Raw genomic sequence first — 72,089 nt, 5'->3', positions numbered from 1 at the left:
CAATCTGCAGTCCTGAGCTCCATGCAGTTTGTTGAGGGTCAGCCACCTGCCATTAGAGCAATGAGAACTGCAGGGTAGGCAGCTGCTGGAGTCTTGGATAACACTATGCATGGTGGATTTTAAATACATATTGCTCAGCTTTTCAGACAGTATTCAGATGGAAAAACACAGTGGTCTGTTTAACGTGGCTTCACTTAATTCTGCAGATTTCAGCTATTTAAAACTTCTTTTTAAAGAGAAATCGTGCTGATATGCTTTCACTGCTCAGTAATTCCTTCTCAGATTTTATCCTCCAATATAATTCATATGCTAATATTCGAGTGCCTTACAATTTTTAGAAATGTACATTCTGTTCTGATTGTATTTGTTTATTTGATGCTAGCAAAAATCTCCTGTTGGTCATACACCTGTTTATTTATTTTATGCAGTCTTTAAGCAATCTTTATATTTAATTGCAAGTAACCTCATTGTAGGTGACAGCGTCTGGTTCAGAAAAATGACTAATATCTCCAGTGTAAAAAGTAAGCACTTTCTTGTGATTACCACATGTGACATGTCATATAAAATTATTCATCCAATTTTCGTAATAGAAATATATGTAGCATTATAATTACCACTGCCACAGCTTTCATTAACAGTTTAATGCTAATTATAAGAGATAGAGAAGCATCAGGAAAATGAATCATTTTTGAACTAAAAAAAATGGAAATGTAATTATTCCTATGTTCAGGATTTCTGCATATTGAACCTTTATACTTTTAAAATTGGACTCTCTTCATGAAAAAAGCATCCATGTTATCCATAGTGCTACTGATCCCACCTGTTGAAGGAGAGAGCTGCACCCTGTTCTGGTGAAGGAACTCTATTTTTATTACTTTCATTTGGGTTGTCATAAGAATTCAGATACTTGTAGGACTGAGGAGTATGGTCATATCTGAAAGACATTATCTTTACAGTATTCCTATGCAAACATATAGGTAGCAGACAAGAAAACACTGCAAAAATACAAGGAAAAGCTTCTCAAAAATTTCTCTTGATTTCTGCTGCCCAGAAGACTTAAGGTAGAAATCACATGATGTAGGTAGAGCTTTTAATCTCACTTTCAAGATCCTTAGCCATGTGCACATATGCAGGAATCCAACTACTTCTTGTCTTGTGTTATTTTAGCCCCTCCAGATTACATGTCTCCTCCATGAGCTATCCAATATTTCTTGGGGGAGATCTTCTAATGTTCTCATCTCCTTGGTATCACAGTTAAGAGTAACTCCCATCTCATTTAGTGACTAAATAATAAATATCTTCAGAGCCAAGCACTCAAAATTAGAATGTTGATATCTGTTGACCACCCGACAGGATTTGAGAAGTTTGAATTTTCTCCCATGTACGGTGATATATGAGAAACCAAACAACTTTGTCCACCTCCTGCAATGAAGCAGTGATTTCTGACTGCTTTCACTTGTCACTGTCAAGAGCTTGGCAGCACTGACTGTTACTCAGAAATCTCCTCTTGAAACCTAAATTGCCAGACTTTTTCTGCAGTTTTATTTAATTCCCTTATTAGTGAATGGATTGCCTTCTGCCATGGGTATTTAATTTTTATTCCATAGCAAAGTAAAACTACTCCCCAAATCCTTACATGGATGAAGAACAGTTTAAACAGTTAGCAATACTACCCAATACCTGGAAGAAATACTAACACCAGGGTTTCAAAATAAGCCTGACTTATCTAAATGACAGTTGTAGTCCTTTGCTGTTGTGCTAGCAGTAGATTAAACAAGCAGGATGAAGGATAGAGTTTCAAACACAATCCCAGGATTATCTTTTTTTCCTAGTTTCATCTTTTTCACATTTGCAAGGGTATCTGTAGAGAAAGAAAGCTCAACTCACTGCTGAAGTGACACAAAACATACACTTGATACATCTGTCTTCCTTCTAAAAAAAAAAAAAAACCCAACTCATTTTAAGTATTCATTTTTACTTGCCATCCTTGTCCTGAGGGATTTCTTACATGGATAGTACAGAGAAGAAAACAGATCTGCATTTAGATAGAAATATCAGGGAAAAAAAATCTTACAAATAAGCTTAACAGTGTTGCTTTTTTATTCCTTCCAATACAACATGAAATAATTTCTCTCTTCCATTCCTTAAACAATGATGCTCAAGAGGGCCTTCAGAGTCCCCTAAACATTGACTATGAGAATGTTATGACAGTTTTGTATGGTGACCAAAACTTCCTAAATCAAATGCTCCAAAAGGCATATTTTATCCTACAAGCACCTTCTGTTTCCTAAAAGCATCTTGTGTTTCTCATTCGCATATGAGTATAGTGATGTCAATGAAAATGAACGAGAGAGCTGAGGAATATCTTATTGTACTCATGCCCTAGGTCTTGATGCATTCTGTGTAATGTGAAAAAGAAAAAGTTAAAAGTGACTGATGATGTTTTAACAGGTTTTCCTAGATTTCAGAGGTTTGTTTTCAGTTCATAATTCACATGGTAACAGAAGGCAACACCATTGATTTTTACTGTAGCAATACTTGGACAAAATGATTGTAAAATGCTTCACAACATTTTACACACACTGAGACAATTCCTCCCCCAGCTCACATCCCAGGTAATACCAGTGATTTCCCAAAGGCCAGATGAGACCCAGAGGAATGCCTTTGGAGTCTACTTGTGCATAATCTGTAACAAAAGAGAAATGCCTTGCTCAGTTACGGAATACCAGGTGCAAGGAAAGGGGAGTACAGCTTGAGAATAAATCTTCTGCTCAGAATGATCCCATATGCTCTACTGGAAAAATACTAGAGTAAGGATTTTCCCACTCACATAACATGTGTCTGTGCTTTTACTGTGGCCTTCTGTTTTCCTCCACAAAATAAGAGTCTTTTCTTAAATGGCAGATTAATGAAAATAGCTTCTGCAGCACCAAGCATATCAATACATTAGAGTAAGATGTCTTTATCACACAATGGTAGTTCATAGCCCAGTGGACACTAAAGTAACAGGCAGATTATTTAGGTGAATTCAAAGTGTTTTCAGCACATGACTTGATAATTAGGATTTCCAGATAAAACAGGTGAGTCATAATTGTACTTTTAGCTAATAACACTACATATGGAACAGCTTCCTCAGAGTTGTGTTTTCAGGGATTATGCTTATGAAAGGACCACATTTGCTGCAGTTGGCTCCCAAAAGTCCTTTGTTACAAAAAATTACATTTTGGTGTTCAGAGTGTCTTTCATTTTATGAAAAAAGCATGAAAAGCTTAGTGTCATTTAACATGTTTCCCTATAGGTTAACATAATGAAACTTGTTATCTGAAAGACAGAATATAAAGCAGCTGGAGTAGACCTGAGACTGATGCAGCATGGTAAGTAATGGTGTCTCTGAGGATCCCAGTGTCCCAGGTACATCATTAACAAGCAAGCAGTGCCGAAGCATCTATCATAAGTCTGCCCTTCAAGTGAAGGAAAATAGTTTAACTGTCTTTCTTCTGAAGACTTACAATGATGTGGAGCTCATCTGAGTGCCCTCACCAAAAAAAAAATATATATATATATGAAAACAAGTTAACAAGGACATGTGATCTTAGGGATACTTACAAAAATTACTGAGGGTACAAAAGATTTATAATAATCATTGGTTTTCTAATGAATCTTATTGCAAGTCAGAGTACAAGAAGAGGTGACCGTTGTTTAACCGTTTCTGTTTTTAGTAAAACAACTTGAAGTAGGCAAAGTTCAACATATCTACTATATCGAGCTGGGAATTAATGAAGTTACTGCATGGATTTACTGTTAATAGAATAGTTGATTTGCAGTTAATGAGTCAAGATACTTAATATTAACTCCAAAAGTCCTGTCATTTGAAAACGAAAATATTAGAATGAAATTCAGTAAGCTTAAAAGAATCTACAAGATCTGGGACTGCCCATTACTGTTGCACACTATTCTTTATTTATCATCATCAACGTATTGATTACAGCAGCTTAGTGAAAGCTCAATGATAGCTGAGCTGAGAGGAGCAGATGAATGATGAAGTAGAAGCATGGCAAGGATTCACGGCAGAGTGTTTGTGCTTACAGGTTATAATTAATCTGTTGCTGTTATTTCATTATTGGTAGCAACTTGCAAAATACATAACTCAATTCCCACTAATGATCTGATAGTTTCAGAGTTAAAACAAATACTTTTTTTTTTACAATTTAAAGATGTATCTGTCCATCAGTCTGTATTATGATTTGAGGTATTTATAACCTTGTTGCCTGATTATCCAAATTACAAAATAACATACATGATGTTCACTTGTAATTAACTTGGTTTCTTTTCTCAAAATTTGAGGCCTTGTGAGTTATAGGTGAGCTAGAGAAATATGATGGAGGACAAAGAAAAAAGCCAGTGGCCCAAGTATTGACAGTTTTCCTGTGTTCTTGCAACACATTGAAGCTCTTGTCAGTATGCTCATAGCAAACTGCTGCACTGTATCGCTGATATACTAATAAACATAGGTATGTTTCAACATCCTCTAAACTAAATCTCAAAACTTGCTGATGCTAACAGAAGAAGGATCTATGCACATGCTCTAGGATATACCAAGAGAAATCATATTTGACTGATATAAACTACATGATAAAAAAAAATCAAGATAAAAGTTAGCAGTACTGGGGAGGCCGGAACTGGACCCAGCACTCCATGTGTGACCTCACTGGGGCTGCACAGAAGGGAGGGATCACATATGTCAACCCACTGCAAACACTTTCCTCCATGTCACACAGGATGCTGTTGGCCTTCTCTGTCACAGTCAGTTCATGCTCAGCTTGGTGTCCACCAAAATCCCCCACATTGTCCCTAGAAAAGCTGCTTCAGCCCCAAGAGCATTAAATAGTATAGGAGCATTAAAAACTATAAAAGTCCCTGTAAATGATATCATTTTTTTAATAACTGTTCTTTATTCTGCAGCAGGAGACAGTTGCTTTAATTGTCTTCTCTTAAGACATAAATAAGATTTTACTGTCAGTTAAAGAATAAGAAATACTTAATTCTTTGAAATGGCATAATTTGTGATATTATGCCACAGGCTATATAAAGAGATGTACTTTTAATTAACCTACTATTATGCCTTTTGATTTACTTGAAGCTAGAATTGCTCACTGTGCACTGAAGACATCTGAACTGGAAAATAAGCCTTTCAGTCACTCAGTCCTGGCTCTAGATAAGAAAAGAGCCTGAAGATTATTCACTCAGAACATCTTCATCATTCCCCAGAGCTTCATTTACAAGCACTGAGAGCACAATGGGAAACTTAGATGGTATTTATCTAGAAATTAGCCAGAAATCAAACAACTGTTTCTAAACCATTCCCTTCACCACAGAATAAGTCATCTGGAGTTGTCTTGGAAGTGATGTTTTGGTGAGAAACACAGACTTGGGGTAGGTTAGCAAAGTACTACCCCACACATTATCACTAGTTTCTTCTCATGTTCTAGCATGGAAAATCAGTCTTTCTCCATTTTATATCAGTTTTGCTCCGGCTTTTCTGTCTCACACACAAAATATGAGGAGACCAGGCACAGTGCTGTCTAAGAACCAGGCAACGTATTTGAAGTTTCCTGCTTCATGGCACATCTGAGTATGAGTGGGAAGGAGATATCCTTGAAACAAATGCAGTCTCTATTCAAGTATTAGTTGAATCTACCTCTGAGCCTAGAAATCCAGTATTAATAATATAAAAGTACAAACTAGTTTCTACCCCTAGACAAGAAGTGTGGCTTAAGTACCCAGTAAGCAGTTCCAATTCCCCTTTTAAAATAGATTCAAAATGCATTCAAAAGGACTAAATTTATCACTACTTCATGGTGGTGATTTTGGGTGGGATTCCCAGGCCTGTTCTCTGACCTACATATGGAAATTTTGAGCAGAGCATCTCTGCCGTCCTGAGATCCTGGTTTTATGCCCTTCCCCTCTCATGTTGGTGAGCTCTTAACAGGGCATTGCTTTCACTGTGAAGTAGCAATAAATTTAGTCCTTTTGAATAATGTGCCAGCAACAGGGTGCAATACTCAACTTTAAACTGATGATACAGCTGTTTTTCAGCATTAGTACCAAAACACTGTCTTTCTCTAGTGCCGTAGTTGCTAAGACAAGTTGGTGGCAGGGGGAATTGGTGTTACAACTCTCAAAGTTTTGATGCAACTTTCTGGCAGTGTTATAAACTACATTTTTACTTTCCTTATGAATTAGTGTTCTGTCTCTTCCCAGTCACTCATTTGCTGTCTGGGCCACATGGTATGTGGGTGTTGGCAGAAGCAAATCCACGTACAAATCCAAGTACATCCATGGTGTCTTTGCAAGAGAGAATTATGACCACTGTTAGGAAAAAATAAGGTGATGGCAGACATAATAATACTGCCCATGTTGTAGGGAGGCTGAAAAGGTGCTAGTCATGATTGCACTTTAACCAAACAGGAAGTTCCCAGCTGCCCAGGTCATGCTAAAAGGAGGATAATAGCAGCCTAACAACCTAAAAGCCTACACATGCAATATACAGCCATTCTCACGTGTGGGAACCAAATCTCCTGGTTCAGCTAAGCAGCAGGAGCATGGCAGACCATTTGCAGAGCTGATTAACTGTAATTGGTCAGTCAGTTTTGTTGGGGTGAACACAGGCAATAATTCTGCTACAGCTACCATAACTGTGTGGATAGAAACAGGTCTTTACAGAGACTTTTCCAGTGCAGGCAAAGAGAAGATGATGCTGTGCTCAGAGGTTGACCCAAAGGCTCAGCCGTGCGTTAAACAAGGAGGCAGGCGTGTGGCTCACAGCCACCAGCATACAAGAGCAAGGTGTCAGGCCATCCTCCACATCTGGAAGGGGAGTCTTTTCAGCTGTCTGACTCACAGCAGTAGGTCTGAAGAGTACATGAAGCTATAGTTCACAGCACCTTGGAGTGCTGAGCAGACAGCTTCCTACGCGTTTTGTGTGTATAATTTATTAAAGCCCCTGATTTAATGAGATCTGTTTGAGTTCCAAGCCTTTAATAATCGAGGGCTCTTTCCCAGTCATCCTTTTAAATTTCCACCACCAGGAGTTCACTCTCTGACAGCTTTAAGCCGATGATAGGTGAGCAGTGCTCTCAGGGTGGCTGTCTGTCTTCTAACCTGACATATGAATGAACCTTTTTCTATGTATGTGTATACATCAGATTGCTCTTGACAGAACATGTTATTTTGAAGTTCTTCAGTAAATGCCACAAGCACCAGCTGCTCTAGCCACACGCACACTCACTACGCTTGTCTTAAAAATTAACTTATTGTTAAATGAGTGTTGTAAATAATCACTTTGGAGATTTGGGGACATTCTATTTGTTCTTTCACATACACCAGCATTGAAATATTCATGCATCAGACAGATGTTTACCCGTCATAGTTTACACAGACAGAGCTCCTAATTTCTGCAGTTTAGAGAAGCAAAATGTACTCATGAGAAAACAGTTAGCTTTGATATTTTCTCTCCCCTCAATTCCCCAAATCCTTAGAAAGACAGTTTCCAATTATGAAGTGTTCCTTGAAACCCGAGTTTTGAGAGATTTAGGGCCAAGCCAGGTTAAAAGGTTCCATAAGACATAGACCCATGCCATTCCAAAGGAAAGAAAAATCTTGTGTGAAAGCCAATGATGAATGCAAGCAGTGTTCTTAACATGGAAAAGGCATTCTGTTATGGTAGGAAAGAACTACACATGATATCCAGAAGTTTAAATATGTCCAAGGTGCTTAAAATCTTTTTTCTGTCCTTTTTCTTAACAGTTTGAAAATGGAACAATAATACTATTACTCAACATCCTTAGAAAACCACTTGATCTTTAAATAAATAGGTAAGAAGGACCTGGACACCTCTTCCAGGATAAAACAATATTTTAAACATGTAACATACATGCTTTTAGGTTTTTTTTCCCCCATTAAATAATAAAAAATAAAATTAACAAATATATGATATATACTCAAGGATGACTTTTTATGGTCATTTGAAATGTGTGACGTTTCTGACTCAGCATTTCTATTCAGACAATTTGAATGCAAGTTTGTAAGCAGTTTTCTGGCTTAATATACTTTGACAGTTGGGGATGGTAACAGATGCAGTAATTATTAACAACTCACAATGGCAATATAAGTAAGAAACAATTTAACAAAAGTTACTCTAAAACTGATGTATACCTAGTGCAGTATTTCTTAGGAGCAAACTTTTGCCTAACACATGTAGAAATACAAACTTGAATTTCATAAAGAAAATGAAGACATTCAGATCATTCCAATATTCCCATTATAATCAATTGATTCTTTCTGGAAAAACTACAGTAACACACCACTTTTCAATGAATACTCCAAACTATGCCATCAATAAGTAGTTAGATTCATTTAGTAAAATAACTATACTGTTGACATCAATGTGAATTTTGACATGGACATAAAAACAGCTTTATTACTTTATTGTTCTTTTTGGCAATAGTTCGTAAGCACTCTTGCATAAGAGCTACTGGGTTATTTTGACACTGAATTCCCATACAAAAACACACATACACACACAAAAAAAACTTTTAAAACTGGGAAAAGAACAATAGTACACAATTTTATTAAACAAATCATCAACATGTACAAAAAAAAAAAAAAAAAAAGTGAACAATTAGTGTTACTGTTTCTTTAAAGCCACTAAAAAGATTAAACTAACCATTTAAATCAATTTAAGATCCCTTGTTCCACTGTAGCTGGCAGTCCAGAGTGGAAAGTCTTGCCAAAATGTTTTAAAATGTCATAAAATTATTCATCACCCAAAACATGAAACCTTAGTTACTTAGTTACAGGGGAAAGTTAAAAAAAATACAAATTTCAGTTGCCCAGTGCTTCCAAATTTTGTTTTTCAAAATCTTTACTGTTGTTTTATAGATGCTCTTGGAAAAAACAAAAACAAAACAAACAAACGAAAAAACCACCAGAATTAGTTCACTTTCAGACAGTAATGCAATACGTGCAATCTCTAATAAAATAATACTTAATACTTTAATGCTTCTTCAAATGGAATGTGCTTCTTCTGAGTAAGCTATCACACCATGAGTTACTGATTTAATAAGCTTGATTTAATTTTAATTGCTTAAAACAATTTATCATCAGAGATAATTCTATATTGAGGAATAGACGTGACAGAAGGAGCTATAAGGATATGAAATTACCTCTTCTCTGTCTCCCACTTTTGGTAGCTTTCAAATTTGGAGGGCTAGTAGTTTGAAAAGTCTTTGATCACACCAAAATAGAGTTGGAAAAAAAAAAGTGAGAAATGCAACTCTAAACATGCTGCAGAATAATACCGGACCCAAAGGGTAGAATCTGTCACTGTAAATATCAGACATCCTGTATTCTACTTCTCCCCTTTCATCTCTCTCAATCATAATTGGACCCAATTCTGCAAGGAAACATTTTCATTTGCCCTTCAAACTTTCACAGTGACAAGAGAATTTTTAATAACATCAACTAATGTTTTGCTTCTGTTCAACAACAAGAATAACATTCTACAGTATTAATTAATATGTATGAATGCATTATATGTGACTTTCAGAAGCTTGAAGCAAGCTGCCATTCTTGTCTAAATAGTGCTGTTTTGGCAAATGGACTTATTTTCTGTTCATTAGTTTTTCCAGAACTATACTGGATCTCCCATTTCACAAACAGTTCTTCCCTTTTTGGATAGACCCTAGTTTTAATTTTCTTATTACCACTATTGTTTTAATCACTGCTATTCCTATCAAGATATAAATATTTCTGAATAAAATTAAGCTGGTTCAGTAACATCACTATCTGGTAATTTAGTCATAGGTGATTTTTTTCACACTCATAAACCTAATCATTAACTTAGGTGATCCCAGAACCTGACCACTGAAAAAAATGCATTAATTAGATAGAATCTAGCATCAGCCATCTTTGTTTTGTAAATTTATTCCAGGTTGTACAGAATCTCTGCATGTGACCCTTTCTTAGCACCAGTTGTTGAAATGGCTGTTGATTTACATTGAGCTGTTATAGTTCGATCATTTTTTCCTCCATATTTGATAATTTTAACTGATAATCCAGGTCTTCTCTTTTTTCAGGCTGGTCTTGTCATGGTTATGCCCTTGGCAGTTTCATTTGTCCCACACAGATTTCACTGCAGTTTCCACTGTTGACATGACTTTTTAGCCCTTCTTTCCTACTTGTCTGTTCATCAGTGGATCAATTTACCCACCTTGTCTTTTACATTTTCCAACACCCTTTCTCTCCTTGAGCCTTGTCACCTACCCCTTTCATTATGTTAACTTTTATATGGGACTGGAAAACATTCTTTCTGAGGGGAAAAAGTTATTTCTTCCTACTTCTCTCCTCCAATGCAAAATCTTCATTTTTCAAGACTGCTTTCCTGCCATAAAATAGTCTCTACCTCTGCGTTCTCCTTCTCTCACAATCACTCTTAATCCAGTCAGAGGTCTGTCTTTCCAGTCCTTTTGCTGGACGATTTTTGCTGCAGTCACCCTTTCCCTTCACTTTCTCTGTCCAATCTCCAAAATGCTGCGTTGCCTTCACTGTCATCCCTGGATGCACCTCTTCTCCTCCTGAGTTCTTGTTCACAGCTTCATCCAGTAATGTTATATAATCAAGAGAAATGATCTTTACCTTCACAGCCAAATATTTTACTTGTCTCCTCCAATATTCAGGACCTTGTTAACTATCACAGCATTCTTTGTTTTCCACAGTACCTCTTTTTAAGCAAAAATAAGGGGAAATATAATCTAGATTCCCTCATCTAGGTTTTTCCCAGCTGTTCTCCTTGGTCCCTAACCACTTCCATTAAATTGCAATGATTATTAAGTATTTTCTCCAAGCTTTCTGCCTCCAGACTGACTGACTATTCAAGAACTGAACAATGGTCCACGTAATTTTGCACCCTACATCTGACATCTACCACTGAGGGAGGGATACAAAATCCTTTTTCAAGATAAATACAGAACTACACCAAGCTTTTGGTGATCAGGAGGGTTTTTTTTTTGTTTTCTTGGTTTTTTTTGTGACTTTGTTGTGGTTCTGTGTGTTTGTGAACTATGATGCTGAAGAGCCCCTCAACTTGGTTGGAAGTTCTTCTTTGAGACAGTACGACAATGTTTCTTTCTTTTCCAAGTTTTATGCTTCTTTCTGGGTGGTTCATTCATTGCCAGCGCTTTGCAGTTCATGGCAAACTGGAACAAGGTTTTTACACCCAGCATCTATGCCAGCTTGTCTGCAGGTGTGAAGAACTCACTCTTACTTACTCAGCATTTTCCCTGTAACTTTTTTTCCAGTCAAGAAAGATTTTGATCACTTTGATCATTTACACAAAATTATCTGTTTCCTGTAAACGCCTGGAGATACTGTTTTGGTTTTTTTTTTCCATTCCTTTCTTACATCTTTCTGGAAGACTTACACATACATGATGTGTGAAAAACGCATTACCTGGGTTACATGCCTGCTAGCTGAACAAACTATGAATTCAGATGGTCAGTTGGTTTGGTACCCAAAGCAGACAAGAACAAATCATAGGATTCACGCATTTTTACAGTTAACAGTGTGTCTGGGACACAGTCACAAATCATGCAGAATTACAGAAAGTGTAGCACTGTCCCTGTTTAATGCAGCCAAACTTATTTCCCTCAGAAAAAGCTCATCTCCAAAAGATAGTTTTGAAAGCAAGCTGGATAAAATAATGACATTAACATTGTGATAAATAATCCTTCCTCAGTAAATGAGCTACTCAGATTGTTTGTAAATACACAGATAGTTTTTAGATTGTGTAGTGACTCACAGAAACTCTATTTCATCTTTGGGAAAGCATTTTACTGTGGAAAATTACACATTTTGTAGTACTATCAATAACAAACAATACACAGTAAAATGGTACAAGCAGGGAAACAATTTAGTATTGATAACAGGAGACAGTGCAGTACCCAAGCATACATTCACAGATTGCAGATCCTTCTCCTTCTGCCTGCAGAACCACAAAGCTGAATGGACTTGAAAGACCCTACACATTCAACTTAATCGTTTAACAGACCTTTTAAAATTTCAATTTTAATGAAAAACATAATTTACCACAATTAGAGTTTAATTACTTCACCCTCAGCATGTTCTCTTATATGATAGCTATCAGAGCTAATTATTTCCTTTCCATTTGAGTTTAATAAAAAAAGTAATTGGGCCAGTGTAATTACTGAAGTAAATCTAGCTACAGTGGAGCAACACAAAGGAGATTTTACGATGCATCTACTGGGGCAACACTAGCTGAAATTGAGGAAATTTGTACTTTGGAAAAAAAAGAAAAATGCAGAAATTATAGTGAAAATAAGACCCACTCAAATACTTCTACATTTTCACCTAAAAGCTTCAGTGCAACATATTTACAAATCTACTTAAACCAATGAGAACTCAGGTGCTGTGACTGGAAAGCAACACTTGCACCATCCAGGAGCTGGTCATGAATCAGGTTTAGCTCCTGTTTCACACAGAGAACACTGTAAGAAAATTTGAATCACAGCTGGTGGAAAATAATCTGCTATCCTGAAATGTCTCAGTCCCACAGTGTCTTGATAATATTTTTGTCAGAAATTTGCTGTGAGAGCTGATTTTACCCTTTGGTGTTGCTGAATCTTTCTAGTATTTTCACTTGACTTAGGCCCCCACCTTGGAAAGCGCATTGCAGTCTTACCTCTGTGCCATTTATCATGGGAACTGTGGCTGCAGACACATCAGCAGAGACAGTCTCCAACAGCTACCTGAATTACACTTTTGGAGACAAGGCAGCAAGATGAAAATTAATGACAAAGCAACTGGAAAGTGTGCATTTTAAAAGAAATCCTCTGTAGATGGCAGGAAAAGCATTAAGCTCAAAATGACAACGTGAACTGTTCTGATTTGTGGATGCCTTAGGCATATTGTTTTGAGGGAAAGCATCAAACAGAACTTCCCCATTCCTGAATCTTCTTTTTCTTCCTCGCAGAAAAACTAGAATTTTCTACGAGAGAGAAAATCTAGTTTGCAGTCTGCAGTGCTCATCAGTAATTTTGAGAAGTAAGATTCTGTTTGCAGCACAGAAGTCTTAACAGTGATGACAAATCAGAAAGTTTCCCTTACTTGAAGGACCAAAGGGCTTTGTTCTTTTTCTCCTTGTCTTTATATTAACTATACATCCTTGAACTTATTTGGTGTTTCTGCAGATGGAGAAGTATAAGTTCTCTTCCATCCTATTTTTCCTCTTACTTACTTTGTCTCTCTAGTTTAACTCATACAGCTTCATCACTTCCTGAGGAAGTTTTCTCTCCACTCAATACAATCTAGATTAGCACAGATTTGCAAAAAACAGGCTCCCTGCTTTTTCAAAAGGAATGCCTTTTTCTGGCCAAAAAATCTCTTCTTATTCTTCAGTGGTTTTTAGCATGCTGTATAATCAGTCTGTTATACAGAACACATAGAGTCACTTCAGTAGTCTTCTTCAAACATTCTTAAGAATGGCTCAACACCAGCAGGATGAAAAAGCTGTATGAATCTTTGATCTCAGTATTACTACTCACTCATCATTTTATTTTATTTTCTTCTCTTTATCATTTTATTTTCTTCTCTTTTGAGCCAGAACCATTATTCTGTGTACTTCTAATCAAGTTAACAAGTATGACATACTTGGCATCAGTTTATCTTGAAATATTTTTACTTCACATATTGGCATTTCTACACATAAATGAAATGGGTCACGTGCTCTTCAATAAAACTGTCTGCAGCTCATCAGTCTGTTAAGTTCAAGGTTAATCAACATTTATTTCATTCAACTAAGAGCGTAGGCTGGATTTTCAAAAACACAGAAACAGTCTACTCATCCTTTTTCAAATGCATTGGCTTCTTTTGTTGATTTCAATGAGCCCAAAGAGCAGTTCCAGAAATCTGACTCTCCATGCTTTAGAGCAAAGAATAAGCCTTTTAAGGTTTTTGTACTAGAACAACTTGGATAGAAACATTCAAGATTTTGCCTCATGAACTAAAAAGTAGTTGTTAAAAAAATCTCAGATTTTTATAATACTGAAAAATTCAGAACCTGAAATTTTAGAAGCAGCAACAAAAGCTGTAAAAAACAGTGAACATCAAAAAAAATAGAAATGGTATCATGCCATTTTTTGAACATATTTAACCTGCTAATATGTTAATTTTCCATCATATTTCTTTCCTCCAAGTGAGAAAATATTAGAAGCTACAAGTTGCTGTTTTTCATAAGAAGACTACACCTTTTCTAACTCTTTTTCCCCTGAAGAATAAATTGTTTCCAAATGCAGACCCCAGCTCCTGCTTCATTTGCAGCCATAAATACTGTTGACATTATTCTCTCTTAAAATGCCTTCGTCAAGAGACAAGATCATTTAGGTCCAACAGAGCTTTTCCTGACAGTGAACACTGATCGGGACTCACTGAATGAGTTACCAGAGAAAAATGCCATCAGGTCCATTGCTACTGGCTCCTCCATGAGCCTCCATTAGCCTTAACATTTACACCTACCCTGATTTTTCTGCTGGTAGTTACTTGGCAAGGTGAGAATTTCCAGGACACTCCTGCTGCCTGGGGTTTCCTGACAGCACTCGTTAGGAGGTAATTTGCCAGTTAGTCTGAAGGTCTCGACTGCTTTCTGTAGCTTAAAGACCTCTAATATACACCTGTTGTGGCTAATTGAATCCTATTAATTCTTGGTTTGTTCAAGGGTGCTTGCAGTCTTATAAAGGAGCAATTAAAACACATCTTTTCCCTCTCGTGAATTGGAAAAAAGCAGTTTGTTTTCTATCTGGCTATGCTCAGTCTCAGCTGCTGGAGTTACACAAGCCTTTCGTACACACACACAGGCTTCCTGCAGGTTTTCACTTTGTTTTTACTGACACTGTTCATTATTTAAGACCGAGCTTTAGATTTACAGCATTCCTATTTCACAGTCCAAGTGCTGCATGTCAGTGTTTCTTTGCGTGCTGTGCAAACTGTATTCTTAGCAGTGTTTCATAGCATTTTTATTCAAGAACTACCCCACCTTTGTGGGGGGGAAGAAATCAGGAAATGGTAACCATGAATTTGGTTGCTTCCATGGGTCACTTTCCAGTATTGTGTGGTTCCTGTATGAGTTTGTTGAATACAAACTGAGGACTTTTTGTCTGACATAACTGACCCCCAAGCCAGGCAAACCTACTCTTGCACATACAGTTGCAGTGCTGGTGCATAAGTAAGCCCTTTGATTTTTTAAGTCATCAAAGTATGCCTGTATAACAGTACAATTTAGGAATAGATTTGAATTTTTTTTTTTAAAGATCCTAATGCCTGATGCAGCTGGACATCTCTCACTGCCTTATGAGAAGGGGGTTTCAATCTCAGTGGGCACCTGATCCATCATAATTTCTGCTGTAATGTATCATTTATTGCTTTGTATATTTAAATTATTGCAAGACTTCAGAACTTGCCTGAAGGGTGCAAGTTTGCTTAAATGAAACAATTACAATAAGACAGTTTTTAAAATTTACCTGCCTCCCACTTTCTATAATAGCTCCCATTCTCCACAGTAATTGATTTTTTGACTGTGTGAATGATTTAAACAGTGAAAAAAATATATATATATAATAAGAGTTAGAATCAGTCAAACTTCTGTGCTGTTGTGGAGCAGTCAGAGTGGTTATCAAAATAGTTTTTACAAAGTCTGCATTTGTCAACCAGACCTGGAGATTAACACTGAGGATTATATAGTGTAGATGGAAGGCTGCTGTGGAAAGTGGTACTTTGGCATGGAACAATTAGGCATACTGGAAAGGTCTGAAGGTCTTTTTGACCCATTTAAGTTTTTATACTGCACTTGCAATTCATGGGCAAGACCCACGTCCAGCTGAGTGGCAGGATCAGACTGCCCATTTGCTGGCTTGGTGTGAGTGGCAGGGGAGAAATATTCTAAAGCCTTGTGTTTGAATCTTGTCTCTATCCTTACATTGCCAGTGTGTGCCCATGTTTCCACACACTGTTTTTCTTCATCTCTCCTAACTATAGCATGGATGCAAGGAGAAGGTTGAGCCTCTTGTTCCCAGCAAAGCACAGGGCAAAGTTCTTGCTCTGATGGGGAAATCCTGAGAACTGCACCCAGGGCCCTGCTGGATGGGTTTCATTCACTCATTCATTCATTACTAGTGACTATTAATTTAGTGAAGATTCAGTTTCCTGCACTGCTGTGTATTTTAGTGCTCTCACATCTCCCAGGTTCTTCTCTTCCAAAAAGTCACTTGCATGCTTGGAGAAAGAATTAATTACAATTCTGTTAGGAAGGAAACAGCGCTTGCCAGATTTCCTTAAGTTCTACTGCTTTGATCAAAACAGATCCAAACAGTCTCAAAAGAAGAAAGAAGGGAACAAGCTCTGCTCTTGGGAACTCCATCAATTGCTGTCACTGCTGCAAACAAATGTGAAGTAAGGTTGTGTGGTCAGAACTGAGAGCTGCACGGTTCTACCACAGCTGAAGAAATTCAGTTTGGTGGTAGGGAAAAATGGAAAAACCTCAGGAGAAATGGAGAAGAAAAGGAGGCAAAAAGGAAAAATATGCTTAGGAAGAGATATTCAGCTGCAATGGAGTAAAAAATTTAAAATAAGTAGAAATAAAATCCCACCATTGACAAAGGAGTTCGAGCTGAGGAAACCATTGCTCTGACTTGCCATCTTCACTGTCGCTTGCTGTCAAAACTTCAAAATCCAAAAAATGATTTCCCTTCAGAAGGAGACAGAAAAATTACATTTTGGGCTTGTTTCTATCTGTAACTCAAAATAATAGGCCTGTCAGGCAAGGAGCGGTTTTAAATTTTCTTTTGCTTACTTTATTTTTCTTCCTCACTCCACCATCTCACCTGAGAGGCCTGACTGCAAACACTTTTGTGGAGAGATGTGGGCAACGTAAGTTGGGCAATCCATCTGGAGTGCTAAGGGCAACTGAAACACACCCAACTTGCAAGAGTAGAAGTCATATTTTTGTTATGAAACACACCAGAAGTTCAGGGAGAGCAGCTAAAGAAAAGATCTGGTGAGACTATGAATAAAGATTTCTCGGAGTCCACAAATAAATATGAGCAAATGTTCTGAGTGACATGAATAATTTAGGATAGTAATGTAATTATTATAAATATGTGTCTGAAAAAAAAAAATATTTCCTACTGATTCTTTTTGTTTCTCATTTTAAGACGATGTTCAGATTTTACCTCCCCTTTTTAGAGACAAGGAATTGGCTATGTTCATCTTTCATATTATCATTTTTTCTGTACTTTTGTCCTCTTGTGACGCTTCTGTGAGGTTTCCCACTTAATTGCCTCAGTCTTTCAGTGGGCTCGTCAGCTTAAAGAAGCTGGGCTTTCCATTTCCAGCTGAAGCAGGGGATTGTAGGAAGCAGCTGAATTTACTGCTCCCGTACCAGGGGACAGGAAGGTTTTTCTGTATTTAAAACTGTACTTTTCCAGCATGAAAAAATACGAATATGTGAGCTACAACAACTTTTCTCCAGATGTTAAAAGAGTCCATTAGAGCGCTTATTTTCCCTCTGAGTACCAGACAAGTAGGCTGTGCTCCAGGAATCTTTTCTTCTCTCTTTTTTTTCTTCCTCTGGACTGTCAGTCTGTGTTTGCATTTCCACCCCCACATTCCTTATTTCAATTCTTATATGTGACAAAGCACTTCTTTAAATCATCTGATCTCCGTGGCAACTTGCCTTATGAGACCACTACGTAGCTGACTGCTGGGTTTGTAGAACACTGGCATGAATTATTTTCCTTTCCTAGAAAATATAGTATCTCCCATGCTATCTTTTTGACAGAAAAGGCTACAAAACTCTTCAAATTAATCCACCATGCAGACTCTTCTATATGTTCATCTGGAGACAAATAAAGTCCTTCTCAGCCACAGTACTGGCAGGCTTTTCTTGCCCAGAAATCAAAGCAAAATCCCATACTTGGTTTTGTAAGGTACCTCACTGACTTCTCAGTAGGGCATGAACCAAGACCTAGTTAACAGATACCAACATCCTGTAGGCTTCAAATTAAATACCATGATCCTCTGGTGAGGCTGCATCCAACAGAGAAAACAACAAGCTTCAGACCTTCATTAAGCAGTATGTGGCTAAACACTGCTTTTTCTTCCTCAGCTCATGAGGCAGCTGTCTGGTAAGGACAGCAGGAGAAACTGGATGAAAAGTTGCCAGAATTGTTTGTTTCCAAGCTATCCACTGCAAAGGACAACTTCAATAGACAAATGAAACAGCAAGTTTGAACAGAAGCTTGTTCTTGTCTCTTCTTCAGATGTGAATGCATCTAGCAATGCCCCAAGGCTATTCACATAAGTATTTTTGGTTAAAAATGAGTACAGAGAAGCAGTAACCTGAAAATGTTCCTAATATTTATCTTTGCCTGAGCTGTCATGGTGCCGTTTCTTCTGCAACTGTTTTCCATATGATCTTGGATTTGTTTTTTTCTTGACAAGGAAGTAAATCTCATACCTACATTTAAGTCTCACCAAGAAATGGCATGTTTTGAATGCTCTTAAAGCATCTCTGTTCAAATGCTGATTGTGGGCATCAGACATTGTAAAATCTGCAATTCCAGAGCAATTCAACATCAATTACATTTTTTTTTGTTGTTTTTGTTTTTTTTTTTTAATATGTCATCTGAACTTGGCTGTTCAGCAGATTTCTAGGGAAAATGCAAACATTTTCTTTCATTCTCTGCACATATGGATGAAAAGAAATCTTTAATTAAAGTCATGATTACTTCTGTTGACCCAAAGATGCTATAGTGTTTGATAAACTGTTAATGAATAGATATTTCACCAACCCATATTGTAATTTAAAACTGTTTTACATCAATTTGTGTAAGAGTTTTAAAGTGCATTCTTTACTTTTTTGAGAATGAGTTGTCCTTTATATTACATTATTTTAAGAGAAAATATTTTTTAAAATATATTCTTAATGATTAGTATCTGGATCCTTTTACACCCTCACACAAAATATGGTATTAATATTTTGTTCAGCTTTTCTTCCAGAGGTCATATTTTCATTATCTTCAATGTACTTTCTGTTCATTAAGGATAACGTGTATTGCTCAGTAATTTAAAGAGCATTAAAATATTTTGTAGAAGCCTGCAGAGCAAAATTGTACAAATCTCCAAAGGAACAAAGCATACACATCTCTGGGAACTGAGGAGAGTAGCTGTAGTGTTTGTGGAGTTCATCACCTTACCACTTTCTTGAGTAGAACATCTTCCTTTGGTAACTGGACACTGACACATCAGTTACTAATATGATAACTAACCTAAAGATGAAATGTAGATTGAAATCACATAATCCGATTTCACATCTCACAATAAAGTGAAACATTCACACTACCAGTGCATTTATGCTAGAGCTAAAGGTAAAACTTTATCTTGGAAATGTGAAATTTATAGCTAGTTCAGGAGTTAGGATGTCTAGTTGAGGCCTGAACACACATGGGGTGCAATTCCTTAGGGGACGGCTTTCTGCAGAAAAAAAATGGAAGGCCATGAAGAGCAATTCTCTGAAGGTTCCAGGCATATTGAAAAGCTGTTCAGAGAATATGAAATAATGTTGACAGAATTCAATATTATTATCATACTTACATCTCAAATTACCTCTGGGATATTCAGAATAAATTAAATTAGTAGTTAGAAAAAGAGGATAAGTTTCAGACAAGAGAAAATCAGTATTAAAATTAGAGACCCTATGGAATCTTTTTATTTTTAAAAGTTATTGAAAAGAAATATAAAAATCTTCTGTGCATCACTCCTAAGAAGCCAATAATGTGTAAGAAAAGCACATTTTCCTATATCCTCAGTGAAAAATTATTTATTGAAGTGCCAGATACTGCAGCCTGATTCTTTTTTTGTGGCACTAGAAAAAAAAATAGTTCACTTTCGGGCAATTTTTGCTAGATTGTCCTCCATATTAAAAATAAAAAAAAAAAAATTAAAAAAAAAAAAAGGAAAAAGGAGATTGCATAGTTTAATTTGTTATTCTGAAGGAAAAGAAAAAAATAAATACATTGAATGAAAAAATATACACAATCTTTTGAGCATGCCACTTCACATAAATGAGATCTATCTGTTAAGTATAGAATACCATATGGCTGTAACAACTGACAAAGGTTTGCAATATGTTATATGTTCAAAAGTTTTTTAAAGAAGATTTTAAGAATGCTTCTTCACACCTACGTTCCCAGAAACTAGTGGGGATTTTTACAAGTTGTATGAAAGGCTGCTGAAATAATGCTGTAAGACTTATGAATCAAATTCTACTTCAAATCTAAATCCACACCCCTAAATGAAGGCATCATCTCTGAATCCACGAGCATCACCTCCTGAAATGGACATTCAGAATTTAGAATCATAGAATCCTTACTGTTGGAAGGGACCTCTGAAGGCCATCTAGTCCAGCTCCCAAATTCCCCAGCTCCTATTTAAAAATCTGACTGTGAAAGCACATATGTTAAAATCAAAATGCATTGAACATCATTAAATCATGCAAAAGTGAAGCACAAAATTCAGTTTTGTGAAAGGTCAAATAATTTTAGGCCTATGCCATCACAAGACAGTGAATATATATGTAACATCTGAAGACAATGTTCATTGTTATGAGGAGATTGTGTAACCAACGTGGATAGAGAAAAGGTATATATTCCTGTTAATCTACAGTTGTTTGTGCAAAAAAAGACATGAATCCTGTGTGCTTCCAAGTGCTGAAGCTGGACTGAAATGGATGAACCAAAGGAAGGAGAGCTCCAGCAGAAAGCTCTGAGCACAGCAAAGAAGTGGTTGGTCTAGGTTATCCCTTGGTAATCTGCACAATGAACGGAAGTACTAACTCTTTTGTGCCTTGTACAACTGCATGTTTTTTCTAAGACAGTTTTCCCAAAAACTCTCATTTTCTTTGAGAAAACACATTTATTCTTGTAGTACATTATAATAAGAGATCTATCATTCTACAAGGTTGGTACATGCAAATTCAAGATAGGATGGCAAAAAGAAAAAGCCAATAAACTCCTTCAAAAGTCATTTAATCCAGAAGTGAACTTGCAAACCTGAATGAATGTTGTAACAAAGCTGCTAAATCTCAGCTCAGCTCTTTGGGGACAAAATAATTTCTATGGTTACCTCTTTTATTCTTCATGGGCTTTTATACTAACACTGTGGCTCAACGTGTTCTTTAACATGCGGGTGCATAATATACCACTATTTTATGACTTCACATATGAAATAAAATTGGCTTCTCTGTCCAGGAGAGAATTCCTACAGGAAGCAGAGTAAAACTGTGACCTATGTCACATTCACAAAGTATGATCAATTTCTCACCATCAATTATCTTTCTGGTACAAAACTTCCCTTATTCCAGAACCTAAGATGGAGACCATATAAATGTTAATGCCTGAATGTATTCTTTCAACGTTTTATTACTACTTATAACCTTTGCACTAACATTTAGGAGTACATTTTGAGTGCTAAATCCAAAGAACTGATCTCCAAAGTACACATAAATTAATATTGATTTTTAAAATGATCTTTACCCACCAGCTTGCCTGATTAGTCAAAAAACCAGTGTTGTCATTGCCATACTTAAGCTTCCTCAAATAATTAATAAAAGTATGTTTTCTGGTATTAAATGTGGTGCAGTGTGAGTCCCCTGTTGCTCAATTCCTAAGGTACTGGGAAGATGTCATTCCCTTATGAACAAATCCAAACTTCAGGGTTGGACTTCTGTTTTCAGAAGGGTCACTGCTCTGAATCATAAGTACAATAGGACACTGCTCTCCACTGAGTATTTGGGGAAAATATGGACCTTCAAACTCAATATATCATTTAAGATTATGTGGGAATGGGCATTTAGTTAATTAATTTATTTAGTAGTAGTGCTACTACTACTAGTAATAGTACTTTCCTAGGGAATTTATACTTAGGTGGATGTATGTATAAATGTAATTTACTGATGAACTTCAAGTTGTACTAGTCAGCTAGTGGAAGAAGATCCACAGCTGGAATGACTGAAAGTTTGAGAAATTGGCTGGGTAGAAGAGTCAGGCACTAGGTAGGGATAATTGTAGTAGGCGTGGCGAGGAAACGGAATGTGACGGGGTCAGGTTCCCTATGCTCCGAGCTTGCCAAGTGATGCCCTGTGATAGGACAGCAAGCATGCAAGGGGTGTAGACAAAGCAGGACAAGAATGTGGGTATTTAAGTGCCTGCTACATTCCAATAAACGCCATTTTGCTTCACCTATTCCTGGGGTCTGTGCAAGCATTTGGCCCCGACCTGGTCAGGGTCGGTCTCGCTGGGACGTGGCGCCCTCGGTTGGCAGAGGACGAACAACACGAAGAAGCAACAGATAATATATCAGTTAAGACCTGCTGTAGTATTGCAGGAATGCGGGAATGTGGATGTGTTTGTGAATCTAAAAATGGTGGCAAGGCATTTCACAGCAAATTTCAATTTTGACTCCATAAGTAGTATGAAGTGAATGGAAAAATGAGCAACTAGGGAGAGTTTGATAGAGCAACAGACACTACTTTATAAAGGGGATAATATAACCTGATAGACTGCAAAATAGGAGGATAACCTTGCTGAGCCCATGTGTGAGACAGTAATAAAGCCCTCATGGTTCTCCTGGTCCATGCAAAGTTAAAATACCAATTTCCATTGCTGTGGATTTGGCATCTTTCAGAAACAAATCCTCAGCAGTACAATTACTGAGTAAACATCTCCTCATAAGAGAAATTATACTTTTTTACATTGTTTCAATGAAAATATTTATTCTGATGGAATGTTTCTTTAACCTAAAACAAATTAAAGCTGTTAAATCTTCCTGCACAAGTTGTCACTAAAGCAGCAAAAATCCTTTATCAAGTTTTCATTAGTACAAAATGTCAGCGCAGTAAGAACCTTAACTCTCTATCCATCTGGTATTAAATATATATACATATAGATATTCAAAAAATCAACTGATTTGAGTAATCCCCACAGTCTTAATTTCCAGACTGTTGCTTTGAACACAAGCAAATATGATGTTACATCTTTCATGTCAAAGAGAAATATAATCCCTTCAGTGTGTATTTTTCTGTTCTTTACTGTGCCCGTAGATAATACTAAATGAGTAAAAATGGGCTTCTGCAGTTGAAGCACTTACATCATTAGTAGATCTAGGTTACTGAATTACAGAGAAGAAAGATCACCAACGTGTGGTGAAAGCCATGTTCTGCTACATGCGTATCAGGAGGACAACACCATTCCAAACCACATAAAGCACTTTTCATCATCTCATATAGATTGCAAAGGATTTTTCAAAAAACAGCCTCCAGCTCAGAGTCAAAGGAACAATGAGATTGGAAGGAGCCTCTGGAGATAACACCCTGCAGCTTCCCTACTCATAGCAAGGCCAGCAAATAGTTCAGGGCAGATTTTAAATATCTCCAAGCATAGAGAATCCCCATTGTCTCTGGGCAACTTCTTCCAGTGTTTGACCACTCTCACAGTAAGACTTTTTTTCTTAGATTTAAATGGAGTTACCAGCTTTTCTAGTTGTGCCCACTGCATCCTGACCTATATTGGAGTGCTATATATTAGAAATGTTAGCAGCACCTATTTATGCTTAAATTGGTCAAGTTACAGGTTATAAACACATTGTGATATAAGTCGCGTGATATACACCAATGACTGATACTCTGGCCTAATTTTAGATCTCTTTTCATAAAGGTGCACAATATCTAAACATGCATTTAGAAATACAATTCTGTAATGTACAAGGCCCTGCTTTCATGGATTTGTTTGCAAGGACTTTTTCTCTTCCATTTTCTTTCTTTTGTTAACCCCAAGTTTGTTCTCTCATCACATGGGGACTTATTCAGAAGTATTGAAGTTTTTGAAAAGGCATGAATATATTCTGGCAATTTCTATTTTGTCTGTAGTTCAGGCATGACCAAACTCCTTGCATGAGGTTTGCATATGACAGAGTCTGATCATGGACTGTTTATTTTAAAATCCTTGCTGAATACAATGAAAATAAGTTTGTCTAGATAGGGACAATAAGTTTGTTCCAGTGCAGGAATTGAATCTGGAGAAAAATAAAAAAGTTAGATGCGTGTCTACATAAGAAATTGGCATCCTTGGTCTTGTTACTGTGTACTGGTGTATTAAATTCATTGCCCAAAGATAGAAAGCTGTTTCAAGTACTCTGAGCATTTCCATGTGCACGGACCTGCTAGATGCAGGAACTACACAAAACCTGCAAGACCTGCACTCCTTCAGAGCACTGTAGAGTATTCCAAATGTCCCCACGTATTGACATTTGGGTGACAGAATAACACTTGTAATCTCTGCAGCCCATGGAGCACACTAAAACACTAATGATTAGATAACATTTTCTCTTCAAAGCAGGAACATTTTTCTAGCATCAGGCTCAACAGATAGGAAAAAGAGGAAGTCAAATGCATTAATTAGCCTTCCTAAGCTGGTTCCCAAACCTGTACAATTTTTATTTTTTCTCCACTTTAATTCCAAAGATTTGAAGATGTCTCTATTAAAACTCCTAAGGGAGTGAAATTTGGTGTTCATAATTAATAGAACAAATGAGCTGTATATTTCAAATTAAATAAAAATAGAATAAAATTCATGGCTGTAGTAGTTCTTTTTGCAGGAATAATGCAGCTCTGGTTTGTTGTCAGATCTAGCTGAAAATTCTTTCTTCCCTGGTTATTTAGCAGCCAAGATTATGTCTGAGCCTGGTTTAAAACCAATTCTAAAGGTGATAAAATTTAATTTGCTAAAAATGGAAAATCTGTGCTGAATGGTAGAAATTCATATATCCATTTCAAAACACTGAACACATTTACTTCCACATGTTCTTTTCTATCTGGAAATTTACATGGAAATACTACGTTTAAGAGCTGATGTAGATAAATTGTTTGTGTGCTCAGTGAGCCCATGAGGACTAGGAAGAATAAATTCAATATGTGGGTGAATAAAGTGCACGCTGCAAGTGGTAGGTATCGATGTAAAACAGTTTGGTGCTCACTCATGTTTTTCAGATACTAAGAGGCAGCCCAAAGCATGTGTTTCTTTCCTTATTCTGCAACTCAGCAACAGAATGGAAACTCAACTTCTGTAAAGTACTGGAGATATGTATCAGTAAAAGAAAAGCAAAAGATACTGAACAATGGTCCCAGTTTAGAAAATTCTTGGATGTGCTGAAAGATGAAAATGATGGTGGATCAAAAATGGTTTCTCAATAGCTCTAAGATTCTTGATACTGAAAGCTACTCCGCTTACCTGATGGCAGTTTCTTTGCATTTTCTATTTGTACAAATTCCTCTTGTCTATCATGTTTAGAAGTAACACGGTCTTTCATAGTCTGGGAACCATCTTGTATATAAGATCTCTTATGCCAGGGAAGATGCCATTGTAGGGGGGAATACGAGGGACTGCCACCAGTTTGTCTTTGGCAGTGAGGCTGAGATGATGCCACACAGCATACCCACACCTCTGTTCTTTCCCCTTCAGGAAATGCTAGTGGTCCAGAAAGACCTGGCACCAGGAAATGCAGATTGGGAAAGATGACACAACACAGTGGAGATGGGGAAGCATGTAGAAAAGTGAATGCACCAAAGAAGAGAGCAGGACCCTACATAAAGAGGTGAAAAATTCAATTCCATGCTGTTTTGGTCCCTTTTTGTCCTTATTGTCTTTCAGGCTCTTCTTTTTAACTCCTGCATCTCCAGGCATTTGTGTATCCTTTTACCCACGCACTCTAAACTACCAAACAAAAGATTTTCTTGAAAGAATTTTCCATATTTTAAAAACTTGATTTCCTTTGTTTTTATTTTTCTTTCTTTACTTTTATTTTTTTTTCCAAAAATCTTAAACAAGTATCAATCTAGCTCAGTTTTTAGTGACATTTTACTTCTCAAATATTTCCATGGTCAATTATCATTTTCACGTAATTCAATTTGTACAAGAAAAAATAAATATACAAAGCATCATAATAAGCTGAAAATACTCAAGAGTGGCAGTATTTTTAAAGAGAACCGACTCTTCTTGCTTGCAGGGTGTATGCTGCAAAATTGTTGTTACACTCTTTTACCAGTAACATTAGCAAAACTTTCTAAAAATCTCTCTCATTAGAGATGAAGTAGATATTGTTGGATGGCACAACACAAAAACAAGGAATCACATTTTAATATTTAATTCAAAATAAAAAACCTTCCCTTCTATTTCCATATGACACCATATTTTTATACCTGTGTCACTGTAGTCAAGTTTTGCTCAAAAGAAACAGTTAAAAATCCATCTCGGTGGGGTAGGGCTATCTTATAGAGATCACAATGAACTCCTCCATGTTGATAATAACCATGGGATATTAACTCAGTTAAACCCCTAAACTGCTGGTGATATCCTTCCTTCAAGCTAGAGCTTCTATTCCCTCTGGACAGACGTACTCCCCATTGTCACATTGCAGTGTCACCTTGGAAGTAACTGAGAGGAAGTCATTTCCTAAAAGTATGTGTCATTCACAATTGTCTGGTTGTCTGTTCATTAATTCTATAGGATCAGAGAAACGTCTGTTTCACTTATCCAACTAAGTTGGCTAACCGACTAACATATGTGCCAAGAGGCATCCTATATTCTGCAAATGGTGTGATGCAATCAGATAACCACTGACAGTTGAAATACAATCAAAGCAATGTAGTGAAATGATGCAGAAATGTTGAAAACTTTCAGAATTCCTGTTTCTCTGTACAGTATTCACTGTGTTACATTGTCATTTCTCTTTTCCTGTTTATGAACATCCATTGCTTGTCTTTCACCGGAGAGTGTATCTCTCACAGAGGAAAATGCTGCTCATTCTGACTGCAGACTATTATCTGACTAGTGAAACAATCACCTTTAAAAGCTTGGAAAATGGCTAGGCACTCACCTTTTGCCACCTACTACTTTGATGCAAGGACTACAGCCTGTGGGTCCACAGCCAGACATACCTTTAATTAAAGAGCAATGCCTGGGACGAGCTTGTTCACCCAGAGTTCTCATTCAGCCTTCTGGGAAGAGCTGATGTCATGGGCAGCTTCCTTCACTGGTTAGTAGGTATGAATGCCTTCTAGTCAACCCTTACCTTCTCTCAAGTGCTGCTGACAGGCCGGTGTGAGAAGCACAGAAATATCTTGCAAAGTATATTAACCTGCTTGGTTGCTGATTTATGAACCTGTTTCAGTTGGATCCATCCAAATCATCACCCCTTTCAAATGTTTGGATTTTATTCCATTAATCACAATTTCCAAGAACTGTGATAGCTGGACCTGTACCTTTCCTTTACACACCTTTAATTAATGCTGTACGAAGTTCAGTCCTAAACAGCATCCCTACAAATTCTTCCTGTACTTTTCTTTCTCTCAAGAACTGGACATTAGATTCTGGGCAGTCATGTTTGTCCCTATGTCCCCGCATCACTCTATCGGAGTAGTTACTCAAAAGCATTATCCATCCTTTATCAACTCAGATATCAGTCAGTCAGAATAAATCAGGACTTGCACTTACAGTGAGGTACTACAACAGAATAATCCCAGGGTGTATTAAATTTTCAGCCTGCTGCTCCATATGTCTGGTCACTCATTGCAGCACGTAGTGTGACAGCTTTCTGAGCAAGCAGTGGCAAACGTTGGAAGGGAAAATACAGAGCTTCAACAAATTAAAAATACAGCAAGGAAAATAAAGATGCATCTAACTTGAGCTCACTGTGCACAAAAATTGCAGCAATATTGCAAACTTTTTTATTTAGTCAGAGAAAAAAAAACTGTATTTTCATCAGATTGCTGACCAGTAGAGTTTAATGCCTTTGCTTTTAACACAGGAATTTCTTTTCCAAGATGCTTTGCTGGCAAAATAAATGCCAGCAGGAGACGATAGGACTGTTTAAAGAAATGTCTTTCCGTGGGGCACATTGCTGATTTCTCTTACGTTATCCTGACAGTATGGGGCACCAGATCTTAAGAGAGAAGAGTTTAATTATACAGGAGAAAGCAGTAATGCCTTGCTCCAAACAAGCCTGACAGAAAGGTTTGTCATTCCGACTGGAGCCATATTTCCAGCGCAGAGAGATTCTTTTAAGCCAGCGTAGCTTTCTTAGTAAGTAATTGAAACACTCAGGTGCAATGTGGAGAGCAAATGCCATGAAAAAGATTTCCTGGCAAGAGTCAAGCAGCCCTTTCTCTGATCAGTAATTCAGTCAGAGTTTATTACAGAGGCAGAAACATAATCACTGCACTTCTAAATGGAGTGATGTGGCCATGAAGCACTTCACTCCTGATTCAGTGCTATAGGAGAGCTGCAGACCTCACTAAGGTGCTGGTGAACAGCATGCAGACTAACGGGTGTCACAGATACAGGATTTGCTGCAGCATGCTTACTTTTTTTTGTCTGTGGATACCTTTTCTAAGCACACAATTTTCAATGTATTACTATATTTTATTTTTCTATTAAAACCATACCCCATAACTTTTGTACGGCTGTTTTAGTACACTGCAAAAAGTGGAAATTTGCCTGAATGCCTTTCACTGGGCTCCTGCAGACCAGAGACCTTTCCCTCTTTGCCTTCAGTGAGCTGAAAGCTGTAGTAATAGAAAGAAAATTACCCAGTGATCACTGCGGTGTTAAATGAGAGCTTTATGAAAATATCTGCACACAAGTAATAATATCAAATAATAATAGAGTAATAGGAAGAATTTCTTTATCTCTTGCAATGAAGGCTAGACTAATTACAGTGCTGATGTATTGACTCTTGCATTTTAACTATGATACAATTGTAACATTAAATAATAATGGCATTGTAAGTGATATCACGGATGTTAACTACTGGAAGGAGATTCATGACTGTGTATCTATTGTGACAGGATAAAACAGATGATCTTTCCTTATGAAGAAGAAACAGAAACATAGAAAGCTTTCCTGATGAATTATTCCATTTGAAGTCTTACCGTGTTTTGCAAAATCTTACTGTAAACTGCCAGTCTTCAAGTTTCACACATACTTCAACTATCTGAAACACGTAAAAGCAGATGTAGCATAAGCTCCAAGCCATAGCAGGCAATGAAATCAACTTCCTCTATCCATATATCCCCTTCCTGATATGACTTGCAGTATGACTGACATTTCTCAAAATTCCTGATAAATTTCTTGTGTTGTACTTGGAAAGAAGTGGAAAACAGTTTGTGTAAAAAAATATAGAGAGAGACTTTATGGATGTTTAACAGACAGAACTGATCAGGACTTTAGGAGTATAATCTGATATCCTCTGTCTTTGATCAATGCCAAAGACAGAAGCAACTGTTTTTTTATAGTAAACTGATTCTGAAAAATTAAGAAATATAAACTCAGCATAATCTTTGTGATATGCTCATGGAAATCCTCATTGATTTTTCAGTGATATGTGTGTTCACATCCAATTTCTTAGTTGGCTATTGGACATAAGATCTGCCAATACAGAGGTTAAAACAGGGCTTCACATAATAAAAAAAAAAAGAGAGAGTAATGAAGTAATAAGTAAAATTTGTAAAACACTATTCCCTTGTAATTAAATTAACACACAAAGACTTTTGCCTCACTTGCCAAATACTATTTTGGAAAAGTCCAAATCATAGATTCTGCTCTAAAGTAGTCTAGAGACTACTTACCACGTCTACTGAGACCTGGCTTCTCACTCACAAAGTGTCAAGAGCTTGAGGCTAGGCAGCTAGTAGAAGTATTCAGCCTATGGATCCTGGGGTGCTGGGTAATCAATAAATCACTGAGAAGAATTGATCTGGATACATGCTATGGTTTTTCAAGAAAGCTCTTTTTGGAATCTAGGAAAACATCAGGGATTTTGTCATACCTAATGAAGAATAAATGCTAACCACAAGTAAATCAAGGATCATTTACAAAACCAAATACATAACTTAATCAGACTCAGAAAGATTAGAAAATTGCTTGTTATTTGGAGTGTATTAGAGGGAATCTAAACTGTATGAATGATATAGACATTTCAAACCTTCTCATGCTCTAAGAGAGTTACACAGGGCAACAGTGGAAGCAATTTTTGACTGACTGAAGAAATACAAGACCGTTGAAATTGAAACAATTTGCAATTTACATAAAGAATCACAAAGGAGAGAAAACATGTTTTAAAAGGATATAGAATATTATATAAAGATGAAAGATGTTAAATACTAAAAAATATTAAGAGTAACACAATCTTTCTCTCTACCAATATTTTTAGTATATTTTTTATCCACCTCTCTGCTGTGCAAATTGCAGCAGAGCATGTAAGGAATCTGAGCTAGAACTCATCTGCACAGAACCTTTCTTGACATCTACAAATGCTGAAGCTTTTCTTTTAAATGGCTGCATATTAAGAATGTATCTGTATCTGACTGAATAATATTTCAGTAATGGAAGCAGAGTAAGCAGTAAGAATATTTAATGGCATGTAATTAATCAATTTAGAAATTCGGTCAAGTTACAAGAGAAAATTCCTCCTGGGAGACTAACTTATAATTGTCACTCAGTAGTACTGATTTCATCTTTTTGTCTCTCCAAAGTAGTAGTAACAGACGTATTTCTCAGGGAACATAAACTGGATTGCTTAAATCACTAGCAAATCCATCCCACTGAACTGAGCAGAACTTCAGGAGAATTATTTGGGTGTTCTAGATTTTTTCAATGTTCTGTGTATAATTGAACAAAACGCACCCAAAATTTCACTGAAGTTATCAGCAATTTTTTTTTATTATTATTGTGATTATATACTTTAAGTAAACACTGTCAATGTGTAGCAGGCTTTAAGAAAAATAAAAAAATGGCCCCCCTGGAGCCTTCGCTTCTCCAGGCTGGACAGCCCCAGGACTCTCAGTCTGTCCTCGTAGAAGAGAGATGTTCCATCCCTTGGATCATTTTTGTGGCCCTCCTCTGGACACGCTTCAACAGGTCCTCAATCTGGAGATTAAGACATTGACCACCAGTGTCTGAGTACTGCCTCAAGGCCAGTTTGTCATCCATCAAACAGTCTACCCATCAAATCCATATCTTTCCAATTTGGACAGAAGGTGTTATGGGATAACGTCAAAGTACTTATTGAAGTCCAAATAGGACTTAATCAGTGGCTCTTGTCTTGTCCACCTATGTAGTTAAGCCACCATAGAAGGCCACTAGGTTGATTACACAGGACTTGCCATTCATGAAGCTGTGCTGGCTGTGCCATATCATCTCCCTCTCTTACATGTCAGTAAATATTTATAATAAGAAAATTGTCAAGAACATTAAAAATAAAATAAAAGAGTACCTGAAAAAATACTAGCTCAAATTATTCTGTGTTTGTGTTGTAATTTCATATTTGCACGTGATATCAAATTTATATGTTGCTGCATATACTCCAGACATCAAAATGGGAAAAAAATAAGCTTGCAGATATTCACATAACTTCCTGCTATTGGGAAAATGCAATTACACAGGTTTCTTCAACCTCTGGCTATAAAGAAACCAGGAATTATTTGATTTTAAATTCCTCCAGCCTTGCATAAGAAGCATAAAAATATCCCTTTGTTCAGTGATGAGTACTTAAATGTGTTGGCTAAAATTCAGCCCAAAGAATATCTCAGAATGTTACTGCAACAAAAGAGTGGAGGTTCTGTCCACTCTCAACAGGAGATATGATATCTTCAAACAAAATCTTGAAAGGAAAGGGGAATTATAAATGAACTAAAATGCTAATGTTCTGGGGTAAAATACAGTGCACTTCATAACTGCGCAACTGAAATGACAGTGCAGCACTCTGTATGTTCTGATAAATCACAGACTCAGCTTATGCCATCCCAATAATTGGATAAAGCTTTAAAACAGGAAGAGCCTGGGAGAATTTTGAAATTATTATTTTCTTTTACTTTTTTAAGTACTAAATTTTTAATTAATTTAGTTACCCACAAAGGAAGAAAATATTGTTTGATTTTTTTTTTTTTTTTTCCTAAAGGCAGAGAAATATTTTTGGTCTGCCAAAAAGAATATAGATTGCTATTTTATGCATATTTCAAGACGATCCTTTCTTTTGGGTGTTGGAGGAAGGGATTCTTAAGAGAAGAGTCTGGGACTGAGGATAGTGAAGTATTTAGGCTCATTGTGACCAAGACATGATGCTGATATGCAAATAGAAATACTAGATAGCATATTGGTCATATAATCATTTGATTTGAATCGAAATGTCGCTTAAGTAAGATACTCTTATGTATGTAGAGGAAACATAGTGAATCACTGTGACAGAGGAAGGAGAGATTTCTGTGGCTGTATGAGAGACGGATGGGAGGAAGACACGATGTAAAGGTGTGGAGGGAGGAACAAAGATAGGTTATCTTGTTACAGTTTGAGCTCACTTATGTTTGTGGGTGGATTGTTTCTGTACAGCACACAAACATATACCAGTTCTTCAATTTTTCTTTAGGGTTTCAACCTTGAAAAACTTTCTTCCTGTTGCTCCTTCATGAGATCAATGGATATGCACTGGCCATTGCTAAGTCTCTGCTGCAAATGAGAGGTGTATCTCCAATACATGTGCTGTAAAATATAATAAATATTGAACAGGATCTGAGGGAATGGCATGAAGCTGTGTCAGGAGAGGGGCAGCTGGGGTTAGGGAAAGGTTCTTCACCAGAGGGTGGTCTGGCACTGGAATAGTATCCTCAGGGCAATGCTCGTGGCACAGAGCTTGAAAGAGTTCAAGAGGCATCTGGACAGTGCTCACAGACATAGGGGTGGTCCTGTGTGGAGACAGCAGTTGGACTCAGTGATCCTTGTAGATCCTTCCAACTTGGGATATTCTGTAATAAGGTCAGCATTAGGCCCACACCCTTCACAGGCAGGGTATAGAAAGGTGTAAGAAGTCAGGATGTCTGAGTAAATGTGTGGTTTGCAGGAAGGAGAAGCTGCATAGCAGTGCTTTGGCCATGTCTTTCAGGTCTGGCTAAAACAAACTAGAAGAAGTGAAACTTCTTTTTTCTGGTGTGACCAGAGCTACAGAATGAGGCAAGATGCATTTTAGTGAAAGAATACTGCTCTTCCATTGGTCAACAGAGAAACTAAAAGAGTTCCAATACTGATGAGAGACGAAGACAATGATACCGAGGTTTAAATGGCTGCAGAGATGTGCCACACTTTTTAGCTAAAACACAAAATTCTGGGACACTTGAAAGAGAAACTGCCTTCTACAAACAGCTCATTAGGGCAGAGTTTCTGTTCTCTGTGTTCCAGAATGTCAAGCAGATGAATTAATTAGCAGAAAGCCAGTAAGTCAGATTATTATTTCTCCAGGAGAAACTCTGGGAGAAGTTAGCTCCCTATTGTAGGTGTATCATGAAGTCTTTGTTGTGTGCTTCAAATTAAGGGTTTAACTCTTAGGAAGTGTGAGGGCTTCTGCTAATTAATTAGAAAAAAGTTCCTGTTAATAACCAAATTGAACCGGTGCCTCCGAGTATAGGCTGCTGGAAGGGGATTTGATTACACATGGTGTTAATGTGGGGATTATCAGCTTTGCCTTACTGCCTCAAGCAGTGGTTCTGTGACATTTGCAGAGTTACAGGAGTCTGAGAAGAATTTTTCAAATTAGAAAATGGAATGACTGAGAAACGCCTCTGCTGGGAAATCATACTGAAAGATTGTTTTAAACGGTCATGTCATTGACATTATATTTATTCCATTAAAGACATAAAAATACTTGTTTTCAAAATGTGTAATGATGTGTCCTTTACAAATATCCTCCTGTAGCAGGACATTCAGGAACCAGCATTATTCTAAGCCTTCTAAATTTTAAGTGGATGAATATAAGCTTTTTTTTTTTTCATGGAAAACAAGAGGAAGGCAGTTAGTGGGGAACTGCTATCATTAAAAAAATTTCTTTTGCTACTTGTATTTTGAACTTTCATACCTTTGATTTGTGATTCTGGTGTTTGAATAAGGTCTTTGTCTTTCTCAATGTGGCTTTTAAGTTGATGGAATTATTTATTTTCTTATAAAAATGCCTGTTTCCCCCAAACATATATATTATTCAGCCTGATTTCCTTTGTTGAGTTAGTTTTGTTAAAAATACAGGAAAGGTGATGCTAATTCAAGTTAAGAAAGGTAGAAGAAGAAAATAGCTGGCTCCTTCAAGACAGAAGTAAAATGTTTGTCAGTTTCTAAATATGAGTAAAAGGTCTTCAGAAAGAGCTGTCAGGAAGGGAGCCCATCCAGAAAGCCCTTGGCCCTGACCTGTCTTGGGCTGAATGCAGTTAATCATGCCAAGCATCAAGAATGTGTAGATAAATGGGAACTTCCATGGAATCCCAGATTTTGGAGAGGGAAAAAAGGCAGGATAACTGGGCACCACTAACTTGGTGGTGCTGTTCAGTGCAGTTGTTCCTCTCTGCGTGTGCCTTTGGAAGCACTTGCACAATGTGATATTTCTCTCCCATCCTTACCTCCCATTTTTCCCCATTAGGATCACCTAATAAGTCATATCAATGACAAGAAACCCAGTAGTTTTAGATCTGGACCAGGTGCTGTTCTGAGACACCAGTTCCTCTTTATGTACCTCAGTGCACATCTCCACAATGCCTAGCACTTGATTCATTGCCTTTTTAAATACATCTTTGCTTATGCTTGGAAAGCAATGATGGAGGCACCAATAATTAGGAGAGAGATCTGACCACTGTCTTACCTGGAGGGTCAAATTTAAAATACACACATGGGGTTTGTACTTTCTACCAGCTAGTATATTCATTACGTATTCTTGCAACGTTTAACATTGCAAGGCAGTGCCTAACTGATGATCATTCATGTTCTTTTTTCTTTTCTGGCTGCATATCCCTTATAATGTTCAACTCATTAAACAGTTTTTTCTGGCTATTAATTATGTGGAAAAATATGAAACTATTATGATAATGCACTGGATTCCCAATTGCAGAGTGAATAAAAGGGCAAAGATTTAAGGAACGTAGTAATGGAAGATTGAAGTCTAGATAGATAGAACTTCTAGTCATAAAGTAATATGCTGTCAAAGAATAAGATCATATTTTAGGCGTTTTGTTCAACAGTTTCACTGTTTTATTCTCTGGAGAGAGCCCCAGTAGTATTCAGGGCCAATGATGGTATCTCATGCAATAAACTTCAAAAAATAAACTACAAAAAAATTATTGTCCAAGGTTTTTGCTCAGAACAAGACTGAATATCAAATGAAATCACTGCATAACAATCCTACTTTGAGCCAGCCATGAATCTGTATGATGCATGTCCTGGGTCAAATATATATTACCGTACAAAAATATGTTTCTGTAATGCTTACTCTAAAAAACAGTAATTACTTCCTTTTGATATAAAATGAAAATTCTAGATTTTAAATAATTATTTTGAAATTCTGAAAAGGAGTCTGCTAAGTCTATTTTGGAGAAGGTAACTTCATTTAGTCCTTCTATTCTTAGGCAATGAAAATCTTAGGAATAAGAACAACATTATCTGTGAATTTTTTGCTTTCTTCAGACTTACATGATCAGTATCTGTTTTACCATGCTGTGTTTTATAGTTTCCAGACAATGATAAATGCTATCAGATTTCTAAAACCTGTACATGGAAGGGATTTGGAGACTCAGCTTCTCTGCTCACTGGAACAGAACTCTCACCCATCTGGAGTCAGGCTTCCTCAAGTTCATTTGTGTGGCAGGCAAAAATGAGTCCTGTTATTCACTTCCACTGCCCCTGGCAGCAAGATGCATAACTTGGGACCAGAGCATGGAATGCAAAAGGATATCAGTCAGGAAAAAAAAAGTCCATTTGAAAGAGTGGGCTGAACCTGCAAGTTAGAATATTTTCACAACTTTGTCCATACTAGACTTTCACCTTATGTTTTATTTTAAACAATACCAAATGCATCACAGTCCCTTGAACTATTACTGGACTTGTCCTTTTACAAAATTCGTATCTGTGTGAGACCTTGAAAGAAGGAACAAATGACATTTACCCTGGCCTGACAAAACTCAGCTAGCAACTTTAGTCAGAAATATTTTTCAATTGTATACACATATTGTATGGTGTGGAACAGAGCTAGAGATTGAGGAAGACTACTTTGATCACAGTATGAAATTCAGAAGAAATGATTGTTCATCCATCTATATTCACTGTCAATCTCCAATGACTCAGTCACAGATACCAGCTTAAAATCCTGAGAACACAGCAGCTCATGACTATCAGGCTGTGCATGTTTACTACAGTGACCACACTGCATGACCCACTTGGCCCTGGTCACTTAGAAGAAGGGAGATGTTAGGGCTAAACTCCCTCAAATCCTATAGCAATGCACAGCTTCATCTCAATGTTAAGAGAGTTGTGGCCTCAGCAGTTTTAGCCAATTTTAAGTTTGTATAAGGGTTGTAATGTAATGTTCGCCAGAGGAAATGGTTTCATGTGGAAGCACACACGTGGATAGCAAAAACAACCACTGAGAATCCTTTTATCCACCGTTGATGCTAATAGTTATTAATTAGCAAGCCTGGAAAAGGAGATTACATCTGATTTAACCAAAAGATATCTACATCTCAGAAAAGAGGAAAAATGTTTATTCTACTTCAGAGGATGCTCTTATCTCCAGGTAAGGAGGAAGTAAAATTTGTTACTGGAAGAAAGATTAAATCCACTCAAAGTTGACAGAGGACTTCAAGGGGGACATTAGCTAGCAAGCTCAACTAGCATGGAGTACTCACTAATGAGTGTAATTTAAAACACGAGGCAGATGAAAAAAGTGAGCATCTGACAGCCATTTCACCAGAGAGAGCTATAACTGGTAGGTTGGATAAGGCAGATAGAGACATACTACTGGGATTAGTCTTGCTGTAACCAGATTTAAGCAGGATTTTATGCCATTTCTTCATCTATATCTTTTAAAAAATATATAACTGTTGTTTATTTTCAGTGGTGCAAAATGCAAGTTAATTATTCAGATTGGATTGAGCAAGGAGTGATTTTGAGATAGCCTACTTTGTTGTTAGCAATATTGCTGGTGAAAATCTATACAACTCCAAGTTGGCCTTGGACAAGTCTGAAAAGGACAAAATGTAAAAAATGTGGTCTATACCACTGTCTCTTCCTGCTTGTGAAGGCAGGTGATGTGACTAGATTCACAGATCTCTTCAGTTAGATTAAAGTGAAATGACAGTCAAGGTCTGAACTCAACCACCCATTTTAATGCCAATCTCTGCACTACATTTATCTTAAAAGTACCAGCACTCATACAGTTACATCTATCTAAGCTGTTGGACTAACTGTCATTGCAACTTAACAAGATATCAAAATAAGCCTTTCAATATTTAACAACTATGAGGGAAAAGGAAAGAAGAGAGGCAGAGCGGTGGGGGTGATAGAAAAAAAGATGAGCAGAGAAAGATGTCACCAGTCCAGGTTCCAGCACTGATCCAGCCAAGATGGGGAAGTCCTCAGTCTGTTTCCAGATGTTCTAAAGCACCAGTGTCTTGAAGTTCCTCAAGCATTTCTTTTTAACTGCTAGTTTTGTGGGATTTGTGTGAGTTCACTGTCAACAAGTTCACTGTCCACGAGTTTGCCATCAACAGCTCCACAGTCAAAATTCTGCAAACAACTTCACTTGAAAAGGGAAGTTTTGAACATAGCACTGCTGTCCTGTCTCCACAGGGCTCCCTCCTTGGACCAGGTCTTCAGTCTGTAGCCTGTTGTTATGGCAACGGTCTTATCTGTCAAGAGTTTGAGACAGTTGCAGACATACCACAGATCAGGTGCTTTTGTTGTTCTACTACTGCAGCTGGGGAGATTGGCACCACCTGGAGCCTCTGGCAGAAAACACTAGGGGAAATTTTAGGTTGACCCTTAGGGTTTTGGATATAGAGGATCGGAGGCCTGCACTCCAACTGAGAAATTGATACTAGCAGTATATGAACGGGTTTGTGCTACTTTGGAAGTGGCAGGTACAAAAGCACAACTCCACTTGGGATGAGAGCTTGTATAGCAGTGAGACACCTGAAGTGTTGCAAGGCTCATTCCAGCATTTGCATCTACATCACAGTAACCCTGACAGTTTTAAAAGTTAAGTGTAAAGCAAAAGGATGTCAAGGAGAGAGATGTTTTGGGAGAGTTTGCTTGTTTAGAGCAATGAGCAATTGCTAAATAATGAAACATTTATTTGTTTGTTTGTTTGTTTGTTTGTTTATTTAGCTATCCTAGCAGAGATAAGAACATGATGTTTCACAAAATGGCTGAAAAGGAACAGTAGTGAGACAGACCAGAAGATGCAGCTGAAATTTCATGAACAGTTAGGTATAGTCTAACTGGTTCTGGTAGGATGCAATTGTAGACAAATCCATTTGTGACAATGAATTGTTTTACATCATATTTGTGCATAGCTAACACCTTGCCTGCTTTTGGTACAAGAACTTCCTATTTTCCCTGAACTTTTAATACCATAGACTAGTTGTTGCTGTTTTCTTCAGAAGATGGAAATAGCGTCTGAGAAAAGAACAAATGAGCAATGTCCTGAAATGCAGAACTTATTAAGTGCTTCCTGTTCTGCAAGATTTAACTAATGGATTTCTGGGAATATATTCTGATACCATGTAAATATAATAATATATTTAAAACTACTTGCAGTATTATAATTTTAACAAGCAACTCGGATTCATTTTGATTTTTCCTTCTGTAAGATGATAAAACAATTTTGATTTTGCTTTTTTGCTCGCTAGTTCTTAAATATCCCTCTCAGATTGAATTTCTTTCACAAATCCTGATCCTCAGTTTTTCTGGACAACCACCAATCATCTGCCGGGACTCTTTTCAAATCACATTGCACACGGGCCCCGTTATCTCTGCACACTGGAGGGCAAAGCTTCCCTTGAACATTCACAGCACCTAGTTCTGCTTCAGACAGACTGAAATTGTCATTTTTTATGTTGTTTGTTTGCTGTGTTGCCACTGCATAGCTGCCAAATGGGTGACCTGCACAGATGAACTGCTGAGCTAGTATGGATTTTCATCCACATCATTGTTCTGTCGATCAAACAAGATATTGTGGTTAGGGTTAGTTCTCTTTGTTTAAGACGAATGTATTATTTTGTGCTGATTACTGTAATTCAGTTCTACTGGTAACAGAGGAAGAGGTTATTACAGATCCTCACAGCACTTTTATAGCCAGTACAGCACAAATATTTTTCCCCTTTTGTTGAAATAATGTTTTGCTGGCTCCAAAGACAGGCTTATTTCAAATTTGTAACTGTAATTCTTATTTGATACACATGGATGGTGTTCACAACTGTTATAAAGCAGTGGTGCAGAAGCATTCTCTATTACTTGCCGTCAAGAAAATCTGTATTACAGCTTTCCTATGATACTCTCTGATTTTCATCTGTCATCTCTAAGCAGACAGAACGGGCATTGGCTGCAGCCCACAGAGAGTTAATGTAAAAGCATGCTGAAGCTTCTACAACTTTCAGAAGTCTTCTTTCTCTCTAATAGCACTTCTCTCTTTAAAAGTTCTGATGTCAGCTTTTTGTTCAGCACGTAAGAACTGAACTGCTGATTCCTTCAAGAAAGGTGAACATTAATTTTAATTTTGTGAGGGGTAGCTCTTTGACTCATTTAAATAATGCTGTGCAAGTACCAAAGGATCTTTGTCTGAAGTCTCAAAAATCTAGCAGATGCTTACTTGTGTGATGACCAGGAAACTTCACTGGCTATTCCTAGTACTGCCTGTACATGGGCCATGCAGAAAATAGAACAGACCTAAAAATAATAGGAGTGGGTCAACTGAAACAGTTGCAAGTATGCCACACAGCCTTACCATGAATGAATAATGAATCTTGTTTATATCTTCATTTGTACATTGGAACAGTGAAAGAGATTTAAATGCATGCAATCACAGAGATGGGATGGCTCAGCATTTCCTATTTGTCTGACAAGAAGAGATACCTCTGTCCAATGCCAGATGTAAATAATTTGTTTGCTACTGAAAAAGTATTCAGCTGGGCACTGGCCAGCAGGGTAGGACGTTGCAAAAGTGGTAATGTGCAATTAAAAATTAGTGAGCTAACCAAATCTTTGCAGGATATAGGAAGGAGCGTTAGAGGTCAATTTTCAGGATAGTTTATAGAGAATTATTTGTGGATTTAAGCTCATGAGCTCAGTATAGTCATAGTTTGAAGAAATGGTACCTTTGGTGGCCCTCCTGGCTTAAGTAATTTCTCCTTCTGTCCTTGACCAGTCATTCTTTTCCTTTCACTAAAATATTGCTTGTTTTGAGGGTGGTTACATTTTTTTTATCTGATTCTATTATCCATTTTAGCCCAATCCTAAAAGCTGTGGTGCTTGGTAGGGGCATCAAGCAGCTGTGAGGGGCAAGTGGGAGCAGACTGGCTGGGGTGGAGGGCTGGGCAGACACACTGCTGCTGAAGCTGCATTAAGAGGAAAATATAGATAAATTTGGGAAATTAAAAAGAGATTACACCTCAAACAAATATCCTTTTTTTCTCATTAGCACGCCTAGGACGAAACTTAGCAATGACTGTACTTCAGCTCTGGGGAACTGTTTTAAGTGCCCTGCAAACAATTAGACAATAAGATATCTGCAAGAAAGCTAGAAGTAAAGCTGTAGCCCTCTATTTTTTAAATATAGTAACATATTTCTGTCATCTTTTTCTTTTACTTTAAGGCCTGCTCAGTGCAAAGAGTGATTTCAGGAAACCCGGCAGAATTGAGGCAATGAGTTTCCTGGGAATTATGATCCAGAGCAGAGCGGAGAGACCACCACCTGTCCCAGATCCCCAGAATGGGCAACAAGGCAGGTGGGATGGAAGTTCCTGGGGACACACAAGCCATGAGATCCTTCTTCACACTCATCAGGTATGGAGGGTGACAAACTGTCCTCAACATTGTAACAGATGTTTTTGTGCAAGTAAAGATTAAGGGTATATGAATGTCACTGTACTACTCTGTATGTCCCATCCTACTAATCTAAATGAATCTAATAAGGACTTCTGCCCTTACTTGCTGAAGGATGATGTGCTACTTGCTTCAGTAGGACATAAATTTTTAATTTGTTGTCAATTCTAACAATAATTCTGTGGCAAACTACCAATTGCTTTGAATATTTAATAACTTAATCTTTCATAGCTGGTTAATTCAACAGTACAAGGGATGACAGAAAAACAGTTTGTTGGCCAGCAATAATTTCTCAGCACAGCAGACATTTGTATGGGAACAGACACATGATGACTGATTGATGCTCAAAGAAACAATCTCTTCAAAAGCTACAAGCTCTTTACATAGAGGCACTGCATTCACTTTGTTTTATTACTATAGAGAGAACCAAGACTTAAATGACTTTCTCCCGAACTTTCTGAGAAATAAGAGGTAGGAACAAACTCAAAAGCAGTGACAGAGACCCTGATGAAAGTAGTGACTCTGCCAGCAAAGGAACTGGATTTATCTTAAAATTTACTGTACATGAAAACTGAGTCGCTCCTCACTGAAGCCAAAGACAGAACAATGTGCAAAAGAGAGAAAAAATAAGGTTCTCACATTTTTCTTCTGTAGATGTTTGAAAGGAAAAGGAGGCACAAGATAAAGCAAAGGATGAAACTCAAGTCAAAACAGATCCAACATGACTTCAGATGCCTATGTCCAGCAGTGAATAACATCCAGGTAATTCTGGAAGTGCCAAAACTTTTGAGTACGTTATTTTCCCCTGTGTGTTTTCTGAAGTTTTTGGACCTTCCCTTTGAGCATTTACTCCATTCCTGTAACCAAAAGAGCCACAAACACAAGGTGTTTCAGTCTCTGTAGGTGTTGATCCCATGTGTGCTGTGAGCTCTTGCCCACATCTTTTTTAAAACTTGAGCAAATCAGGAATTGCTTGAACAATAATTTTATCCAGTTTTCTCTCTAATTTTCTCCATGATCTGATAGAGGCTCAAGTCTGAAAGCAAGTTATACAGGTATTTCATTATTAGGGATGAGCAGTAGTTCCTTCAATTCCAACTTCCTTTTAAGCAGAAGCTGTGAACCTTGTTTAGCTCTGTCAGAGAGTGGTACATCAGGCACTTTCCTTGAACACAAGAAGACTGTGGCCTCTTGATCCCAAGGAGATGCCATGCTAATGTTCTGGTTCAGGATTTTGCCAGTGTCTCTCTTCTCTTGCATATGATTTTATTACCTGGTGTTTTCGAGAGCTGAGAGTTGTGTCTTACAATCCTACATTTCAATGTGAAGAGCTAAGAACAAGTTTTGAGATGATTGTCAGAAGATGTACCAGCATGTCACAAATGACTTAAGGAATGACAATCACATTTCAAGGTTGTTGCATTCCTTGCATGAACAGAAAGGGGAGACTGTGTGAGTATCAGGGGAACTTAAGTGCAGATGTCATAATGCAATCCCAGAGAAAGGCTGTTACCTGCAAAAATAAAAATTAAAAAAATAAATAGAGAACATGAGCAATATCTATCATCTTAAAAGACATTTATCGTTGTAATCTAATGCATCCTAACTTTTCTTTCAGGCTCCCATATCAAACCTACCTTCTGTCCCAGCATCCCAGATCATAAGCAGGATCAGCACAAGACAGCATTGTTCTGTATTCACCCCTCTTTGAGCTTGCTTTTATTTTATTCTTTTCAGTCTTATCCCCTTCATTCATCATCTTTTTTTTTTCAACGTGAGAATCCTAAACCTGTCTAATCTTGTTTTCATATGGGAATGAGTTCACTCATCTGCACTTGATAAACTTGCCCTTCTCTGCAGATTTTCTAATTCTGAAACTTCTGAAATTCAGAAAGCTGACAGATGCATGCAAAACTCAAGCAGTGGCAGGAGTTACAGGTTTGTGCTTTGGCCACTACTGTAATGATAACTTCTTGTTTTGTTCTCCAATTCAATTCTATAACTGCATTTGTTTTTTGAGTTCTACTGAGCATTGAGTTCATTGGTACAATTGTTACAACACTGTCCACAGAGATCTGAGAGGCAATAATCTACACTGAATTCTTTGCTGTGTGTTTGTGCAGTAGTGATTATTTTTCCAGCTGTTGCTGCTTTGTGTTTCTCAGCACTGCACTGCATCAGATCTCAGCTGACTCCAGCAGCCTGTGCTTTGAGAACTTTCTGTAGCACTTTTTGGTAATTCTGTTTTTGACTATTTTAAATCTGGAAGATCAGAAAACCTTCCTGCCCACTTCCTATTCAAATCATTAATGAATGTGCTGAACAGCAAAATCATCCTATTTCTATTGTAAAATGTCTTATTATTCCTATTCTTTTTATCTGTCTTTTCATCAGTGTTAATCCATGCATGGAACTTTCTTTTCGTACTATGACAGCTTATTTTCCAGAAGTCTTTTATAATAGGCCTATTTTGGAATTTTCCTGTACAATGTTTCAAACAGTTCACTGTTACTGTTCCTTTACTGTTTTAGAGAGCAATACAGATCTGTGAGGCATGACTATCTGCTTCAAGAAAATGGTCTTTTACTCCCTTACACATTTTCACCCATATGTCTCCTAATTCTGTTTCCTACCATGATCTGCATCAGTTTGCTCAATATAATACACAAGATTATTTGTCTCCTAGATGAGCCCACAGTTTGTTTGTTTGTTTTTAAAGAAAAGTCATATTTACTACTTAACATCTTGCTGTCACTTCAGTTAATTTAAACTATAAGCAAGTCAGGGGTAATTGGCAGCTTCATGCTCAGATTCCCTCAGAACTCAGGTGAACACCTTCAGATTCCATATATCCATTCATTTTATTTTGAGAGGTCATTAACAGTTTGACGACTTAAGTAACAGTACAATAGTTCTTAATGCTAATTATGAGTGTTTCAAACTGCACAGAGAATAAGCACATGGTTTTGAGGGAGTAATGTCTGCTGCTAAAGCAGCTCAGCAGAGTGATTGCATGAATCAGGAATACTGAAATAATGGCAAGAAGTCATGGGAAAATAACAGTGAATGATGCAGGTGGGGTACATGTGTTGAATACCAAAGGAGAGAAAATCCTATGGGTTCTAAAAGTACACAGCCACTTGCAGCATTTAAAAATGTTCCAGAGGTTAACTTTTCTGAGGAATTGTTTTTAAAATCTAGTAACAGGATGTTGAAATTGAGAAGTCTGATATCCTGTTCAGTTATCTAGCAATAAATCAAGTTTCATGCATCTCCCTCTCATCAGTTTTTCATGTGATGAGTGTCTGCCAACCTGACTTTTGCTCAAACCAAAACATATCTTGCAGACATAGACTGGAATGCCATGGTTCTGATGGTCTTCAGTGTCTGACTGTATCTTTATCCAAGATACTTTATTTGTTTTACCCAAATAATTGCAGAGAATTGCTGTAGTTACCCAGCAGCTTTCACTGGAATGTACACCAAAGCAAGCCTCCTGCTTAGTTTTTTTCCGAGCAAGAGATACAGCAAAAAGACATGAGTATTTTATAATAAAGGGAATGAGACCACACTTCAGCAGAGGTCTTTGTGTCAAGGAAAGGATGCAGATACCTCATTTTCTTCTGGACTTAAACAAAAATATTCATTGCATGTTCCCCTTTCGAGCCAGATTTTATTATCTTGTGTCTTTTATATTGTAAAGAAAGAGAGAAACTTTTACCTCTGAAAAACAAAAGGATGTCAAATTTCTTTTTTACTTTTTCCAATCTTTCTCAGTGGTAAACAGACTGTGGATATTTGTATACTAGGAATTCATTTAAAAATGTTTCAGTGAGCCTGTAAGAGTAATGTAATCTGAAAGAGACACAGATGCAGAGGCACTCTGATCTAACAGCCACGTAATGGTCTCTCACTTTTATTCTTCTCTGTTCACAACAGCAATTCTACGTTGACTATTTTTTTCTCAATGTAATTGTAATTTTCACAAATTCACAGTGCCCTAAATGAGGGAGAGTGGGATTCCAGAAAGACATCCGTGTTGCATGGAAGCTGACCAAAGGGATGATGCCAAAAAGGAATACTGCTGAGCTTGCAAAAGTGGAGATATTGAGATATTGGTGACACTTCTGGGGTTTCAATGGGATGTAGAACAAATGGCCAATACTTCCTTCAGCAATTTTAGTCTAGTAGTTGCATTTGTTTTCCCTACTGTGCTCTGAATTACTCCCTATAATGCATAGTACCTGTACATGATGTATAGTTTATGAACAAGATCCAAATACACCATACAGATACTAACCAGTGGTACAGATTCCCAGTGTGAGGGTTGAAGAGACATGATGTTACAAGGCCTGTTCTAGATCTGACAGCTTTGCAGCATCACTGGCCCATTATTAAGCCCACAGTCAGGTGCTGTGAGAGAATCTTAAGACTCTTCAACTAAAGAGAATGAGAAAAAGGCCTCTACAAATTACTGTTCTCAGGCCTCGCTTCTGGTGAAATGGAAGCAGCAGCTGCTGCCATGTCCATGTCAGATGCTTCCAGCAGGAGCAGGGCACATCTCAGCAGTCATATAGTTCAGGGTCACTGAGGGGAAAGAGTCTGCACATCAACACTCCAAAGCTCAGTGTCTTCCTTCTGGCTCCCGAGTGTTTCCTAAACACAGACTCAGAGATCAAAAGAGTTACACTGCATTGGTACAATGGTGTGTCAAAAGCAGAAGAGTGAGGGAGTAAGAAGGCCCTTATTCTTCCAAAGAGAGCAAGAAAATGTGACACAGGCTTCAATGAACTACATGATTGTGAAGTGATAGATATGTAAATTACTCTGTCATTGTGCAGCAGCAAGCAGCTAGAGTTGTGAGTCCAGAGATTTCAGTGTGCCTTGTCTAACAGAGACCAAAAACACTATAAATCTTAAAAGCATCTTTTATTTTAGAAAAGGGAAACTGGCAGAGTTAAAACATTTAAAATGTAAAGTGCAAAATAGTTGTGCTTTTTTTAAACTGTATCTTTAGCTTTCCATATAAAGATAGAACAGCTTTCTTGAGTCACCCTTCATACAGGAAAACGTTGTTAACGTGAATGTGCTGCAGAAATTGCTGCTTGTTTTGAAATCCTGTCTACTTCCCTTAGGATAAAACAGACAAAAAGTGTGAAAGAGGGAAAGGGGAAGAGGGTAAACAAAAGAAATAACAGCGCAGCAAAATCTGCAGCTCTGCTGTGGTGCAGACCTGCTTGTTGCTGCAGAGGACAGTCACATCTTATCAGCAACCTCAGACTCTGCTATATTTGTACCCAAGTCAGGTTAAGCCAGATTTTTATCAACATCTCTGGTCCCAGGCTGTGCTGAAAAGATGCTACTTCATCTAACTAAACCAAAATCGTATTACACAGAACAGAAAAAAAAATGTAAATTTGGGGAATAATAAATCCTACAGGGAAGGAAAAGGACATGGAAGTGAGAAAGTTATAACAGGTGTTCCAGTCTCACATCTAGGCCTTCACTGTTAACAGAACAGATGGTGATCTGTCTCATCTCACTATTTCTCTGGCTCTGGTTTGCCGAAAATTTTTTGTTCAGAAAGAGCCATATAAGGCTAAAGCCTTTGACTTTATCCTAAGGTCATCTTTCCAATTTGCTCTTCTCATTTCTCTTCATTCAGTTTTGCAAAACCAAAAAAAAAAAATTCAAAAATCTAACCAATTTGCCCTACCAAACAGAGGATAAAATTACCAGTCAGGTTACTCTTACTGAACCTGAATTTGCAAGAAGTCCCCAATAGGCTACAAAGAATTATAGAATTGCACAATTATAGGGGTTGGTAGGGATTTCTAGAAATCACTGAGTCCACCTCCCTTGCTATGATGTCAAATGAACCAGATTTGTGAAGCTGATGTTTGACGAAATGAAACTTTCAGTTTTATTACCTATTCAGTTCATACTGGATGACTGACCTCATTCTGCGCTTTCTATCCACACTGTAAAATCAATCTGGCAGCTACTTCAGAGGAACAGTGGTACTAAATCTTTCTTCTAACTGAGCATGAACTATGAAAGAACATTTCAGAATACACTTGCCATTAAAGATCTAGTTCTGTCAGGAATCTCAGCTTAGTCTTGACCTATCTTAACAAGTCCTACATACCAAAACGTTGGTATGTAGTTTTACACATTTTCTATAGCTGTTAAAGCATTGCCTGTGTACATGAACAAGGAACTAGTTGCAAGATCATAGCCAGAGAGTGGTGGTTAATGGCTCAGTGCCCAGATGGAGATCTGTGACAAGTGGTGTCCCTCAGGGGTCCGCACTGGGACCAGTACCCCTTAACATCTTCATCAAGAACATTGACAGTGGGATAGAGTGCACCATCAGCAAGTTTGTGAATGACACCAAGCTGTGCGATGAGGTCGACATGGCTGAGGGATGGGATGCCAATTAGAGAGACCTAGACAGGCTTCTGGGTCCAGGAGAATCTCATCAGATTCAACAAAGCCAAGTGCAAGATCTGGCACCTGGATCATGGCAACCCCCGCTATCAATACAAACTGAGGGAAAACAAGAATTGAGAAGTAAAAAAGGACTGGAAGGTACTGATGGTTGACAAGACGCACATGAGCCAGCTATGTGTCCTTGCAGCACAGAAAGCCAACTGTATCCTGGGATGCACCCAAAGAAGCATGGCCAGCAGATCAAGGGAAGTGATCCTGCTTCTCACCTGGAGAACTGCATCCAGATGAAGAGTCCTCAGTACAGGAGAGACATGGACCTGTTGGAGTGTGCTCAGAGGAGGGCCACAAAAATGATCCGAGGGATGGAACACCTCTCCTACAATGACAGACTGAGAGAGCTGGGGCAGTTCTGTCTGGAGAAGAGGAGGCTCCAGGGAGACCTGAGAGGGGCCTTTCAGTATCTAAAGGGGGGCTATAAGAAAGAAGGAGACTTTTTAGCAAGGTCTGTGGTGATAGGACAGGGCAAAATGGTTTCAAACTAAAAGTGGAGGAGATTTAGATTGCATATAAGGAATTTTTCTTTTCTTTTTTTTTTTCCCACAAAAAGGGTGGTGAGGCACTATAACAAGTTGCCCAGAGAGGTGGTGGATGCCCTATCCCTGGAGGCAATCAAGGTCAGACTGGATGGGGCTCTGAGCAATCTGATTTAGCTGCAGACCAACATGAGAAACCCCCAGTGATATAACCCTTCAGTCAAATCCATCCAGATCCATAATGCAGCATTCACCTGAAATAGCTCATTACAAGCAAACCACCACAATTTACCTGCATGACATTATTTTAAATAAGAAGGAAAAATCATAAAAAGAAAAGGAGAAAATAGTCTCATGCATTTTACCCTCTTTGTCCATTCTGTCAACAGTGAGTTTTGTGAATGTTGAAGACAAACAAGGACTAAGATACCCAGTTTTCTGCCTGGGTCACTAAGAGCTTCTTTTCCCTGAGGAGACAGATGTTGGCTGCTGGGTGGTGAAAGGTGGAAGAGCTGTCAGAGTGAATGTAACTTCAGTCTTATCTATGTTTACGTCTGCTTTTTGAGTATGAATTCCTATGTTGCCAGAACTCTTCCCCTTATAAGAAAACTTTGGTGTGGCAATTGTGGACCAGAGGAGCTGAGACAAGCACGTGGACCATTTCACTGTGTGCTATAAATGAGGCTTTTAATCTCTAACCACAAAAATACACTTTTGTGAAGTAAGTTTTGTTGCATAAGTGCATTCACTAGCATAAAATATTGTTGAAGAAGAGAGCATAAATGTATCACAGCATTTTTACTTACAGCTATTTGAAGTAAATTGGTAAGGTGAACAGCAAGCAGCAAATGAGGTTTTAATGACTGATACATCTCCTGCTTCTGAGAGGAAATTTTTGCCTGAGAGAAGTATAACCAAGACCACCACAGGGGGAAGTAAACCACAGCTCTCTCCACTGCCTCAGCAAATGAACAATGTAAGATAGCAGATGATATTGGCATGCAGACAGTGTGAGGGAGAAATACAAAAGTTATCCTGCTCCAAACTCAGCTTAAAACAGCAGACAAGTCAGGGAGAGAAACTGAAGACATCGTGACTCTAGGAGAGCTCAAATGATGCAAGACTTTGGAAAATAATCCCTGTCGTATTTGAAAAGCTTGACAATACAGTGTCTGAAATAAATTGCCTAGTTAAGAGAAGAAACAGAGAACAGCTGAAAGAGGAGAACTGATTTAATGGAGAAGTAAATCTCTATGCTAGATTTGTGGTGGATTAATTTCTTTGTTTAAAATGGAAAAATCTCCAGAGAGTCAAATCTTACCACTTAAAAAACAGGGTGGCTTAGAAAATAATGTAGCTTATAAAATTGAGTTTTTCCCATTTCTACTCTTAAAGAAAATAGTATGGAGAGACCTTTATTGTCCTACATTTATACAGAAAATTTTTAAACCTATGAACAAATCATGATATACAGAAAAACTTTGAAGAAAAAACAGCTAAAATGGAAGTTTCGTTGAAATCAGACAGAAGAAGAATTCTGGGATAGACAAGAAATATTGCAAATTATTGAATAAATGGCCAGATTATATCATAGAATCATAGAATCATAGAATGGCTTGGGTTGGAAGGGACCTCAAAGATCATCAAGCTCTTGTCTTAACCCCCCCTACTCCTCACCACATGCGGGGCCACCAACCTCCGTATCTAATACTAGACCAGTCTGCCCAGAGCCCCATCCAATCTGACCTTGAACACCTCCAGGAATGGGACATCCACAACCTCTCTGGGCAGCCTGTTCCAGTACCTCACCACTCTCTCCCTGAACTTTCCCCTGTTATCCAATCTAAATCTAATGCAGCACCTTTAACACGCTGTATTTTGTGATTTGAAAGTTTTTATGATGCTTACTTTCATTGAACATGAAGAACTGAACTAGTGGTTGTGGAAAGTTGCTGTGCAACTCATTGCAGAAAGTCTTGACTTCCCATATCCTATTACCTTATCCTTTAAAACAGATAGCACCAATGGGCAGCATTCCAGTAAGTTTTAGGACACATATTGTTTGGGTTAACTAAATTAATCATTTGCCCTACAGCAAAGTTTCGTATTTATTTTCTCACAAACTTTAATCCAGCTTTCATCATGTATAAACTTCCTACTCTCTCGTGGGAAAACAAGTTTTTCAGATTGTTGCAACTGCATATCTTCAAAAAGAAGGAATTTTCATATTCTGCTCTGAAATGTGTAAATAATAAAGTCTCCTGTTAGTTTTACAAATAAACTAAGTATTGCAATTGTAAACTTTTTTGTTAAAAAGGGAGGCTTAAACTGAACAAAGTTTAAGACAATTTTTAAAAGGCCAAGAATGTCTAGTTTTACAATGAATTATAATAATTAAAGAATCTACATTCATTTCTGAGGAATTCAGAATTCATTATTTTTAAATAGTGGCAATGTGGGGATAAATAATATCAAAACAAACATCCTTTTCCTTTTTTAATTTTTAAATTAAAGATTAATTTTAGCAGTTTGAACTCAATTTCCTTATCATCTTGAAATTTTTTCCTTGTTGAAATCTCTTAGACAGTAGCAGAAGTTGTGATTGGAGTTTAGCACAGGCTGTCCTATCAAGAGGAACCTTGTTCCAGCTACAAGAAGAAATACTCATGGGCTCTCATCCTGCTGGGGGACTCAATCACCTAGATATTTTCTGGAAAAGCAGAACAGCAAGCTGTAAATTGTCCAGAAGACTTGTGGAGTGTATTGAGGATAAATTGTTATTTGAGATAAGAGAGAGCCTGATCAGAAGAGAAGAGTTACTGGACCTGGGTGCTCACCAACACAGATGAACTAATTGGAGGCAGTCCAGACTGCAGTGGTCATGCCTTGGTGGAGTCTGTGATCTTGAGGGATATGGGTCTGAAAAAGAGTGAAATCAGCATCCTAAATTTTAGAAGAGCTAAATTCCAGATTTTTTAAGAATTAGTGGATGAATCCCCTGCTAATTGTCCTTAGGGATAAGGGAACTGGTTGGAGCTGACAGACCTTAACCAACACTTTTCCTTGAGCATAAGAGCTCCCAGTTCTCATATGTAAGAAACCAAACAGGAAAGGCAAGAAACCAGCATGGCTTAGCAAGAACCTGCAGGTCAGGCTGAGGTGTGAGAAATAAATGTATAGACAATGGAAATGTGGGCATACGGCCTTAGAAGAATACCAGAGTCCCACCCACACATGTAGGGATGGTACCAGGAAAGCCAAGGCACAGCTGGGAGCTGAACATTGCAGGGGATATAAAAAAATGACAAAGGATTCTACAGGTAGTTTAGCCTGAAAAGGTATTTTCTCTTTTTAAAGAGAAAATACATTTTCTGATAAATAAGGTGGGAAAACTGGTAGTAGCAAAAGTGGAGAAGTGAGGTACTGAATAGTTTCTTGTCTTGGTCTTCACAGAGAATAATTTCTCCCATATTGTTAAATTATCTCATGTTCCTGAGACGCAAGACAGTGTCTGAAGGGGTGAAGTCCCTTCCACCCATAATTGAAGATTCAGTTTGAGGCCACCTGATGAACCTGAGCTTGGATAAGCCAACGGGCCTGATGACATGCATCCCCCAGTCCTGAAGGAACTGACTGATGATGTCAATGGTGTGGGGTTAGGATTTAGATGATCTTTAAGTTCCCTTCCAACACAAAGCATTCTATCATTCTATGAAATTGGCAACTGCTGAAATATATGTTTCTACAACTGCATTTATCCATATATTTTACAGTTTTGTGTTCCTCAATTAGTGATAATGATAGGAAGCATAAGATGTTTTTTAATTTTATAAACAGAATAATACTTTCAGGTCAAGAGATTTTAAAGTCAGTTAGCAAAAGTTGAATGAAACCTATTTTACATACTAAGCATGATTTTACATTAGTGTTTCTTGAGAAAACAATATTTCAAAATCAACCTTGAAATTTTAATTGTAGTTGTTATATCCCAAGTTGCCAATCAAGCTCTTGCAAAGCCTTAGATTATGAGCAGCACTGAAATGACTTCTCATGCATCTCCTACACAGATGAGGGAGAGTTTATAACCAGCACATCTTCTGCCATGAAGAAACTTCTCCCTGGACTTCATCCACTGCCTTTGAGTAGCTGCCTTATAAGCCATAAAATCTAACCAAGTGAAAAGGTGGCCACACATTTCAAGCTAAACTTCTCACGTGAAAAATGGATCTTTAGGCAAATAACTTATGAGTGATAATGAATGGTACTCTAACAGAATATTAACCATGCTGCAAGACTCTGTATGAATTCTGCTCCCAAAGGGCAGGAGACTTGCCATCAGAAAATCAGATTTTCAGAGCAGATGGCCATAATCTTTAAGTCACCCCATCTACTTTCCAATGGCACTCCACTGAAACCACTACGTGACCTTTTACCTAAAGCCACTGTTTCACATATATTTTAGATCGTAGTGACTACATGATTTGCTTTGATAAGCACACTGATGGCTTTGCCATTAGTTGAGCTAGGGCAATGTCCTCAAAAATATGTGAAAATAAGCTCAGAAGAGAATACATTAACCCTCATCTAACCCACAAGCAATTCAAGTGTACATTACAGAATACTTCTCTCTCTGAAATGTTTATGAAAGGGCAGCTACTGTAGGACAGCATATTTTGTACATTCAAAGAGAGAATAAGCACATAGGATGAGAGGTTATCAGAGCTTATTGGAGAACAGTCAGACGCACATTTAGGTAACATACCTACTGAAAAGGTGAAGCTTTGCAAAACATCTCATTGAAAACATTGTCATTATACTGTATGTGGTTCAGTGGCGGTTTTCAAGGAGTTGATTACCTCAAGTCAGTGTGTTACACTGAAGATTGTACCAGAGCACAAAATAGACTAGCAAAAGGCAATTATCCTCTCTAATGTGGGCTGTTTGTGTGTAATTTCATTCAAAATAAAGACCTTGAATAGTGTGATTGGATTTCATAAGGGAATGCTCTTTGATAAAATTGGAATGGTTGTCAAAAATGAATAGACAGTAGTTTCTTCCAAAACAGTAGGTTTGGGGGTGTAGACGTTAAGAAACAGAAAAGCACAAGTTCTTCCCTTAGAAATTTGCAAAAAGAAGGTTCTAAAACATCTTAAATTGGACAAGAAGAAGAGAAAGAAGAAGGGAAATGATAATACACTTACAGAGATGCTTAGCCTAAATGAAGGTAATGTGTAGTGTTGTGTTCTCTATGAGGGATGAGGGTTACTTGACTTTGTTTCCATGCTAACAACTGTTGGGAAATATATGTTAATAATGCTGTCAGCAGCCTTTCATTAAGAAGCAGAGTGAAATTCAGCTTGCTTGATAAATTTGTTATCAGTATGTTGCATTAAACATCAGTTTGGTTATTTATTTGTTTGTTTATTTATTTATCTTTTTATTTGTTAGTTATTGTTATTGTTAAATACTGGTTCAACACTGTTACAGCCTTTTGCTTGATAGTTACCTGAACCTTCCTGTGATAAATTCCTGTGATAAAACATCTGTCAAGAACAGAAGAAAGGATTCAGTTTGGTTTAAAAGCATAAACAAAGCTTTGATAAACAAGATCATTAGAAATCTGTGTTCCCAGCAAGTTACCAAACAAATTTAATAAAAATATGCAATCTATTTCACACTACAGTACAAAATGATAGGTGCTTCTGTTTCTGTTTTAAAAGTTACATTCCAATTCTTTACCACAGAAGAGAGGTGGTGGTACAAATTTCAGAAGCAAAGCAGATCATTTTGTTGTTAAAATTTTCCAGCTATTTGGAAGAAAAGTGGTTGATCCCACTAGGAAAAAATAAACAAAAAACTAGTGAGGCTCAAATTGTGCAGACCTTGAATAGGGGCTTATACAATAAAAAAATAAAAAGAGTTCAAGTGAATGTAAATTAGAATTTCAGTTAATATCATTTTCCAATGTAATCACATTATTATACTCTTGATTTTTTTTTTTTTTTCTTTTAAATATTGCACTCAGATATCACCCACAAGGAAATTGTTTTGTTGAGACAGGTCAAACAGTAACAGAGGGAGGAAAAAAGGAAAGCCTCAATTTCAGTCAATATGTTTTGAGATTGTTTTCAGATGCTTTTTTCAGCTTAGCTGAACTATCTTAACTTTCTTTCATAATCTGCTGTCAGCAAATTATTTATATTTAAAACCTACTGAGTATAAGGTACGCATACTAGTTCAAAGCTCCTTGTGTCCTACCATCAGTCCCGCAAAAAGTGCACATACTCCAAAAATTCTCCAATATCTCATAATTTTGCTAAGGAAATTAAAACTGGATAACATATAACATGCTTTCTACTCTTAAGTGTAGAAATGCATTTAAGATTTCTTGGAATTCTTTTTTTTTTTTTCAGTTCTGACTTAATGCTGTGGTATTTAAACAATTAACTAATTTCTGTGTATTTACACACTAAGGTCAGACTCAGATTCACTCTGACTGTCAGTTCCTATTACAGCTTTTCTTTATTTCTAACTCTCTCTGACTCTCTCTCCATTTCCACTGGTTGCTGCAGTACCTTCCACCAGACAGCTCAAGAGGCCATTAGTTTCCAGCTGCTTTTCTCCAGTCATGCTGCTTCTTAATTGTTTTTTCAATAACGGAAAGAGAATGAAGAAAAGCTTTTTTCCAAACTATGTTTGTAGACTGTACTTGTGGCTCTTTTCCAGATGACATCCAGTCCTACAATAATATTATCATAAGTATGTCTCACCGGTGCACTCAGCTATTCACAGCAAAATCTCAAAGGATTGCAGTGGAACTAAAAATGTCCACTGAGGTATCTTTTTCTGTCTGTTGGCTACAAAAGGGGTTCCCAGTGGTCTGATGAGATGTCTAACATCAAAAGTAGATGTCTGTGAAATGATTCCATCTCTGACTCTTTAGAAATGCTGAAATTCCCCAACTATTATAGAATTATAGAATAGTTTAGGTCAGAAGGGTCCCCCAACAGGAAAAATGTGGAGCTGTTGCAACAGGTCCATCGGAGGGCCACGAAGATGATCAGAGGGCTGGAGCACCTCTTCTATGAAGAAGAGTTAGGCTTGCTTAGCTTGGAGAAGAGAAGGCTCTGGGGAGACCTCATTGTGGCCTTCTGGTACTTAAAGGGGGCTTACAGGCAAGAGGGGGATTGACTTTTTACATAGTCCAAAAGTGTCAGGACAAAGGGAAACTAAACCAAAAGAAGGAACGTTTAAGTTAGTTAGATGCTGGGAAGAAATTCTTTACTCAGTTGATGGAGAGGTGCCAGCACAAGCTTCCCAAAAATGTTGTGGATGCCCCATTTCTGGAGGTGCTCAGGGCCATATTGAATGTGGCCCTGGGCGTCTGAGCTGGTGGGTAGAGCCCTGCCTGAGGCATGGGGGCTGAAACTAGAGGACCTAAGGTCTCTTCCAACTCAAGTCATTAAATGATTACATGATTCTATGAAAGATCAACTAGTTCCCTCTGATTGTCAGAGGAACCTCCCACTACACCAGGTTACTCAAAGCCCCATCCAACCTGGCCTTGAACACTTCCAGGGATGGGGCACCTACAGCTTCACTGGGCAACATATTTCAGTGCCTCATCACCCTCTGAGAAAATAGCTTCTTCCTAATTCTTCCCTTCCACGTGTGCTGAGGGAGCTGGCAGAATTGATTGCTGAACTGCTCTCTATCATCTTTGAGAGGTCTTGGAGAATGGGAGAGGTGCCTGAAGACTGGAGGATAGCCAATGTCATTCCAGTCTTCAAAAAGGGCAAGAAGGATAATCCAAGAAACTACAGTTCAGTCAGCCTCACCTCCATCCCTGGAAAGGTAATGGTAAAGGTAATATCCGTATCACCATATAGATGGTGAGGTGGGTTGAAAACTGGCTGCCAAGATCATGTGGGCAACTTAAGTTCTTGAGAAGTAGTTATAAGGCTACTTTGCAAGAATAGCAAGGCAACTCTACTTTGGCAGTCTCTTGAGTCCATGTTAGCTCCACGCGTAAGGCACTGAGAAGGGTGGGGTTTTGTTTGTTTGTTTAAATGAAAACATAGATTTGACAGTATATTTTTGCTTGTGGATGTGAATTTTACAGAAAACCCCCTGGATGTAAGAGTTCTTGCTTGTAAGAAGTCACTTCATGACAACACCTAAATCACGGGCAGGAATGAATCTGAATAAATTAAATAGAGTGCTTCCATCTTAAAGCTGTGTGTATGTTCCTTTTACTTCCTTTTCCTTTCTTCTTTTAGTATCCTCTTTTTTTATGTTCCACTTTTCTTGGTCTTTTTCTCTATTTCTCTTCATAACCATATAGCGGTCCTGAGAAAGGAGTTTTAATAAATACTTAATTTTATTGTTTTTTTATGATGATGGTGATGATGGCTATGACACCATTTATAAGTGCTTTTCTTTCTATGGAAAGATTTAAGATAGAAATAAGAACTTTGTGTAATTAAATTCTAAATTATTTTGTTTCCTTTCATTTCTGGTCACTCTTATTTCTCTTACATTTTATCATGTTCTTTGTTACACTCCTGGTTATCAATGTTTGTCCTAACTTATTACCCTAAGTCTTTCATTTTATTATTATTAGATATTTTTCACTTCTTTCTCCCTTTTTTCCTTCACTCCTGTTTTTCAGGCTTTTTTTTTCCTCTCTTTTTATTTTCTGTTGTGTTTTCTGCTGTACGTAAAGTTTCAGCTGTACTGGCAAGACTTGACCCTTGCTCTCAAGTGTTTCAGTCTGAAGTCTCCAGAGACTCAAAGCCTCTTTCTGTCTGGAAGCCAGTTTAGGAAGTCTCAAAACTGAGTTCATTCGAACTGAGAAGAACCAGTGTAAATGATGAGGTTGGGGTGATGTGGCTCATGCCCAGAATTTGGGAGGATGAATGCACAAAACACATCACAACACAACCACTGCCCACGCACCCCCTACTTTCTTATTCCCTTCCCTGCTCCTAAAGCTGTTCTACTCTACTCTCTATAGTGCAGAGATTTATTTGCTGCTCCATTTCCTACCTACCATGAAGTATTTGACAATTATTCTTCAATCTTATCAAGTTAGCATTTTGATCAGGAAACAATTATCATTGATGAATAACAAAAGCTTCATGCTGACAACTCTGCTGTATTTTCTCACCACTGTCTTTTTGCTAAGAGAAAGCAACAGGCAAGATCAGAGGGCTGTGAGCTGACGCAGCAGGAGAAGCTACAACTGCAGCAAGCTTACATTACATTTAAGCACATCTCTCCGCTTTAAAAAATGATTTTATTAGTTCTATTTGGGATTTTTTCAGAAATTCTTTTCATCATTGAAATAAATTTCTGATTCAAAGTAAAAAAATGTTGGATATCAGGGAAAGTTTCTGAACCAGGGGGTGGTGGGCATGGAACAGGGCAGTGGGCACAGCCCCGAGCTGCCAGAGTTCAAGGAGTGTTTGAACAACACTCTCAGACACATGGGTTTGATTTTAGGTGATGCAGTGTGGAAACAGTAGCTGGACTCAGTGGTCCTTGTGGGTCCCTTCAAACTGTGATTTCTGTGATTCTCTGATTCTGTGATTCTCTGAAAACAGAATTCAGCCATTTCAAAGTGTTCTAATTCAGTACAGTTCAAATGGAAAGTCTTGATTCAAGATCACTTCTACCTAACATCTCTTCATAGCAATAGAAATGAAACAGTATTCCTATAGCATTTGTATTAAAATTATTTGGAAAATTTTCTAGATGTTTTTCATAAAAATATTCAGACTTTATTTTCATGGTGATTTGTCACAGAAAAAAAAAATCTTTAAAATAGCCACAGTGACAGATGCAACTTCCATGCTTTTGGTTCATTTGTTATACATCACATTACAGAGAAGTTCTTGGTTTTGTAACTATACAGCTATATTTGATTTTACACCATAGCAGCACACACTAATTTATTTTCCCCACTTGTCACTTCATAATCATTAGTCTTACATTCATCCTGGTTTATTGCACAAAACTAATTTAATACTTTAATAATGGAATAAATTGTACACTATAACTCCAGCTTTAAATGCTTATTTCATTAACATTTTATAATTTTATTTTCCACATAAGATCTCCCATACAACTCCCTGTTGCTCCAATGAATCATTTTACCACTTTATTCAGTATTTGGTGATTATATTAAATTTATTCCAGAGCTCATACCCTACATCATATTAAATATACCTCAGCCAGGTGTTTCAGATTACATTTGCTGAACCATTAAAAGCTTACAAATGAATGAATATAAAAAATGCCCTCTAAAATGCATTTATTAATATTTTGTGTTTATTACCAAAACAACCTGCCACTTACCGAACGTTGGATGGATGGGTAGGTAGTATCAGTGTTCCCTTTCCTCATACACAAACCATACTACTGTCTACTCAAACTAAAGAAGGCTTCTCATAATGACAGTGTACCTGTTTTATTGAACAACATACTGTGTTTCAACTTGTTTTCTAATTGAACTCATGTTTGATATGGAGACTATTGGTATATTTTTCCTTTTCTGGAAGTTTCTTTTCTTAGTTACCAGCCAGTATCTCCTCCTTCACGAAGAGCACTGCTTATCCGCATTGCGTTTGCTGTCTCTCAGGGCAATAATGTACATATAGGCACTGAATGATAATTTAGACATTCGGATTCTAGCACAACTACCCATAAAACCTCTGGAGACAACTTTGGTTCCTTCACGTCTGGGCATCCAGCTACACCAAGTTCATCAAAGTGTCTGAAAGAAGTCACATTAGCACAAGAGGATCACTGGCTCATGTCAGCAGAGCAAGAGGACAATAGACCTACAAGGTGCTCAACTGAAAGCATGCAGTCATGGGGTTGTGTATTCCTCCCAAAAATCTGTGTATATTTTTTATGTAAGAAAGAATGGAATGATAGAACAGGGGTCTCAGATCATTTCTGCTCTTCACTGGGCTACTGATAGGCTCTGGTTTGCTACTGGGCTCCCCCTTAACAAAATCCCTTTCTAGGGAAGATCTTCCAAGATGCACAGAGGGAGGGAGGAGTGTGCCTAGTTCTGGAGATATGCTGTCAGCATATGTCCTCATACTCCTTCCAGCATCAAAGCAGAGGTTGGGCCTCTGCTGCCCCTTGGTACATCTCTGCAGGCACAGATGCTTCTTCCTGCACTGGGGACAAAGTGGAGCATCCACATTATCTTATGTGCAACTGAGATTACCGGAAAAGTGTATCAGAATATCTCTTATGATTAGGTAACAAAACAGGATCATCTGCCTAATGTAGATGTTGACCATATAGACACCTCCACATGATCAAGTGATATTGTTATTCCTTGATAGCCAATGAGAAAAATAGAACTTCCTAAAGAACAACTCACTTCAGACACTAAAATATTTGTATAAGGATAGCTGAAATATGGCCTGTCTTCTTCACGCCACTCTGAAGTGTAAGTAGCTCCACATAAATGTACACGCTCTCCAAACTCCATTTGTAGAAGCTGATCAAATGTGTTAAGGGACTATATTACAAGAGAAAAATCAGCTTAACAACGTGAAGTTCCAAGTATGAATTCACAACTATCGATCTAACCCAGAGTCTAAGGTAACTTAATCCATTTTTCATACACATCAGAGTAAACCTGGAATAAATTGAAAGTGACTCACTCAAATAGAGGGATTTACTTCTTTGAAGAGGCAGTGTGATGATCTCCCAGACAAATGAAAAAAGTTGAAAGAAAGGACAAAAACTACATTCTGAGCATGATGTTATATGGGCATTTCTCAATTGCAAAGTTTCTTAAGTTCTTGTAGAAATGTAATACTTTACCCTCAAAAGAGATATTAAAATCAACAGAAAATAAGAGCTGAGAAATAGCCGCTGCTATCTGAAAGGTATTCTAGTTCATCAAATGTAACCTTTGAGAGAAAGGTAAAGAGAGCCTTTATGCACATCAAGGAAAGAGCTTACATGACATTTCCCAAATCTCCTACTTACCAGCAGTCCAGACAGCTGCAGCAGCAAGTTCTGGGGTGCCAAGGAGCAGCAGAGATCAGGGATGGCTGCTGTGTCCTGTCTCACACTCTGTCACATTTTCAACTCTCACCATTGCCTTTTTTTTTCCCCTGTTTTTACTGTCCATTTGACAGAACTGGAATAGATTAATTTTCTATTGGCTTTGAAAAGAAGGCAACATCTGTGTATTTTTTTTTGTGATTCACATTATACTTAACTGCATGAGGAAGACTCTTACTGGTAGAAGAAAATCTGCGCTGTTTTCTCAAAGTTTCGAGGACTGGATTACAAGGTAATCTTGGCAAAAGTGTGAAGAAGGAAGAGAGGCAAGGACTGCTCTAGGTGTCTGTCCCCTTCACATAGACCCTTCATGCCACTGTAATGAAATACAGTGTTCTCGCTAAGTTATGTAAACAAGACTTTTGGATGACATTCCTGAGAGACTGTCATCAGCACTCCTGTGTCTGTGTCTCCATATTCAGGCTGATGTTGAAGAGAGATTCTGTTTCTTTACAGTTTATTATCTTGCTACTGTTGTTCATTTTCTACTTAAAAGTTTGGTCGGGCAATCTACCACTTGCCATTTCTAATCACAGAGTTCCATGTACCGTTTTTTGTTTCAAGATCAACTATTCCTCTTTTTCTTAACTTGTTTTGCCTCCTGCTCAAAATTATCATTGCCCTACCCCATGGAAACTTTACCTTATTTCCTCTCTTCTCCAGTTTAAAAATCGAAAGTGCACATTCATTTTTTGCACGCATTTTTTGCCTTACTAGAGCAACATGACAGTTTCACACACTAATAGAGGCTATTTTTTTTTTTCTCATTCATTCTTTAAACAGACCTGGTGTCTGTTGCTGCTTCTCCTTTAAATGAAACATCCACGAACTAAAGAAAAATTGCTTATTTGCCGATGTGGACAATAGCAAATCAGTGCTAAAAATTCTGAGCACAGCTATGGATATATATTGCTAATGTTTTCTGTTAGTAAAAGCAGAAACACTGGGCTCCATAAAATGCATATTTTCTAAACGATGCTATACTTTGTGCATGAAGTAGTCCTATCATGATTTGAATATCTATTTTTTCTTAGAATGAAAACATGTAACTTTATTATAGGTCAGAAGTTGGCAATTAACCATTCATACACTACTAAAAATAATTATCAACAGTTCTTAGAATAGAAAAATAATAGTGATAAAGTCACCAGAAATATGAGTACTCTGGAAGTACTGCCTCCTATTTATTGTGTTGGCCCACAATGTCAGAGGCGGATGTTGGTGGTTCAGCAGTAGAGGCTGAACCTTCCCACCAATATTCCACTACATTTTGTTGCTGTTCAACAGATGGCAGCAGAGGGGCAGTCCGACAACATGGCATCTGACACAGAAGTGCGGCTGAAGCAAATGTGTGTCGCTGGATTCCTCCATGCAGAAGAAATGGCAACTAGTGACATTCATGAAGATAAAACAGTGGAAGTGAGCACAGTGGGACGGTGGGTGTTTCATTTCAGCAGTGGTGACAGCAACAGTGGGTCACCTCTGCTAGTGCAAATATTTACAAGTGCAGCACACAGCTCTTGTCCGTCACTGGTGAAAATGTATGGCTAATGGTTGTGACTGTGCTGAAAAATAGCGTTTTGTAGCTGAGAATTTGCTGTATCAAATAGTGATATTTTTCTCTTTGTAACTGTTTTGTTTTTCATGGAAATAAATAGGATGCATTATGTTTGCGGTAGCCTACATATATTAAATGGAAGATCCTTTGCCTGAAAAGCAGATGTTAGTACAAATTCTTCAGATACAGTTGGAACCCTGTTTCACACACACTTTAAAAGACTAAAAGTACTAAGCAGGAGCAGAAGTAGAGATAAGAACTGGGTGGAAAAGTATTTTATTTATGCATGTAAGCATAACTTTCAATACTGATCGTGAATTTAACATATTCCATACTCTTATAATGAGAGATAATATGATTTTGGAATGAAAAATAGCTTTTCTAGGTGCAACTTAGGCTGTAATGAACAAGAGACTCAAAATGTATGGATCACATAATATAATCAGTGACACTGGCCTGTTTACACCTATAGAAAATCTGCCCTTCATCATTCAATAGGCCAAATGTTCACCATTTCAGGTTATATCATTTATTTTCGAAGTAGCTGTTGAAGCCTGAAGGTCATAGAACACTTGGCTAATATATAGCTACCTAAGCATACTTTCTTCTGACCTTTATGTAACTGGTGAGTATATTGAAATACCACACAATTTTTAAGCCATTCACATGGCATTCAGGAAAGAATTACTTCTGACGTTCAGCATTTCTGTGTTTCAGACTGCTAACACGCTGGCTATCATCATTGCTTCAGTTCACTGATTAGACAAACTGAGTTGTATAAGGTCTGCGGGACCAGCTGCTATGGACTGGTTCAGCCTATGAATTCTCATGATGATGGTTTTTAACCTTATTTCAGCTATGTCCTCAATTTTCCAGTGTCTGTTCTTTAACTTCAGGTTTGCTGATCTGCCTCAATGACAAATGCCTCCATAAGAACAGATTCATTTTATTTTCTCAGCTTCACGTGTTTGAAAAGGTCTTCGAGATTTAGGAACTAATAGAGCTAGGTGAATACAGCAAGAAATGTCAGTGAATTATTGGTTCAATATTTTTAATGAACTCTTTTCACCTGTGTCCAGCAATTGTCCAATGTGTTGGTTTCACAGCTGGCAGAGCAAAAGAATCAGCAATTTTTAAATGAGTGTTGGAATCTAATATCAAGATTCACTTTCCATGAAATATTTACACCAGAAATAAGACTTTAAGAGCTCTAATAATTTAATAGGGAATGGCAGCACTCCTGTCACTGTGAAATTAAGGAGGCATTGTAACTGTATTTTGTCAGGCACAAGTTACCAATTTCAACCTAAGAATAGCTGCCTAAAATATTGGTAATATATGCTGAGCTAATGGCCTGTTCTGCCTTTACAAATGCTATCACTCTGTCACTGTCTGTGGTAGTTCATTTCTTTCCCTGCTGTACCCCCATTAACAGCAGGCTCAGCATGAGAAGAAAATCCCACACTGGTTGGTACTATGCCCTTGGCATGACCAGTGGTACAATGGGTATTTACTTCTCTCCAACACTGCTTGCAGATGATGGTTTGTGGACTGGCTGGGATTTGGGACTTCTGAAAATGAATGATTAATGGCAAATGGATCCCTCTCAGCTGCTTTGGAGATAGCAGAAGTGTGCTGGATCTGTGCAGTACTTGGCTATTGAAACACACTTCTTGTTTCTTTTTTTCCATTTCTGTTTAAGACACAGAAAGCAGAGGATGTTTTCTTCATAGTAGATATTTAACTTCCTTTGAAATCTGTACTCTACTTAAAAGCCGTGTGGCAGCTTGAGAGGTCTGTCATTTTACTGCAAACAAGATTCATTTATCTCTGAATCAGAAGCAGAAGAGCTTCGGTAAACACAAAAGTCATCTGATCTGCAAGTGTATCTTGTTTAAAGATTTCATGAGCAGTTCATTACCTATGGATGGGCTATGAGTTATTTTCCAATTAATCTATCTGTTTTATTCAGGCCTGCATACTAACAATATAGATCAAAAGAACATGTATTTGTCCAGCTCAAAGTGATTCTGTATTGCACTGGTAATTTCCTCTGCTCTGGAGTGGTTTATTTCTTCCCTCTTTTTTCGCTTCTACCCTGTCCTGAAATATCAGCCAGATTAGGGTGTCTGAAGACTTGAGCTCCCCCATAATGTACTTGCAGGGTGAATCTGAAAAGATTTTTCTCCTCAGAACCAGAAACATTCTTCCTGGCTATAGATAGATTGAAGGAAGGCCGAGAAGCACAGGAGGATAAGGAGAATCTCAAAATTCTCACAGCAATAAAATAGAGCACCTCATTATTGGAAATAGTGATCAATGCTGGAAGGGAAAAGTAATCATCATTCTTTGCTTTTGCCAGTAGCTTTTCATGAGTAGGCCAGTAGCTCTTTTCTTCCCAACAAGGTAGTGTGGGGAATTTAAATCTAGATCTGAAGAGAAACTTCACCTAATGTGATAACACCTGTCACAGTCTGAACAAAATATAAGCAACTGTATCATTAATTTAAAGCACGGGACTATAACGTGTTTAGGCAACTAAATAACACACTCTATCTGCTTAAAAAATCATCAAATTTAAACAGAAGAAATACCCAGCATAAAAACGTCACCATTGATTATTCTATTTATGGCCATTCATCTGGTTTTTCATCATGTTTTAAACACATTTCATTTAGATTCCATCATTCACAATAATAAGTTATAAGTGCTTTGACTCAAATACCTTCCAGGCGCTACACCTGTAAAAAATAAATAAATCTTGAATCATTCTGAGGTAAGTAGTGATGAACAAAGCAATATAAATGATAATTGAACACTATTTTTACCAAATTGAAAAAAACTTCCTAATTTCCTCGGGACACTGAGTATTTCATACTTGCCTGGTTAGCTGTTGGAGGGGGAGTCTGCCATGTGCAGGAGGGTTTATCTGCTCTGAAGAAGTATGGCAAAATGGTTCTCACATAAAAAATTAGATAATTGAAGTTTGGATGATTTCGCTTTGTTTGGGTGAAAGGCTGAAACATTAGAACACCCTGAAATAAAATATTCTTCAGCAGCTAGCTACTGACTGAATGAAATAGACGAGATTTCCCCTTGAAGTTTTTCATTCATTCATAGGCAAAAAGGTTTTGTTCAGAAAGATTTTGAGAGGAATCCAGTTGTAAGATCACAAGTGTTCATGTGAACATGAACATTTACTGGTTTTAATCATTTTTTATTAATTTCTCACTTCAGCTGGCTGCACAAAATAAGAGCTGAGTTTCGTTTAGCACCCTGTGTAAGCACCAAAGTCTCAGATGTCAATATTTAAGGCTCAGACACACAAAGCCACTGCCAAATCTGTGCATCCTCAGAACTGCCATAATTGCCTGATTTCTCAGTTTATCAGTAGAACTACTGATTGCTGAAAAGGATTTCCATGTGATTTTTCTTCTAAGCAACAGCAATTACTTGTTTGTTTGATTTGACAAATAGAATGGAATTCAAAGAAAGAGTAAGAAGTAAAATCTTACTTATTGTCTACATATGGACATATGTCTACAAAATGGACATTGGAGCTCCTACTTAAATCAGAGTACACTATCTCAGTACCATCAACCATGTACTGAGATAGTAAGGTTATTTAACTGACAAGCTGCTATGGAATTCAGTGGCCTAAAGGAAGGTGTAATTTTAGATACTCTGAGATACCTTTCCCGTCTTCAGAGATTGCTACTAAAAGGTGCAGGTCTGATACTTGTCCTATCTGCCCACCCAGATCCCCTAAACATCTCAACTACTAACATCCTGTGGTCAGGTAAGCGAGTCCCCTCCTGAGTGACTGTTCCAGAGGGAGGTGAACTGTTCTCCAAGCATGACTGTGACAGAAGCTTCAGCTCCTAGCAAATGACTACTTGTAGAGACCACAATTTGGATACCTTCTTTTTGAACAGAATTGCACTGGAAAGCTCCCTTTTGTTGCAAAATAAAACATTTAACTCTAGGAAAATGAAGGGTTATAATCCCAGCAATACCAGGAAAAGAAAAAGCTTTCTTTTCTATACTGTTTCAGGACTTAGAGCATTACAAATTTGTTTCCTTCCACTGCTTGTGAGGACTGAAATGCATATTTCCCATTTGTCAGTGTATAGGATATAATCTGTCTTTTCAGCTAACAGCTCCCATAGTTATAAATCAAGCTCATAAAGCAATCATCATCCAGGAAGTGTCCAAAATGGTAGACAAGAGTGTCATTTGAATATGCTTTTGTGCCTGTGACTGTGTAATTTGTTTATGCCCAGAAGAGGGACTTTAATAGGAAAGACTTAAGCTGAAGTTTCACAAGAAGAAGCATTGCAATGTTTCAAGATATTCATGCCCTACAGCTCATTCCCACATTGTGTGCTGTCACTGCTCTTCTGTGGAGCCAGAATAGCTGCCAGTGTGGCTGCACTATGAAATGCAGGGAGTCTATGCTGCTTGAATGCAAGCCAGTCAATAAAGAAAAGAGGAGGGTTCTTTTAAGACCAAATCAATCCCCACATCCAGTTTGCAGTATAGTCACAAGAAGCAGAGTTGGAAAGAGCATTCACAGGGATGTGAACAGGAAGAGCATCCTGGATGAGAGATCAAGAATAGGGCAAGACATTTTAAAACACTTCTTCAGTGCATGGCTTTCTCATGTAGAACCACAGTTTGGAGTAACCTCATTTTAAAATAAGCTGTAGCTTTCTGGTTGGTAGATATACCTGACAACTTCAACAGACAAACTGAACTGTACTCTAATATGTACCAGGAAAGGTACTGCTTTCTCAGAAAAATCCTTTAATGAACTAAATGGGAAATTTACTGTATTCACAGAAATTTCTGGCTTTCTGAGGATTTCTTGAGTCATAGGATTTCTTTGCTAAGATAGTCAATAGTCTTGCTTCCCTGCAGGAGATAAAAGACAAAACATGCACAACTTGGGTAGAGCATGACTTTAGGGTCTTGGGGGGAGGCCAGACTGCCTGAGCCCCCACCTCACAGTGTGTCAGCCTAGACACATGCCTTGCCAAGGTCACCTTCAGCTCTGGTGCAAGTGTGACTGAATTAAGTAATGGAGGAGTACCCTTCACTGTGCAAGGTCTCTCATGTGTCTGTCCAGGACACCTGGGCTGTATCACCACTCTCTGCATGTGCAGTGTCAGCTGCTTGTCACCTAACTACCAAGAGACATGGCCAAGCTCTGTTTTCACAATCCAGAGGACAGCTCAGGGCAGTCTTGATGGAAGTAGAAATAAATATGTTATACAGTGCCTTCCCTCTCTGCCAGTAACCCCACACCTGCTTGCACAGACTCCACATCACAAGATGTGACAAGACTATGCCAAGAACTTAATGGTTTGAAACAATGATGGCCCATGCTTTCAGATTCACTTGTCATTGGCTGGGATCCAGGGGTCACTGACTGGCTATGTGGTCACACCTCAAGCTGCAGCTCTTTATGCATACATGCTTTCCTCTTCTAAGCTGATGTTGTTCTTTAAGATATATTTGACAGCAGATTTTCCTCCAAAATTGTCATCTGTTCCTAATTTCCTAGTCAATTAGAAAGCAGCTCACAGGCTCAGAGGGGAAAAATAAATTCTATCTGAGACGATAACATCGCAATATGAACGTGCTGCACAGATCAACCACTTGCCTTGCTATCATAGTGTGCACTTTTTCTTGCCATGAACTGGAAGTCTTAATTACAATCTTGTGTCTTCTATTGTTTGAGACAAATGACTAAGTACCTTATAAAGACAATTATACTGGGATCTGTTCTAACTGAACTCTTTCCAAGCATGATATCCTATTAGATGCACCAGGTCTTTTTTTCTGGGGGGAGAGAAGTGTAACTAATTGTCATTGCTCCATCTTCTCTGACTGTCGCTATCTATCCTTTCTACTCCTCCCACATTTAAATATTCACAGTTAAAGCTAGAAGTACAAGAATTATAGAAAGTAGATGAGAAAAGTACATCCAAGACTCCGTTTTGTGAAAAGATACTCAATAGCTGCTTTGCAGGATCTGGCCAAGACCAAACTGAATGATATTTTGATCTGATCAGGAATGTCTTGTTTTTCAGGAGAGAGGAGGATGCCTAGCCATTCATTCTCTTCAAGTTCCCCCTATTGACTTCAGGATCTCACTACTGTGCATGGAGACATTTATATACCTACATATCACATTGTCGTTGCACTGAAGAGATCCTTAACCAGCTCACTATATTGAGATGGAACAATATTATAAAAAAAGAAAAGAAAGAAAAGGTTTCTGATTTTAATGATTTTTTTAATAGTACCAATGATGACCTTATCCACCAAGCAACAAGTCCATCCATAATATCTATGCCTGTGACAGGGGGCAGTAGGCCCCTGCCCCCCTCCACCCCCCCCGGTCCCACAAAATGGGAAGGAAGGAAGAGAGGAAAAAAACAGCAGCAACAATCTATGGAGGAAAACTTATTTTACTAACTATGATATCGGAATGCACACAATCTAATTGAAATTGAGACTAATAAATCAAATAAGATAGGAGAGAGAGAGTTCCTGAGACCGAGTCAAGCCTGAAAAGCTTGGAACTGCTAGGAAAGCACCCTCCAGCATCCACTGCAAGGCAGTAAGAGACCGTCCCACCCAAAAGGGTCAGATCCCATGACTTCCATAATAGGGATAGGTATGTAGAATTAGAGCATTAACACTTTAATTCCAGTACATGATGTTTTGATGTGGAATACTGAAAACCAAAACACATAAAACCATGACAGCTGCCCTGTAAGAAATTAAGTTCTTATTCTCAAGAAGTGGTATCTAAACAAAAACATAATAACAGTCTTCAAAACACTTCAAAGGTTCCAGCAAAATGGAAGAGAATAAATTGCTCTCTGGGTTGACTGATGAAAGGACTGAACATAAAAGGTTTACAATGGAAATTCAGGAGATGGGGCAAGAAAAATTTCCAGAAGGCACACGCAGTGCAAGAGATCACACAGGGAAATAACTAGAGAAATATTTTTTGAGAATGTTTGGGTGAATTTCTGTCAGAATTGGTTCAAGCACACTATTTCCTGCAATGAAACATTGGTGGACAACTGAGAAGACAACCAGGCAGGCAGGGCTCAGGTTCTTATGTTTCAGCAAGGAGTGGAAGGAGAAGCACAAGTGAAGGTGTTCCCTATCAGTAAATCTCTCTGAAGGGCTTGATGGATGTTGCTCAGATAGGTTTAATTGCTGGAATCTGAAATAGCTCTCTCCCCAGTGAAACTAACATGTACTTAATGAAGTATGAAGAGAAATAAAAATCAATTTTCCTTACCACCTACTGACACACTAAATGAATGGTTTCCTTTTTAAATTATCTACAATTAGTATCCCTTATCTATGCTATTTATTAATCTAAAAATGACACCTCTGCTTATCCTATTGTTATTAAATCATGATAATAAGAGCTGAAACATTGGCAGTCTACTTCTTTTCAAAAAGCATCTCCAAGATAGCAGTACAGATAATCTTCCTAAATAAAGAAAAAAAGTTCACATCACATTCTAATTCATTTTTGTTGTCATGTGTTAGCTGACGGAGTAACACGTGCATGAAAAGGTGAAAGTTTTTCTGATACATGGCTCTAGAAATACAGTTTTCAATAATACCCTGTAGCCGGATAATTTTATGTATTGCAAATCAATAGTTTGTGTTCTTCTGAATCTCACAAAACACCAAACTGGGCCTAAGACTGTCTGTGAATTTTCTATGTATTCCAAGGGTTCACAACATCTGCTTCCTACAGTCGAACATTTTAAGAATAATGTACTTCATCCCCTTTATGTACATTGGTAAAACCTGCACATATGCATAAGTTTTTAAGTAAAAAAATAGAAAAATTAGTCTGTTCTAAAATAAAATAAAATAAAATTGTGCATCGTCTTGATATACATAAATTTAATTATGAAACTTAATGTACAAATGAAAAGATTTAACAGAGTCAATTTTCATTTTTATTTGAGTAGCCAAAAATGGACCTTTATATAGGAAAATAATCTTTGTAGCACTCAAGAAAAGACATGCAAAGACTGTCAGAAGAACTATTAACACCATGGAACTTGTTCCTTACCAATCTGTCAACCATTAAAAAGATGGGCATGCCATGCAGTACCAGAGCAATCAAGGCTCCTGGATCTAAAATTGGCCTCTCCTCACTAGAGAAAGGCAAATGCTCTGCTTTCTGAGCTGCTGTGTGCACTGTACATATCAAGAGGCTAAAGAAATGCAAGTTATGAGAAACTACCTTGTCATTTCAGACAAGCTCTGACATTACTGACATTATATGTCAGCAGGAGTTGAAGAAAAGGAGCACTGCAGTTTTACATGAGTTTCCTCTGAATAAGAAGTGTGGAAAAGTGCAAAAGGTCCTAATGTCTGAGTTTCTCCCAAAACAACTTTCCTTCTTTGTCTAAAACTGGCTGATAGAAAACTTCATGTGCTGTTATGAATTGGGCTGTCATAAGGATTATCATTTCTGCAAGATGAAGCATGGCAGTGTGGTTTTAGAAATCCTACAAAAATAGGCTTGGAGTGCAATTTTTCCATTGTAGTTTATGGAAAAGGTAAATGGCCTTTTTCTTTAAAAGAAAAAATCCTTCACATATATCAGACAGAAACAGGTTCCAAGTTACAAGCCTTGTCGTTTTTCTTTCCAACAATGTACATCAGGGCATAGCACAGATTTGCAGGGCAATTCTTAGTTTCAAAGCAGCAGTCCCAGGAAGGCAGACAGCCCTGGCTGGGCTTTCCCCATGGAGCTGCCTGGGTGCCCTGTTCCCTTTCACAGGCATCAAACACCTAACCCAAAACTAAACTGCTGCCTACCATCTCCTCTCTCAGAATCATAGAATCAAGATTGAAAAGGACCTACAAGATCTAGTCCAATCATCCTCCCATCAACACTGATACCATGAGCCACTAACCCATATTTCATAGCTCCTCATCCAGACACCTCTTGAACACTGCCAGGGACGGCGACTCCACCACCTCCCTGGGCAGGCCATTCCAGTGCCTGACCACTCTCTGAGAGAAAAAGTTCTTCCTTATGTCTAACATAAACCTTCTCTGGTGCAACTTGTGGCCATTTCCTTGGGTCCTGTTCATTGCCTGGGAGAAGAGGCCAAACCCCTCCTCATCACAGCCTCCCTTCAGGAAGTTGGAGAGTGCAATGAGGTCTCCTCTGAGCCACCTATTCTCCAGACTAAACAATCCTAGCTCCCTCAGCCACGTCTCATAAGACTTGTGCTCCAGACTCCTTACTGCCTTTGTTGCCTTTCTCTGGGCAACAATTCCAGGGCCTCAATGTCTTTCCTGTAGTGAGGCCCCAAAACTGAACGCACTACTTGAGGTGTGGCCTCACCAGTGCTGAGTACAGGGGGATGATCACCTCCCTGCTCCTGCTGACCACACTGTTTCTAATGCAGGCCAGGGTGCCATTGGCCCTCTTGGCTGGCACACTGGGCACACTGTCGGCTCATGTTCAGTCAAGCATCAACCAACAGCTCCCTTTCTTCTTGCTGTTCACTATTTTATTTCACAGCTGCTAAACTGTCAATATAAATATTGTGTTCCATCTAGTTTTTGTCTTGGCAACTGTCATCTGAGTGAGTAGTATCTATATGTCAGGAGCAGAGAGATTTTTGATCAGTTGCTCAGGTATTCAATTGCCGTCTTTATGTCCTGTTCCTAAGGAAACTTGAGGGAACGGCATGGTGCTGTGTCAGGGGACGGTAAGGTGAGGTTAGGGACAGATTCTTCACCTGAGATTGGTGAGCATGGAACAGACTGCCCAGGGCAGTGTGCACAGCCCTGAGCTGTCAGAGTTCAAGGAGCATTTAGACAGTGCTCTCAGACACAGGGTTTGATTTGGGGTAGTGCTGTGTGGAGCCAGGAGAGGGAATCAGTGGTTCTCATGCGTCCCTTCCAACTCGAGATATTCTATGATTCTATAAAGTAAATACTGTGTTCAGCGTTCATCAGAGCACTGAGTTTTGATACAGTCAAAGCAATTTTAATCACTGAGCAACTTCTCTGCCAGTCTGATTTGATTGCAAACGTCCTGGCAAATAGGAAGATGCTGAACACAGAGAGCTATGAGCCATTTAGCTTTTTGTGAATGGCCCATTTGCAGCAATAAGCAAATCAGAATCAATGGGGAACTGCAGGTATTAACTTATTTATTTATATCATTTTAAATAAAGTAATTCATTCAGGTCCATTAGGAAACATATCCAACCAACCATGGAATCGTACCAGTTTCTTACAATGTCATCCACTTTTGCTTTTATTTTTAATATATTTTTACATCTTGTTTTACCTTTA

At 37.9% G+C, this 72,089-nt stretch overlaps 1 protein-coding gene across 1 annotated transcript; it reads left to right on the top strand.

Moving 5' to 3' along the window:
* The first annotated feature begins 25,599 nt into the window (after positions 1–25,599).
* Positions 25,600–64,009, top strand: LOC149919133 (uncharacterized). Its single transcript, XM_090136143.1, has 5 exons — positions 25,600–25,773; positions 40,849–41,039; positions 41,733–41,840; positions 61,448–61,596; positions 63,883–64,009. The coding sequence occupies exons 2-5, from the start codon at positions 40,899–40,901 to the stop codon at positions 64,007–64,009; spliced, it is 525 nt and encodes a 174-aa protein (XP_089992269.1). The 5' UTR covers positions 25,600–25,773; positions 40,849–40,898.
* Positions 64,010–72,089: the final 8,080 nt, after the last annotated feature.

Source organism: Phasianus colchicus, chromosome 2 (assembly GCF_987193195.1).
Source record: "Phasianus colchicus chromosome 2, bPhaCol1.hap1.1, whole genome shotgun sequence".
In the NCBI taxonomy this organism is placed as follows: Eukaryota; Metazoa; Chordata; class Aves; order Galliformes; family Phasianidae; genus Phasianus; species Phasianus colchicus.
The sequence above is the reverse complement of the archived record's forward strand: the minus strand, read 5'-3'. Positions and strand labels throughout refer to the sequence as shown.

What these genes read in the sequence shown, in the direction of transcription:
- LOC149919133 (XM_090136143.1), top strand. Translation starts at nt 40,899, where the DNA reads ATGAGTTTCCTGGGAATTATGATCCAGAGCAGAGCGGAGAGACCACCA. An exon ending in TCCTTCTTCACACTCATCAG is followed by an intron (nt 41,040 to 41,732) that starts GTATGGAGGGTG and finishes TTTCTTCTGTAG; the next exon opens with ATGTTTGAAAGGAAAAGGAG. An exon ending in GAAGTGAGCACAGTGGGACG is followed by an intron (nt 61,597 to 63,882) that starts GTGGGTGTTTCA and finishes ATGTACTTGCAG; the next exon opens with GGTGAATCTGAAAAGATTTT.